The sequence below is a fragment of the Urocitellus parryii genome, chromosome 2 (genome assembly GCF_045843805.1).
Source record: "Urocitellus parryii isolate mUroPar1 chromosome 2, mUroPar1.hap1, whole genome shotgun sequence".
Taxonomy (NCBI): domain Eukaryota; kingdom Metazoa; phylum Chordata; class Mammalia; order Rodentia; family Sciuridae; genus Urocitellus; species Urocitellus parryii.
The window spans coordinates 176,192,333-176,264,099 of record NC_135532.1 but is presented as its reverse complement, the minus strand read 5'-3'; the positions used below and the strand labels follow the sequence as shown (position 1 = coordinate 176,264,099).

Here is a 71,767-nt window from a genome sequence, read left to right as displayed (position 1 = left end):
GCCATGTTAATCCTTTCATAATATAAACCGTATTTTCTGGATTTTCCTCTTCTTGTTTAGCGACTTCTTCTGAAGAGTCACAGTCAAATAATGTTTGCCAGTTCTTTCTCCTTTGCTGGGGCCTCAGGATCAGTTCTAAGGGCCTCTTCCGATCTCTGTCTACCACTGCCTGGGTCACCGGGTCCACCCTGTGGCTTTCAGTACTATCACAAACTGACTAAGGCAAAGCCTCTCTGGATTCAGATTTCCAAGTGCCATCAACACAAATCCCTGGATGGTAGATGCTGCAACCTCAGCCTGTTCTTGGACGGCCTGGACGGCGTAGCTGAGTTTTTACCCTGTTTTTACTCCTGCTTTTCTTTGAAGACTAGATGCCTGAAGGCCAGTTCTTCTGAGGAGGGTGACAGAAACCAGTTGGATGGAAGATGGCTGCCAGAGTGACCCAGACAGCCTCTGACGTCATCATAATAAAGTGTGTGACTCTTCCTTCCCCTTATTAGCCAAGGATAAAAGTCCCATCATTGCTCAATTGGTCTTGTCATGGGTTTCACAATTCCCAGATGGAAACAGAGCCCAGCTTTGGACTAAAAAAAATCTGTAAAAATCAAGGCCCTGGGTTCCATCTGCAGCACTGAAAAAATTTAAAAAAATAAAAATAAAACAAGTCAGTAACAAATAAGTATCTCTGACTTCACATTTTACTTACACATAGACCCCCAAAGCCTCTCCTCCCATATAGTCTTCATTTTCTCCATAAATTGGAGCCTCTATTTCCAGCTGGGAAGGCTTCAAACCTTGAGGTCACTCTACATTCCTCTCACTTTGTATATGTCATCAGCAAATTCTACTTGCTCCAACTTCAAAATGTACTGAGAATCTCTCTCACCTCCTCTCTTTTTGCCATTTTCTGTTGCTATAACAGAACAACTGAGATTGGGTAGTTATAAAGATAAGAAGTTTATTCAGCTCATTGCTCCAAAGGCCGGAAGACCAAGATCAGGTGGCTGCCTCTGGCATGGGCCTCCTGTTGCATTATACCACACTGGAAAAGCAGAGGGGAAGCAGCACACGTGGAGGAGGGAGGAAGCAAGAGGGCCTGGGCTGGGTTTATTACACCCTGTTCCACTTGGGTGAGAACAACCCAATTCTTACTCACCTCCCAATGACACCAAATGGCAATCAAATTTCAATTTGAGGCGATAAACCATATCCAAGCACCATCCTAGAGTGAGATGTCATTATCTCACTTTGGGTGTATCCTAGGAGCCTCCTAAGGGGGCTCCCTACAGCCCACAGGGGTCTTCTCTGAAGCACTTCAGATCAAACCTCTTTACTACTCAAAACTCCTACCTGGTTCTTTTTCACAGTCTCTGTCCCCTTCTCTCTGAGCTGTTCCCTCACTCTCTACGGCAGCCACTCTGGCCCTTCCCTACAGCACCACCCCTTTTTCCAAGCCTCGGTTGAGACATTACTCACCAGAGAGACCTTCCCTGGCTGCTCTGTGAAATGGCCTCTCCCCTTCGATGCACACCAGCCCCCTCTGCCTGCTTTCTTCATTGCACATGTCACCACTCAGTACGTTGTCTGTTCATTTACTTGTCTGTCATCCCCCTACTAAAATAAAACCTCAGGGAGAAAAAGGTCTTCATTTTGTTTGCTGCCATGTCCCCCAGTGTCCAATATCTATCTAGTAAGTAGGTGCTCAATAAATACGTATTAAATGGGGTGACTGAAAACTTCTTAGGGTTCATTTGGTGCAAATGTGTCACTTTATACGTGATGCGGAGGCCAGAGAGGACAACTGTCTGAAGAGGCCACTTAGAAGACTAATAGCTGTGCTGGGACAAGAGCCAAGTGCCCTGACACCCAGCCAGCTCTACTACACTGAGGCCCACAGTGTAGGTCCACACCAAGTGAGTGTGTGTGTGTGTGTGTGTGTGTGTGTGTTGAATACAATACTAAACTGTCTATGTGCAACATAATCTGATGTTTAATTCAACTCTATTTTATTTTTTGAAAAATACTGACCACACACTATTAAATTCATGAGCTATTAATGAATTGTGACCTACAATTTGAAAATAATACATTACACAACAGAGTAAAAAAATCTTTCTGCATCTTTTATTTTCCTTTCTTAATAGTACTAAAAACCATGACTGATGCACAAACACATTTCTTTAAAGACTTTTTAGAGTACCAGAGTGGTGGTGTGTGCCTGTTATCCTGAGTTGCTACTTAGGAGACTGAGGCAGGAGGATTGAAAGTTGGAGGCCAGCCTCAGCAATTTAGTAAAATCCTATGCCAAAATAAAAAAGGGCTAGGGATATAGCTCAGTAATAAAGTGTTTGAGAGCATGTGCAAGGCCCTGTATTCAATTCCAGAACTGGGAGGGGTGGGGAGCAAAAATGTGGGGGAAAAAAGATAAAGAAAATAAAAAGTGTCAGAGTAAAATAATCTATTGGCAGTAATTCTATAGTGAATGCAAGCATGCAAAAAAAGAAAGAAACTAGCTAAGGTCTGGTTTATTGGCTCTTGCATCTCAGGTGTATTAATCTTGAATGTCATCTTATTTCTGATTGCAGCCCTATCTGCCTGTTTACAGTTCTGGATTTCATGCTATGCCATGTCATATTCATTTTCTTGGTTTCTCGTCTTATTTTCTGCACCAACTCATGCTTGTAAATTGCTGCTTTGTTCTTGCAGTCAGAACAGTGCATTCCAAGAGGAGGCAGGAGGCATGGTGGGGGCTCTCACATAGCTGATTCTGTTTTGACAGTGATGGTATCTGGCAGAGTGGGAACTGATTATAGCCCAACACCCAGTCCCATTGTGTACACCGACTATTCATAGCTGGTGGGGGCAGGGAGACACACAGGAGTGTGGGGGTGAGAGACTGAGAAGCTGGTCAAACTGAGGACAGGAAAAATGCAGTTATGCAAGGCATGGAGGTCAAGGTCGTGTTAAAAATCAAGTATTTAAAATATTGGCTCCTGCACAATAACTCTGGTCTAAATTTATCCCACTCTTTCAACTCTCACAGGACTGAGAGCAGCTAGTGTTACCATTCAGGAAAAAGGCAAGACAGGATCCAAATCTGTATCTAAAAGAAGTCTCAAGGGCAAGATGCAAAGAATGTGACCTGGCTCCTTCAGATGCTTGGGAAAGATGCTCCGGGTAACCAGATATTGTTGTGGTTGTATGAATCTAAGATGATGATACCATCTTCCTTGTCACTGCTGTCATCAACCTGGTTGGGAATTTCACTGGGAGTGTTCCACTCGGTTCAGGCCATTCAAACTTCTCCCGTGGAGAAAGGGGAAAAGACGGAATGGAACCCCAGGCTCTTGTGCTGGTTATTCTCCAGGAAACTGCTCCCCTGTTGACAGCCTCTCCTGCTCTGGGCCCTCTGGGTTTCCACAACTGTATCACATCACCAGGCTCCCAGTTCTTCTGGCTTCCCATTGGCAAGAGATTGGAGGTCGACACATTTAGTCTTCACTCTCTCCCACCCCACGTGCACTGGGGTTTACTGCCTTTACCTTCTTCTACGACTCTGGCTTGTGTGGGGAGGCCCCTCTCCCATGACCACAGCTCTCCCAGATGCCCATCATACCATTTCTTCCCTCACTTCTTCAGGCCTGCTCCCATTCCCAAGGACCTCACTCTTCATGGTTGGTTTCTTAACTCTGGCCACATCTTTATAAATGGTCCCTTCCTCTAGCTTTTATGCACCTTTATCAAACACATTTGGGCATGGAACTGCTGCCTGCTGGTACCCCCGACTGGTATAACTTGGTCTCCCATCTATGGATGCTCAGGCCTTGCTCACACTGGATCTTGCAGAGGATCAGGCAGACAAAACATTTTGCTGCTGTGAATCTGACCCCTGTGCCTGAAACAGGTCCTTGGCTCTCTCCCTCTGCCCGTTCAGGATCTGCTTTTTCTGGACAGTTGCCAGCCAGAGAATGCTTGCTGCTGGCCAGCTAAAGTAATCTCTTGGGTTGTTGATGCCATTTGGGGTAGGATCAGAGAAGGTCAAAGCTCACAGCAGTGGTCCCAAGTTTTCCAGGCCTAACTCTCTCCCAAGATTTTAGGAGAGATGGAAATGGGATGGTTCACACTTGTCTCTAAGGGGAAATGACTCTCAGTCCTGGAGAGAGAGGTAAAGGTCATCCAGGCCAACCCACTCAGCTCCTTTTACACCTAGCAAAATTGCAGCCCAGGGAGAAGGCTCCTGGAGGTTTGAGGTAAGGCAGAGAATAGGGCAATCCAAAGCTCCTGGATGTTCCTCAACAAGTCTCCGTCCATGTCAGAAAGAGCCTAAAGGTCAAACAGCAGGATGCCAGTGAACAATGAAAGAACGTGTAGTACAGGGCTTTGCACAACCAGAGGCACAGTGGTTTTGGTGTCCTCCAAACTGTAACCTGGGGCTGTCCAGACAAGACAGTTCAGCTCAGTGTAACTCAGAATGAGTCAGCACCCAGGGAAACTCCTTTCCACTCAGTCACCAAGAGCTCCCCATTCCTAGATGGCAAGCTTCCTGGTGACAGGTCACCTGAGCAGCTGCACAAAGCCTTGGCAGTATCTGATTAAATCTAGTGGCAGAGTCTTGGCTGTGTCCAAGTTCTTGGGCAGGCAGCTGGATGGGTGGGGTGACCAATCCTCACAGAAGCCAGCAGGAGCTATGGGTCACTCCTGGTTTCTGGTGCTGAAGAAACAGCTTTGCCTTCATGTTTGTCCATCTAGCCAAAAACAAAGGATTCCAGGAGTGCCACCCCCCAGCGGCACCCACACCATGTATTGGAAGGAGTGAGCAATCAACAAGTCTTTGTGAAATGAGGGAGTGTGGGCGGCTGCTCATGCTAACAACCATGGTTTCTAGGTGAGACACAGTTCCCACCCATCACTCATGTTTGAAGGCAGAGAGATCTTCAAGCCCTCTCTCTTGCTCACCTTTCCCAGCCAGCTGCCCTGCCGCAGAGTCTAGCTCCAAGGTGTCTCCCATTGACCCTCTCCTTTCTGCCCATCACTTCCCTCTTCACATCTGTCACCCGAACTGCTCAAATGGCCTCCAGAGAGAGGCATTCTCCCCCTGAAAGATCCCTTACCACCCCGCCAGAATCGAGCCTTTAAAGAGTCCTCTGATCCTTTTCAGTTCTCAACAGCACACCTGGCCCTGGCCCTACAATGACCTGGATCCCACCAGACATCGCTGGGACACTTTTCTCAGCAAAGCTGCTGGTGAACATCGACATTCTCCGTGGGTTTGCAAATGCACAAAGAAGTCTGTTATCACCTATATTGTTTTAAAGGGACAATAATTTAAGAGCACTATTTACATGTTTTTGATAACAACAACAATAATAGCAATGACAGAGATGATAACCCAGCCTTTTTTCTATTGTAGGAAACTTCCAGCCATTCACCCTATCAATCCCTGAAAACAGTCCTTCCTCTCTTGACTCTTCCCTTCTGGGACACGACCTAGGTTTCTATGTCTAATCTCCAAGATCCTGGGGTGGTACACCGCACACAGATTTTTTTTTTTAATTGCTTTAGGCCATAGGGGATTTTTTTCTGCCAAGACAATGACATTTGTGTTCTTTCCCACCCTCCTGGAGGAAGAAACATTTCAGGGGGCACCACACCTAAACATCCTGGAAGTGTCCAGCAAATCTCAGTCAGTGAGGAGATGCAGGGGGAAGAATATTGAAGTTGAGGCTTCTGTTACTAAAGGTTTTGAGTTATATTAGCCTATATTGACTCCTCTTGGCTCCTTTTTTGAACCCAGGGGCTTGTGCTTGCTAGACGAGCACTTTGCCAGGTAGTAGCTATATACCCCCCAGCAATATTGCTCTTAAAGTTCTTTTTTTTTTTTAATATTTATTTTCTAGTTCTCGGCAGGCACAACATCTTTGTTGGTATGTGGTGCTGAGGATCGAACCTGGGCCGCACGCATGCCAGGCGAGCGCGCTACCGCCTGAGCCACATCCCCAGCCCCGCTCTTAAAGTTCTTAAAGGGTAAAAAGTTTCAGTGATATGATTATATGGCATTGGGGGATGGTGCCTTAGTGACCAGTGAGTGAGAGAATGTGAAGTAGGAGTTTAAGGACATCAAGATGGCAGAAGCAAGATAGAAGAAAAAATGCCCACTGGAGTACAAGACGGGGTGATGAGTTGTCATGTCCCAGTTTAACATACATCCCATTACCACGACAACTCCCACCACTGAGGGCTTATCACCATGGCAACTCCCACCACAGGTTCTGTATTCTAATCAGGTGAAAATCAAGTAACGAATGGAAACTGTTTTATTTCATTTGTTTATTTATTTACTTGGTATCTGGGATTGAACCCAGGGGTGCTTAACCACTGAGCCACATCCCCAGCCCTTTTCATTTTTTATTTTGAGACAGGGTCTTGCTAAGTTGTTTAGAACTTCATTAAGTGGCTGAAACTGTTTCAACCAACCTTGTGATCCTCCTGCCTCAGCCTTGGAAACTGTATTCTAATTAGGTAAAAATAAAGTAACCAATGGGAACAAAGTTACTTACTCCATGGGATAAGGTCTTCAATCAGGTGGGTACAGGGAGAGGACCAAGACACAGCTCATACAGTATGTCAGACAAGACTCACCCACACACAGGGCATTGAGTCAACTCTCTCCAGCTGCCCACTCTGCTCTACTTTATGGAGTTACTTTCAATAAATCTATGCTCTGTTACCTCTGCGTGTCTTGCTCAGTTCTTTGGGATGCCAAGAACCTGGACCCCAACTGGACACCCACCAGTATCAAATGAGTTATTAACCAATTGACTGAATAAATATAAATGGCAATTTATTGGCTTTATCACCATGTGAGGTAATGTGGTACAATGGAAAGTGGGCCCACCTGAGTTAGGAGCCCAGGGCTCCAGGTTTAGTCCTGTTATGAACTTAACATGTGATCATAGCAAGATCCTGTCTCAAAATAAAAAACAAAAAATTTAAAAGAAGCTGGAGATGTGACTCAGTGGCAAAGTACCTGTGGGTTAAATCCCTGGTACACACAAACACACACACACACAAACACACGTTACAGGTGTCTTTGTCTGGTTTCGTTGCTATAAGAAACTACTTGAAACTAGGAAATTTACAAAGAATAGATTTATTTAGCTTAGGGTTCTGAAGACGTGGAAATCTAAGACTGTGGTGCCAGCATCTGATGAGGGCCTTCTTGCTGTATCATAACATGGTGGAGGGCATCCCGCCTAGTTTGAATCTCTCTGCCTCTTCTTAAAAAGCCTCTAATGCCATCATGGGGCCCCCACTTTCATGACTTCCTCTAATCCTAATTACCTCCCACAGGTCCCATTTCCAAATACCATTAACATGAATTTGTGGATTAAGTTTCCAATATGTGAACCTTTGGGGGATACATTTAAATCGCAGAGGGGTTGGGCTTGGACCAGTACTTTTCATACTTTCTTGTGGACATAAGTCATCTAGGGGTACTGTTCAATGCATATTTGGTTCAGGAGGTCTGGGGTGGAGTCTGAGAGTCTTCAGGTCTAACAAGCTATGCATAATGACAGTTCTCTGGTCCATGGGCCACACTCTGATTAGTAGGAGTCTCAATGACCTCCAAGTTTCCTTTCCTAGTGTTTAATGGCTCAAAACCCTAGAACAATCAGTTTACTTACCACTTAGCAGTAGATCCTATATAAAAAGCAAAGTTCAATCCTTTGGTGGCTTCCCAAAGGATTGGGAATAAAATCCAATTTTGACAATGTAGTCTTGCAAAGCTCCACCTGATCTGATTTTCCCACCTTATCATTTCTCTGACCCCATCTCCTACTACTTCTTCCCCTTGCTTATCTTCAGCCACCTTGACTTTTTGCTGTCCCAGGTTATGCACAACCCTCATTGTCTTTGCCTTTGCTTTTCTCTCTACCTGGCATACTCCCTAGCCCCATATCTACACAGTTTGATCTTTGTTAAAATGTCACCTTATCAAAAGACCTTCTCTGGTCACCATATAAAAGTTGTTCTCTACTTCCATTTTATCACTCTTTAACTCCTTCCCCTCTTTAATTTTTTTAAGACAGGGTAGTACTATGTTGCCTATGTTGGCCTTGAATTCTTGGGCTCAAGCAATCTTCCTGCCTCAACCTCCCCACCAGCTGGGACTATATCTCTATACCATTGTACGCTGCTCCATGCTCAAGTGCATAAGAACTCAGGGCTTCACACATGCTAGGCAAGCAGTCTACTACTGAACTGCACCTCCAGTCCTTTTTATTTTTTTATTTCAGTACAGGGCCTTGCTAAGTTCAAGGCTGGCTTTGAACCTGGAATCCTCTTACCTCAGCCAAGTTGCTGGGGTTACAGGTGTACACGACTATGTCTGGCCTCCTCCTAAATTTTTTATAGCAAATATCATCTGAAATCTTACATGTAGATTTTTTTATACTTAGCAATTGTCATATTTAATTGATGGTGTACTCATGTGAAAGTAAATGGAAAATTACATGGAAAACATCATTGAAAGAACCTTTCCAAATGGAACCAGGAGGAACAGTTTGTGTACAGTTCCAGTTGCTGCTTGGATAGGAACTTTGATTAGCTCCACTGTGACTGCAGGCACCTGGACTGATCTAAATGATCCACAGAACCAGACGGTCACATTGTGCCCAGGGACTCAAGATGAATATTAAGAGGTTATCTGACTCCGGTTTTATGAGCATTTAGTTCTGTTTATACATTCTTTTCTTTATCTTCTATTAGTCACCCAGCCCTGCTCCTTCTCAACAGTAAGCTCCCATTTTTTCTGCTTTCCTCAGAACACTGATTCAAAGCCATCTGATCCCTGGTCTTCAGAATTGCAATTCTGAAGACCCCAAACAAAACCCTTTTCACTTTTGTCATTTCTGAGTTTGGATCAATCAACACTTGTTTCAATTATTGAGTATTGATTTGAGTATATGCCCATTGTCTTTCTCTCTCCATTAGAAATGCCAGGTCCATGATAGCAAACAGTTTATCTCTTTTACTCACTGCCATCTCTCCAGAACCTCAACAGTGTTCTGCCATATTTGTTGGAAGAGTGCATAAATGAATGGATGAATAGAAGAAGTAAGATGTGGACAGACATGAAAAAAGCAACAAGAGGGCTTCATGGTGGGATCTGACCTATTTGCACCCTCTCCATCTGTAAGAAAAGCTGTGTGTCCCTAATTGCCCAGAGGTTGCCAGATAGAAGAAGGGCTCTGCCAGAGAATGGCTAGGGATTTGTCTTAGCCACAGAGGAGGTTCTGTATTCACCATTTACCTGGCTTTCCTTTGCAGAGACTGTCACCTGAGAGGTGCATATCACCTGATAAGAAGATGAATGTATTCGGATCACCAAACTAACTCCCCTTCTTGACTCCCAGTGCTGCCATTGGCCTTCTGAATGTGATTTAGCTCCTTGTGCCCATTTCCTATAGCAAGAGAGAACAAGCTGACCCAAGTGCCTGCTTCACCTGGCATTCATGAATCTCACCATAAAGTTATCATTAAGCGCTCTGTCTCATCCCCTCTGGGCTCTCTGTGTGAGCCCAGAGGGTGTACTCATGTGAAGGTTTTCAGAGTCCCAATAACTTTGGGGCAAGGATGGGTTTCTATGTCTGAGTTTTCAAGCCTGGATCCTGAACACAGGCTACTTCTGTACTAACTTGCTGTCCTGCAGAGGTTCTCAGCAGCTGCTCAGCTGGTACTTTCCAGATACTGCTCAACATTACTACAAGATTTAATATTTTCATGTTGACAGCAATGCCACTTAAAGGAGTTTATATTAGCACTTTAATATCCGAGTCTGTCCCCAGAGTTTGGGTAGGTGCCAGAGCTGCTCAGTCTCTAACCCATATCATACCCATTGGAATTTGCTGCTGATGGTGTCTCTCACTATAATGGTCAAGGGAAGGGTTGGTGACAGAATGGCAGTGGTTTGGTAATCTGCCAAAGCCCAGAAGTGGGTGAATCTGTGGCCTCATTTATTGACTACGCTGTTAGGTAGCCACATCTCTTGTTGGAGTCACAAAAGCTACAACTGGTTTGGGTGTGCTGAATCCTGGACCAAGGGCTGGGCTTGTCCTCAGGTCTGTTTCTCACCTGAGGCAGGTTGACAGGGCATGTTTGTAAGATGACTTGGATGTCAGCCAGGGTCAGGAGAGGCTCCAGGCTCTGATATATCTGATATATCCTTAAGGTCTTCCCCTGGAGTAAAGCCCCAGAGGGACAACAGAACTTCCTACCACCTGCTCTCCTCAGCCTCATAGTTACCCTGTACTGCACTGGAGAAACAAGCTACTTACAGTGTTCCAGGATGATTAACCCTACCAAGAGGACCAAGGGACTGCTTTCCTTAAAGCAAGAAATAACCCTCCAAATTAGTGAAAAACAAGGAATAACCTAATCCCCATCAATCCAGTGTTTTTAATTAAAGTTTATTTATACAATGGACTACTATGCACTGTTCAAAATGAAAATGTAGATCTTTACAAATCATTGAGTGAAAAGAAGACTGTGACAAAACTGCATTTATACTCTTTCCCGAATTTTGCAAAACTGTGGATATGTGAGTATAAATAAATGTGCAGGGAGAAATAATTCAATGATAATCATTAAAATGTTAGCAACAATTATCTCTAGATGGTGAGATTTTCTGGTCTTTTATTATTATTATTTTTCATACCAGGGATTAAACCCAGGAATGCTTAACCACTGAGCCACATCCCCAGCACTTTTTTAAAATTTTATTTAGTGACAGGGTCTTGCTGAGTTGCTTAGGGCATTGCTAAATTCCTGAGGCTGGCTTTGAACTCATGACCCTCCTGCCTCAGCCTCCTGAGCCCCTGGGATTACAGGTGTGAGCCACTGCTCCCAGTGAGGATCTGTTTTTCAAGTATCTGATGATGAGCTTCTATACCACAGTGGTTAAGGAAAAAATACACCAATAGCATGAATTCTGCTTCTTGAAATTGAGGATCAACCCAACCCTCATCTCACCTTTGTTATTGAAGGTTAAGTCTGGTGCTTATTGCAAGAGAGTCCAACTGGGCATTCACCGAGCCCCACCGGACTTGGAAGAAACCCCCTTTCCACTTGCTCATTCTCTTGGATTCTCCTTATTGCTGACCTCTTTTTCCTCCTCCTCTGGACCATTAACTCCAGCTTTCACTCAGTATTTACTTAAAGTTGTCTCTCCTCCACTTACCCTTCCATTCCTCTGGTAACTCATTTTCAAACTTCTCTGTATTATTTGAAGTTTTACAATGACCATGTTTATTGTTTCATCAGGAAAAAATTATTTTTATTTTTATTTTTTATTTTCCATCAAATTTAGTATACTTTAATGTGCAAAAATGCTGCAGTAGCCTCCAGGATGAAGTTCCCAGGAAACAGATTCGAGAGTGGCATTGACTCTGCCTGATAGTAGCTGGGTGAGTGTGCTCTGGATCGCATGGCTTGTGTGGTAGGTCTGCCTATTTCCAGAGTCTATGATTTTTAAGACGCCAAACAGTATCTCCAAATCAAACTATTTATAAGAATCATTTCCTTCATGATGAGTTGGAACTTCCACTAACTACTTGTATGTTTAGATGACATCATCCCTGAGATTTATGTGAAATGACTCCTTTTCCTTGATGTTATCGAAGAGTTTCAGCAGTTGAGTTCCTTATAGTTCTTTGTGTTTAGATCACATCTGATGAAGCTGTCATTTGTCAAGGTTTAATTGTTTCCATTTTCCCCTCCTGGGACAGTTCCAGAAATTGCTAGGCAGACTTGCTAAAGAGAGCTGCAAAGAAGATAGAGCATGCCTACAGGTTGCAGATTTGAGCTGAAACTTTCCATGTATTTAGCTGCATCTCTTTGATTTAGTTAGTCATTTGTTTTCTGGGCCTTAATTTTCTCATTTATATAAAACTGGGGCAGAGGGAAGAAGGAGGTCAAACAAGACCTTCCCCCCATAAACACATGGGTCAATTATTTTTAATAAATCCTGTGTGTGTGTGTGTGTGTGTATGTGTATGTTTATAGGTTTTTTTTTTTTTTTTGACAAAACCTGACTAATATAGATGGGAAGGAGGGGGCATTAAAGAGAAAAAATTGACAAGTGTTAGACTCTGATCAAATGTAGATGAGGAGGTCAGGGGAAAGAGACAAGAATGGTTCTAAGGGGATTTGCTAAGATGACTGTAGACTTAAATGAGGTGAGGAAGTCAGGAGGAGGAATAGGTTTGAGAGAGAAGAAAGGGAGTTTGAGAGGGATGAGACCCATCTGGGGACAGATGCACAAAATTCATATGCTGACATATGACCTGTAGGGTAATGACATTAGGAGAGTAGGAACTTTGGGAGTGATTATGTCTGAGGGCTTAGTGCCCTTATAGAGAGGCCCTGAGAGCTAGCTGGCCCTCTTCTGCCATGTGATAACATAGCAAGAAGGCAATGAACCAGGAAATGGGCCCTCAAACAGCCCTCTGCTGGTATCTTGGGCAGTTTGATCTTGAACTTGCCAGCCTCCATAAATGTTACCAATAAATCTGTTGTTAATAAGCCACCAATTTTTGGTGTTTTGTTATAGCAGGCTGAATGGAACAGACATGGCAGTGACTCGAGATTGGTTCCTTCTGGGTCCAGTCAGGAGAAAATGATGGGAATCATCCTTCCCATCTTAAAATTTTAAGAGTAGACAAGACCACATAGCTGATTTCAAAGATGCTTTCCATCTTTGACACTCTTATGATGCATTTCAATTCTGGGATTATGATTGGCCTATCCCATAGTCAATATAACTGGTCTTAAATACTCTTAAAGTTATCTTGGGTTGTAAATCTTTCAATAATTACAGAATTATATTTTTGAGTAGCACTTCAGAGGCCACTGAGTCCTTCTCATGCTGCCCTTCTAGGTGACCACTTTGTTTTGCCTAACCAGCAGGGACAGGAAGCTTACTGCCTTCCAAGGTAGTTTGGTTCTCTTTAGTCACAAAGAGAAAATGGCTGACTTTTGCGGGAAGTCTAGGATGGAAAGAATTGGAAGGGGCTTTGCCAGTAAAATAGAGGAAGTAGCAGAGGAACAAAGGAGGTTGCTTTAAGGAAATCAAAGAAAAGGCAAACCAAGTGGGTCCAGGAGAGTTTAAAGTCAGGTTCCTGTAGTTAGAGATGAGGATTAAAGAGAAGATATTTTCAAAAGTGTGGTAAAGACCAAAGTCAGATTCCAGGGGCTAAGAAATGTTTGGTGGTAAAACTGAAAAGTACCGACTGCTTTATTTGTTCAAGAAGGGCCTCTTTAATTGACTCCGTGGCTTCTTCCAACAGCAAAGTGCATTTGAGTCTTCCTTGGAATTTGCAGTCAGAAGACCTCTCTTAGGAATTCTCAAGAAAAAAATGAATGAGTTTAAAATGTAGGTCTAGAAGAATCCATCTTTGAATGATTATTTTAGAAACGGGGGTGGCTCATATCCATATGTAACTAGGCTAGAGTCATCTACTACTGCCCTACAACTTGGGGACATAAAACAATGGTTTATTATCCCATTATTTATATGGGTTGGGAACTCAGATGGAGCTTAGTAGGAAAACTTGTCTCTCTTCCATGATATCTGAGACCTCAGCTAAGTCCCAAAAGCTGAAGGACTAGAATCATCTGAAGGCTTAACTGTGGCTGGAGGACTCACTTCTGGACACGGTTCCCTCATCTGCCTGGCAAGTTCAAGCTGGTAAATTGGTTCCTCTCTATATCATGGTCTCTCCATATTGTTGCTTGAGTTTCCTTACAACATGGCAGCTTGTTTCCCCTAAAGGGAACAATTCAAAGGCTCAAGATGGAAGCTGCAATTAAAAAAAAAAATCTCATCTAGGAAGTCACACTATCAGGTTCGCAATATCCTATTGGTCACATGGATTAGTGCTCCCCATGAGGCAAGGAAACCAAGATGTATGGATTATTAGGACTCATCTTGGAGACTGGTTGCCACTCTTGGCATGACAGCAGTTAGTTAAAGCCAGGTCAGAGCAGTACTGACAAAATGTTAAAGGACTGACAGCTGGCAAAGGCCCAGGCCTTACTGAGGTGGTTCATTGTACTGGTTGTTCCAGACAACAGACTTATAAATGATGTCCCTGCACTATCAGATTTCCCATCAGCCCAAATAACCTTCCACATGGTGGAGAGTTTATAGTTTTCCAAGAGGAAAGCACCAGCTGCACCTTCAAAAAATAATCACACAAAGACCCATCACTGGGCAGAGTGTACTTTGTGCTGGCTGCGTAGCCATTAGATGCCCAGTTTCTGGACCTACATTGTCTGTGGCCACTCATGGATTTAGAGCAGACCGGGAAGGGGAAGTGAAACCATGCAAGCTTCAGAAATGATTCTACACTGGGCAAAGCTCAAAGCAAATGTACACGACAGAAAATTTAGATGATAATAGTCTTCTTCTCCTTTGTAATCAGAAGGTCCTGAGTGTGAGTGGGTGGTGATACACCTGCTCTGCACGAGCCCGCTGGGGTTTTCTTTTTGGCACATCATGGCTAAACACTGGAGCACTTCTGCAGCTGTTCCACTAACCCACAGGACAACTGGAAGCCAAATATTTTTCCTTCTCATCACCTCTTCCACCCCCTGGGTGGGAGCTTTCCTGCCATTTTGGCTTTCCGGATAGAATGGTGCAGCTAGGGACGCCCAAGATAGCTTGAGCCAGGATACAAAGGCAGGGAACAACATGTAAAAAAGCTTAGTAAACACAAGAGAGGTACGAGTTGCCGAAAACAGATGCACAGCTGCCTGTTAGACAGAGAGTGTTCTAGAATGCATTCTCTCTTCTTCCTGGCATGGTAGGAGGGCAGAAGTCACCTCAGACGGGTATGACCCTGTGACGAATGGAGCTCACTGCAGCTGAGACCAGCTGCTGCAGAACAGCTAAGTCAGGGTGAAAAGGAAGGGATTTTCCTCTAGGAAAACAAGGGCCCCGTTTCCATTACACAGCCTCTGCTGTGATCGCACTGTGACCTGGACAAGTCTCAACTTTCCACCTGTAGTTTTACATCTGTAGGTAATAATGCTACCTCTCTAGGGAATGGACATGTAGTGATTAAATTGAAGAAGGAATGAGTTACTATCACCAAACTCCAAAGCACTATTAGATGAGAGGCTTATGGGAACTCGGGACCAAAGTGAACTATTTCACTCACCTGTAACTCCCCTGACAGCCTGGGCATCATGGCAGGGACGCTGGCTTGAGTGCAGGGAGGCTGGACACCCCTTGCTCTGCCTAAGAACATATTGCTTCCCTGGGGGCCTGACACTATACAATAAGGGACTTGACCAGTGAATTCTACAGTGCTGTTTGCTCTAATCTTTCCCCAGCCTTGAGTCTAGAGGCTGGGAAAAAAAGAGCAAGATGGTGTCTGAGAAAATAAGTAATAAATTAAAACCTGGAATGACCATGTAGTGGGTTGTGAAAAGCAGGCCAGTTGAAAAATCTAGGTTCTAGCCCATCTCCTTAGAAGAGTTCAGAGATTGTCCTACCCTGCTAGTTTTCCACCCTGATTGCACTATAGATCACCTGGGCAAGTTTGTAAAAACTTATCATTTCCCTGCCTCCCCAAGAACAACTGAAGAAGAAACTGAGGATGGGGCTCTTCTCTGAGTATGTTTTTATAAAGCTCCCCAGGTGATTCAAATGTGCATCCAGAACTGAGAATCCTTTAACCTTTCAGGATATACAGATCTTGGCAGAAAAAGAGCAGAAAGACACAAAAGCCACCCTCCCTTCTACCTGTGCCTTCCACGGCTGCAGGACCTCACCTCATTCCTACTTTTCCTTCAGAAAACCCACCAAGAGCAAACATAGAATTTGGGGGCCTTTCTTCTTCTTTTTTTTCTGCTCTTTTTCTAGCTGTGATTCAAGATCCTGTAACAGCAGAAAGGTTTCATAGACCAGTAGTAAGTAGGTCTGTATTCTGGTTTTAAATGTCTGACCTTAGATAAATCCCTTAATTCCTGTGATCCCATTAACCCGAGAGGCTGAGACAAGAGGATTGCAAATTCAAGGCTGGCCTGGGCAACTTAGGGAGTTCCTATCTCAAAATAAAAAATAAAAAGGACTGGGGATGTGGCTCAATGGTAAAGCACCTGATTGAATTCCCAGTACCAGAACAACAATTAAAAAAAAAAAGTGTGTGTGGAGGGGGATCTGGAGCCCTGTCTACCTGTCAGGGTTATGAGGATGCTGATTCTTATTAATGTGTATGAAAGATCTTCATAAGCTGTACAGACTACCTGAATGAGGATATCTATCTATCTATCTATCTATCTATCTATCTATCTATCTATCTATCTATTTATTTTGCAGGATTGAACCCAGGGCCTTGCTTGTGCTAGATAAGTGTTCTACCACTGAGCTAAGTCCCCAGTCCTTTTATTTTTAGTTATTTTCATTTAATTTTATTTATTTATTTTTGAGACAGGGTCTCACTACGTGGCCCAGGCTGACCTTGAGCTTGCGATCCTTTTACATGAATCTCCCAAGTACTTAGGATTAAAGGCATGCTCCAGCCACTATGCCTGGTGAGTGAAGGTCTTTATTATTATTTGGATGGGAACACAAGTAGCCACATGGATTAATTTTTCAGGGAACTGAAATATTCTGCCCAAAGCACTCAGGAGTTGAGAAACAGAGCCAAGGATTCTTTGCCAAAGTCAACAACTGCTGTAGATCTTTGGAGAAAGCCAGAATCTCCCTTATCCTTTCAGAGTGACGCCTCTTGGTATTTGTGGGCTCTCTGAAGGCACAGAATGGCATACAGAGGGAAGTTATGGCATGAATTTGTCCCCTCCTGGATGGCAGAAGTTATCTTGGAGTCAAGTAAGGCCACTTGCACCTGTGTTGTTGCAAAACAAATGGATGATCTTCACAGTTCTCATCTATTGTATCCAGTACCTGCATGATGCCCACAAACATTTATTGAGTGAATTGATTCCTGTATAAAGTAGTGCCCATGCTGAACTGCTTATTCTCTTGAGATCTGCAAACGGTCTAATAGACAATAGAAGTAATAGAAGTAATATTCAATTACAGAAGTAACAGACAATACTGAAGATTAAATTAATTTAGAAAAAAAGAAATTAACAAACTAATCTCTTAAATTATAGGTTGATACACATTCATAGTCTATGCTACTATAACAAAATACCTGAGACTGGATAATTTATAAACAGTAGGACTTTATTTCTTACAGTTCTGGATGCTGGGATGTCCAACATGGAGATGCTGGCAGGTTTGGTTTCCTGTAAGGTTCTTTCTTATAGATGGTGCTAGGTGTCCACATATGGTAGAAGGGATGGAAGGGCAAAAGGGATGGGATACCACATTCTCCTGTGGCAGAGGAGATGGAAGGGCAGAATGAGAATGAAGACTCAGCTAGTTCCCTCCAATCCTTTTTTAAGGACACTAATCCATTCATGTGGGCTATGCCCTCAAGGCCTAATCACGCCCTAAATACCCACCTTTTCCTTCCTTCCTTCCTTCCTTCCTTCCTTCCTTCCTTCCTTCCTTCCTTCCTTCCTTCCTTCCTTCCTTCTACTGGCTATCTAACCCAGGACTTGGTGCATGCTAGTCAAGTGCTCTACCACTGAACTACATTCCTACCCCATAATTATTGATCATTAGGCTTTTAAAGTTCTTATTTATTTTTACAGTGCTTGAGATCAAATCCAGGGCCTCAGGTGTGCTAGGTGGACAGAGACTCTATCATTGAGTTATCCTCGTAGCCCAGATTAACACTGTTACTGCTAAATTTCAACATAAATTTTAGAGAGGACACAAATATACCAACATATATATTCACGTAGCTAAGGCATAGTTGTTATAGGTATGTTATATACACACACAACAAAAAGAAATAGAATTAATTCAGTTTCTTTAATTTTACTAGCAAATATTATTAATATGTGCTCCAAAGTATGTTGGGCATTGTTGTCGGAGAATATAAATGAATCACCCACAGTATTATAATTAAGGTGAAAGAATAAATGGTGATGAGGGGTCCAGGGAGGATTTGAGGCATCAGAGAAAGGGTCCTGGGAGAAGAGTCCAACCAGGGAATTGTAAGCAAATGGAAATTCTAGGGCATGTATGGTTAAGTTACATTCCTGTTCATTGAACTTTACTATGTGAAAGCTAAATGCTTTACATCCACTATTTCATTTGGTCCTCCTAGTAGGTATTCTTATTCCCATTTTACATATAAAGAAAATGGAGTTCAGATGGTCACAAAGTTAGTAAACAGCAGAAGCAGGATTCAGACACGGATTTGACTCCCAAGTCTGGCATGATGGAATTCATTGCTCAGGAGTGATACAATGGAGAACAAGCTCAAGGAAGACCTTGATATCCCTTTGGTGGCAATAAGGAGGTGCCTTGAGGTCCCTCTGGTGGCAAAAAGGAGGGTGGACTTACTGTATAGGATAGTATAGGATGAGGGTGAGCAGATCTGCTTGCCTTCAAGCCTTGCTACTCAAAGTGAGCTGGGAATGGAACCACCATTTGACCCAGCTATTCCCCTTCTCGGTCTATGCCATCTGCATATAAGCATCTCTGAGTCACCATCAGTTAGTCATGCAGACTTGTGAGTGTTGGATATGAATGAAAAACTCCAAAATACTGCAGCCTGGGAAAACAGAGTAAAAAAGAAATCAATACATTGATAGCATTGATCCTTTCACAATGCATTCTTTCCTAGTGACAAGACAAGCCCTGGGGAGGAAATATCCATCCAAGCCTAGACTAGTTTTCTCTGGGAAGAAGCTACTGATCCTTCCCAAAATAAGTTCTTTCTCAGTGACAGTACAATGAGATCCCTAAGGGCTCAAGACCATCCATCTGGTCCACTAACTGCTGACCCTGGACCCTCCATTAGACACGCTCTGGCAATAATTAGGTTACCTCAAAGTATAACCTATGTAAGCCCAAACTTCCCTTTTGGCCAGTGGCTCATTTTTCTACCAGGAGAGTGGGTCCATCAGAGGTGTACCACCTCATTCCTGCATACCCTGTTCCTGCATGAAACTTTGTTCCTGAATAAGGAGCTGAGCTGACCCGTGACGTTTGCGTCTGGCCTGATCTTTTTTTTGTGCTGACAGTGAGCCTCATCCAGACCTACTGAATCCGAATCTACACTTTAACCTTATATTCAGATGACTCTAAAGTACACTGACATTTGACTGGCATCAACCGAAAGGTCAAGAGCTCTGCCGGGGATGGGGGTCTCTCTTCCCAGAGACACATACTTTTTTTTTTTTTTTTTTATCACAGATCCCTTTGAGTATCAGAAAGAAGCCAAGAAATACCCCAGAAAAAAAAAATTCTGATGTATGCCAACTTTACCCCAAAACTCTAGGGGATTCACAAAGCTCTGAAGAGCATCAGGACCCTGGGTGTGTCTGTAAGGAATCCCCAACTCTTAATTCATTAATAATTTAGTTGGTGGAGGGATGATAAGGAGTTGGCAATTAAAGAAAAATGTAAGTCTGAAGCCTTGGGCTGTCATTTCAGAGATCTCTCCAGAGCAGCCAGGGCCAAGGCTCAGTTCCCATCCTCCCCTCCTATCCCCTGGCATTGTTCTCAGTCCCCTGGGATCCCAGCAGATACCCTTGAGGGAGAAAGGAGGCCCACCCCGGCTTCCTCCAGCAGGACAAGGGCCTGCCGGTGAGCTTTTCTTTAGTCTCAGAAAAGCCAAAATTAGCCTCACTGTTGTTTCTTTTCTCAGGAGCCTCTAAATTGTATCTCAGGAAAGGATTATTGTGCTCTGGGGACCCTATCTTATCATGGGGTGTGGGAGAGGCGATGAGTGAAAGGAAAATGGTCTTTGACAAATTGGTTCAATTCGGACAATCACATGACCTTCCAGTAACTGCCCACCACTGCTTTAGTGAAGCTATTGTTTCAGTTCCCAAATATTTAGCCAAGTAGGAGGCCCGAGAGGGCAGGCAAGTGGCAGAGGTTCCAGAGCGTGATGACATGGGGGGAAGGACTTTTTTGGGTGATCTCTGCATTTGGCTGGGACTGGTGAGCAGGCCTGACTTTGCCATTTGAGCTGTCACTAACTCTGAAGGAGTAGGGTAGGGAGACACCTCAGGGTCACTCACCACCTTAATGCTAAGATACCGTGGAGGTTTCACCGGAGTCGTGGGTTCTGCAGGTGGAAGCACTTGAGCCTCCTTGGCCTCAGCTCTTCCCTGCTTCACAGCTGGCCAGGCAGCCTTTCTGACCCCTCTGGGGAGCTATGGGACTATTCTCATGGTGCAAATGCCTCAGAAAAACAAAATCACACCCAGTAATTCAGGGGATAGATGTGACCTAAGCTGTCCAGGTAAAGGTTTCACAGGAGGAATTCAAGGCATGATCAGGTATTTTGCAACTTGTCAAAAATGCCTGAATCTGGTGCCTACATGTAATCCAGCTGCTCTGTCTGAGGCAGAACTGCAAGTTCTAGGCCAGTCTGGGCAATTTAACAAAAGCCTGTCTCAAAATAAAAATTTTAAAAGGGCTGTGAGTAGATGTCAGTGGTAGAGTGCCCCTGGGTTTTTGATCCCTAATACAAGGGGTGGAAAAAATCCTGGATCTCCAGGGAAAGAGAGCATGAGCTCTGGGTGACCTTGCTCGCTTGTTCTGTCTGCCACCACGATCTATTTGAGCTATTCGGGAGACGAGGCTGGGGGTGGGGGCAGCAGCACATGAGAAAGTGTGTTATCGATGGGGAACACTTTTCCCCTGCACTCATGTGGTCATCTGTCTGATATGCCTGTGGGTGGAGGTGGGCAGAGGGGAAGGGAGTGTCCAGTCACCGGCGACAGAAAAGAGCCATGAGGTCATCGGAGCACAAGGCTTTCCTCATGACCACTGGCAGCAATTGTCTTCCCAGCGCATTCCCAGGGGCTTACCTCCGCTCCCACAGAGGGTTCTGATATTGGGATCCTGCTTTGGACATACTTTTTCTTCTATCTGAAAATATACCCTGATAGCTAGACAGGAACGCTTATTATTTGGCAAGAGATTTGTGATTTAACTTTGAGAACTGCATTTGTTTCCAGATTCTGATGACAACTCTCACATCTGATTCTGTCTGAGATGCTACTGCTGCCTCTCCTGACTCCCTGCCTAGGCAGGACTGTAGGGGCAGCCCTCCACCCACCTAGCCCATGCCTTCCCCACTCAGCACCCTCACCATGGCACCTCAATAGGATATGGGCTTTCTCCCCACTCCTCCACCCTCAAAATCTACTGAACCAGTGTCACTGATGGGAAGCTGAGCTAAAACCTGGGAATCCATATTATAAACACAACACTCTGGGGATTCTACTGCCCGAGTTTGAGAATCATTGAGCAGCTAATCCCAAAGAATCAATGTCGCTCCAATATTTGAGGATTGCAATATTCTAAGGGATGAAGCCTCAAATGATACGCGCACAGCCACTTGTGTTTTAATAACCGTGAAGTCTCAATCTTCCTACCTAGTGATTCTCTATCTTGACAGAATATGAGAATCATGCTTGGGGTTTTTGAAAATTATACACACTATGGTTTCTAAGCAGGGGATAGACAAGTGGGATTTTCTCCTTTCTCTATGGAAGCAAAAACTTGCCTTGGAATCTCAGACAGTTGCTCCATCAGGAGTGTAGGTGTTAGCACCTGGTAATTGCTTGAGGAATCTCCTTTATGAGGATCATCACCAGAAGCCATGGGGAACAACCTTCTGAACAGAATGGGGTGTGGGGATCCCACCACCTACCATGGTCATCTCCTTTAAAACAATGGATGCACTATCTAGGGAAAGGAATGTCCTTGGACCCTACAGATTCCAGGATGGCCAAGAAAAGCTGCAGCCCCTAGGATGGATCTCTGGGAAGGAGATGGCTAGAGAGGTTTTGGTTCCATGAGCTGGTGGGGAATCAGTTCTGGAATCAGCTCTAACCTGGCATTCCAGGGCCAGCTGGGAGGAGGCTGTGCAGGTGAAATGCATATTAGGAGTCTAAGCAGGGGTTCCCTTAGTCAAGGTTAGCAAAGGAGGAGGGGTGATCTCTCCAAGGGTCACAGTTGTCCTGATAGGCTGCTTGTAGCAGCCAGAGGGTGCCAGCTGAAGACAGAATAGGACCAGTATGTGATAGTGAAACCATGAGATAATGAGGGATCACAGCAAAGGTTATCATAACTGCTCAGATTTCTTTGGTGTCACTTGGCCAGCATTGATCCATGCGTGTCATGCATTCATTTAATAACATGGAATAACTGTTCTGAGATGGAATCATTATCACCCCCATTGTACAAAAGGAAACAGAGGCATGCAGATTACAGAATTAGAGAGCAGTTTCTAGATTATGGACTCCTGGGCTTTGCTATCTTCCTAGTAATAGACATTATTTATTTATTTCTATGGCACTAACAATTGAATCCAGGGGCACTCTACCTCTAAGCTATATCATCAGCCCTTTTTATTTGATTTGAGACAGGGTCTTGCAAAGTTGCTCAGGCTGACCTCAAATTTGCAATCCTTCTGCTTTAGCCTCCTGAGTCACTGAGATTGCAGGCATGTGCCACTGTGCCCAGCATAGCCATCATTTATCCAGCACTTACTATCTGCTATTATATTTTCTGTGCACTTTTATTTTATTATTCATATTTTGTTATTAATATATCTCATTTGTGGGTATTTGTAAATAGATACATTTTCATATGGTTTATTTACTAGAAATATTTCTTTTTGTATTTGTGTATTTAGACATATGTATTAAATATGTATCTCATTCTAGGAATATGGTGAGACCATCAAGTCAGGCAGATAAAGCCACATATGTATATGAACAAATTTCCATGTTTTATACACAAACATATTTATATGGCTACATACATATTTCTAGTCATTTCCATAATATACATATTTACATATGTCTATAGAACAATAGGCCATATAGATCTCAGTCCAGCATGAAGGATCTAAGAGACACCTGGAAGCCCCCTAGCAGGGTTGCTGGTCTTGTATTTCTCATCTTTCTCTGAACTTTCAGTCTTCACCATGAGCCTATGAGATGGGAAGTATTTTTATTACCATTTTGCAGATGAGGACATTAAAGCAAGGGGAAAAAGTAGTGGAGTGTGCTGGGCCTACTGCAATAAAACACATGTCCTTCCTTCCTTCCTTCCTTCCTTCCTTCCTTCCTTCCTTCCTTCCTTCCTTCCTTCCTTCCTTCCTTCCTTCCTTCCCTCAGTGCTGGGGATCAAACCCAAGACCTTGATATATAGGACAAGTGCTCTACCACTGAGCTACAGTCCCGGCCCTGTCCATTCTTTGCTCTTGATCTTCCCTTTGCTTTTTCTACTTGGAAAATCATGAGTGTGTGTGTGTGTGTGTGTGTGTGTGTGTGTGTGTGTGTGTTTTGCTGGGGGCTGGAGATGGAACCCACAGGGCCTTGAGCATGCTAAGCTTGTGATCTCCCATTGAGCTATACCCAAGCCCCATGATCTGTTCTTCAAAGCCAGGTTCAAGTGTCTTATTCTTGGTGAATACTACCCGTCTCCAGTCTCCCTCTCTCCCAACCTCCACCTTGGGCATTGTGCTCCCCCCACCAGCCAAGACACACTTGAAGTCAAACACTGGATGGTGTTTACACTCTCACCCTCCAGACCCAGCAGGCTGCCCTGAAAATAGCAGCCTCTCAGAAAGTGTTAAATGAATACGAAGAAAAGAAAGATGGGAGGAGTAAAGACAGAGAGATAGGGAAGACAAAAAAGATATAAGGGTAATCCTGTTTGGAGGATGGTTACTGAAATTGAGTAACCGTGACCTTTTCCCTGACCTATGGGACAGCCAATCAGTGAACTCACCTGTCACCCTGGAACTGTGGCCCTTACTTAGAAAGTAAGTTGAAAGAGCCCATATGTCATCTGGCCCAACCCTCTGGGCAATGGTGCACCTTCCCCACACAGAGGAAGGGTGAGGGACTGTGTTGGAAGGACTCTAGTAATGGGGGCTCCCATAACCAGGTGAAAGTGCTCCCTTATGCTGAGTTAAAATCCTCTGTGTCACCTGTCAGTTCAGTCCCCTCCTCCTAAAGACCCATCCAAAGGCATCAGCTCTCTTTCCACTCCATGGGCTCTGCTCTGCCACCCCTGATCCATCACGGGGACTGAGTCTAGGCCCTGCTTACTCCCTTGCAGCAGAGGATGCCAGCACTCACTCCCCTAGGACACTACTGACTCACTGAGACTAGGGGGGTGCGGTGAGTCACTGCTTGCCCGCGGGGAATCTGTTTCCTGGTTAGGGTGCTATCAAAAACATCCTCTGCCACTCTGCTCACGCAAGAGACAACCCAGCTTTTCAGTGTCTCAATCCTGCCTCCTCAGAAGTTCATCCATCTGTACACACAACTTTATACCAACAATGCACTCTGCCTTAACAGACATCCAGGTGACTTTCAAGGAAATTTGGAACTGGACTTTTAAATGGCGATATCTACGAAATAATTGCCTCATGCTGAGTAAGTAATGATAATAACTGATATTTTTGTGACCCTTAGGAGTTGACAAAGTCCTTTCATGATTTGTTATCACTTTTTGCAACCATTCAGTAAGGCTGGTATAAGAGGGGTATATATACATATATAGAGACACACATATGTAGTCTTTTTTTTTTTTTTTTAAAGAATAAAGGGACTCGGGCACTGGGTGGTGTGGCTAGTGGCTGGAGTATAGAATGTACTTAGCATGCACAAGGTACTGGGTTCCAACCCCAGCACCATAACTAAGAAGAAGAAGAAAAAAGAGAAGAAGAAAAAAGAATAATGGGAATCAGAGTTCCACAGCTGGTGAGTGTTGGGAGTCACGACCCGCCCCAGACTTTCGGGATCTAAGGTCAATGGTTCTGTCCAGTGGGTAGCAGGCCAGCTTCAGCCCCCTGGAGGCTACGTGCCTCCTCCATGGGGCCTGTGCAAAGGCTGCTCGCTGTGGGTGGTGGCAGCACTTCTCTGTAGCCCCACGCTTTATTGTGCATTATCTTATCTCAATAGGAAAAGGCAATTCAGGGGAAGAATTTCCTTGTCGCGGTGCTCCAGGCTTTCCGTTGTCCAGACTTCTTAGCCAGTCCATCCCCTGGGTCTGACCATTACTCATGTCCATGGAGGCACCTTATCACGGCTGTCTAAGATATAGGGCATATTTTTTTCTCAACACCAGACAAACTGGAACCTGTCCACCCTTTAATGCCTGCCATCGTCATCAGCCAGCTCAGAATCTAGTACACTTGGAATCTGCTTGAAAAGCAGCCCCTACTAGTCCAGCTCCTTCCTTCACAAAGTCCCAGGAAGTCTGTTGCTAGTAACACAAAATCAAACAACAGCCCTTGGATGTTGGGGTCCTTTGCTGGCAAATGTGACTGTAGTCCCTGGAAAGCCACCTCAACAAGGAGGCCAATTGTGAGTCTGTTCACTGCTATACTTTCTCCAATGCCTTGTTTTGAAGCACTTCAAACCCACAGGAATGATGAAAGAATAACACCATGAACATGTTTAGACTTTTCACCTAGATTCACTAATTGTCCCCTTTGGACACATGTGCTTTTAATAGCTCTCGCTCCACATAAACCTGAAAAAATTATATATTTATCTATTTTTTATATATACTTACACACACACACACACACACACACACACACACACACACACACACTTAAGGACAGGGTTTGACTGAGCTTGTTTCATACTCCTGGGCTCAAGTGATCCTTCTGTGTCAGTCCTTCCAGTAGCTGGGACCATGAATCTGCACCATCGTGCCTGGCTATTTTTCTTTTTCATTTTGGTGCCAGAGATTGGACCCAGGGCCTTGTACATGATTGGCAAGCCCTCTGCCACTTAAATCTATCTCCAACACTGCCTCCCATCCCTACCCCAGCTGTTTTTCAAATGCCCTTTTTCTTATTCAGAATAAGAACCCTGGAAAAATTCTGCCCCCTGCCTTATTTTTTTTGAGGGGGGCGGGGGTACTGGGGATTGAACACAGGGCTGTTTAACCACTGAGCCACATTCTTACCCCTTTTAAAAATATTTTATTTAGAGACAGGGTCTCACAAAGTTGCTTAGGGCCTCCTTAAATTGCTGAGGCTATCTTTGAACTTGTAGTCCTTCTGCTTCAGCCTCCCAAGTTACTGAGATCACAGGTGTGTGCCACTATACCAACTTCCACATAATCTATCATGGAATCTAATGATTTCTGATACTAATAAATTTTCTCTTGTAATTACTAATAATGGCACATGCTCTCTTGTGTTCTATCTTTTATAGGGGGAGTGGGTACTGGGGATTGAACCCAGGGGTACTTAACCATTGAACAACATTCCCAATCCTTTTGATTTATTTTTTATTTTGAGACAGGGTCTTGCTAAGTTGCTTTAGGGAGTCCAAAAATTGCTGACTCTGGCTTTGAACCTGAGATTCTCCTACCTCAGCCTCCCAAGCTGCTGGGATTATAGGAATGCGCCACTGCCCTGGCTTGTGTTCTCTCTCTCTCTTTCTCTCTTTTTTAACTTGCTTTATCTTGTAGCTGTTTTTTTTTTTTTTTTTTAACCTGACCCATTCAAAGGATTCAGCTCCCTTTCCACTCCTTGGGATCTGTTCTGCCACCCCTGATCTGTCACACTGATATCCTGGATTGAGTCTAGGCTCTGCTTACATCCCTTGCAGCAGAGGGCTGCCAGCCCTGGCTCCCTTAGGACACTGTTGACTCACTGAGACTGGGGGGTGAGTCACTGCTTGCCCACAGGAATCTGTTTCCTGGTTAGGGTGCTATCAAAAACATCCTCTGCCACTCTGCTCACGCGGAGTTGGCTCAGCCTTTCAGTGTCTCAATCCTGCCTCCTCAGAAGTTCAAACACACATACAACTTTATAACCACCACCACAATAATTTTTTTTTTAAAAAAGGATTTTTTTTTCACCATGTGAGAACTAGAAATTCATTATCAGAATAACTTGCATTCTGGCATCGCACCAAATAATTTCAAGGCAATTCAGGTATGTACCTCAGTTTATTGTTCCACAATCTTTTAGACTTCAAGGCAAAATGTAATTTCATTAAATTATACTATTAAGTTGAACATGATATCTCACATATGTAATCTCAACTACTTGGGAAGCAAGAGGATTACAAGTTTGAGGTCAGCCAGGCCACTTACAGAGAACTTGTCTCAAAAAATTAAAAGGGCTAGGGATGTAACTTAGCCCAGAGAGCCCCTGGGTTCAATCCTGGGTTCAATACTGCACATACATAAAAATAAAGGTGTAATGTTTAATGTTTCCCAATCATGGGGTACTTATTACTTTCCCCCCTATTTTAAGTAGTTTCATGGGAACATCTTCTTACACAAATAGATCAGTTTTAAATTGATTTCCTAAGGACAGTGTTTCTCAAAGAGTGGTCCTCTATACTCTGTGACAGAATCACTTGAGGAGCTTAAGGTTCCCAGGCCCTGTCCAGACCTAGGCTGGAGCTTAAGAACCTATATTTGAATATCAGAGCTTTAGGTACACATTTCACAAAGTGTGATGGTTAAAACATTAGGCCTATGAAATGGCTCTCTTCACTCGTGGCCAGGCTGTCCTTGGGAAAGACTGTAGTGGTGAAAGTGTATACAGTCCTTTGTTCTGGTAGTGGGGTTAGAAAACCCTGTTTTTCACAGGAGATTCCAAGGGCTAAGATATCTGCAGGAGAAGAGGTAGAGGGATAGAGGGAAAGGTCAAATCCAGAGTAGATAGGTAGAACTTGCCAGGCTGTCCTGAAGGCAGATGTCAGTTGGAGTGGGCTCAGATCCAGTAACCTGGGACTCAGAAACTGGGTTCTAGTGGTACAAAGGACTCCGCAGTAACCTGCAGATGTGTAGACAGTTCTTAACACCATTCTCAACATGCCAGTATCCCTGTCCCACCTACTGTACCTCATTAGCCTGTAGTTAATGGAAGTTAGAGATAATTTAGCTAAAAAACTATAATCTTAGAACTTTGTTGACAGCAGCTTGGTTCCAATTCAAAACTAATGGAACCCTATGTGCTTGAGTGAGGCCCAGGGTTTCACACCAGCAAAACAAACAAAACAAAAAAATCAATGGAGAAGATAGTTGGACAAAACACTTTGGGAACATGAGCAAGTGTGATTGCGAGGAAGGAAAGAAGTAAGCAGGTTGGGAACGGAGGGCCAGGGAATTGTTGTTCTTCATAAACTTGGTCGGATCTGATTTTCTTTTTTAAACCACGCACCTGTATTATATTTATTTCAAAAAATTTTTAAAGTGTATTTAAAGAATGGTTTACAGTGCAGGCTAAGGCTGTTGATTGGTCCCAACTACACTAGGAACCAAAAAATAACTATGTGACTAACTCCCTAAAAACTCAGAGGAGACAGACTTACAGCAGCTAGAGCCGCTGGTGGTCTCCCGGGCCGCGGCTGCGCTGGCAGGAGCCCGAAAGCTGCGGGGGCTGGACTCGCACTCCCAGCGGGAGACGGTGGCTGCGGAGTGCGCACGCGCAGGGCTGCGCCTCTTCCCCTCTTCCCGGAAGTACGAGGTGAGAGGTTTGAATGGGCTACCTGCTGTGTGCCGGTGGCCGGTTCTCCCAGGAGGTAGGCGTGGGGAGACGTGGTTCAGTTCCCACTCATATGGACAATGGGCCATCACCCTTCTTTTGGGGAGGCCATCGACTGGCCCTCAGGCGGTTGTGAACGATCCCCCTGGGGACTGCCGAGAGAAGGCGCTCTGCAGGATACAGACCCCTCAGCCGTCATAGCTGCAGACCCTGAGTGAGGACTAGCAAGAGGAGACCTGAGCCTCCTGCCACTACCAAGCGCTGATGGAAAATGCCCTAGGGAATTGGGAGGGCGTGCCGAATTCTCCAGGCAATCAATCAACGGAGGTTCTTAAAAGTTAACGCTGGTTAATGACTTGCTCTGCTAGAAAGGAGCAGTCCCGAATGTCCCATGGTTTGTTTGGCTTTCAGGGTTAGATATCAAGAAAAAGCAGATTAGACTTCTAAGTTATTTTATCTAGTATCGTTCTTGAACTTCTTAAGATCGTCCCTCTCACGTGATGACTCTTGAATACTAGGAGAGGCATATGTAAACTTCTTGAAGAGTTCTTCCTGGGCACTGCAGTATAGCTTGGGTTCATTCAAAACAGCCACCTCTGCCAGGGCATTGACCTTAACTTCAGAAAAAACAAAGTCCAAGAGAATAGGTCAGTGCCTGCATAGTTGGAAAATTTGAAGGAGAATGGTAAAGGGCAGAAAAAGGAGTGCAGAGAATTTGGGAAGTATGGTAATGAAGTGTGTGTGTGTGTGTGTGTGTGTGTGTGTGTGTGTGTGTGTTGAGGGTTGAACCCAGGGCCTTGCACATGCCAATCACATACCCCACCACTCAACCACATCCCAGCACCAGTATTCATCTTAAATGGATATCTTCAAGGCATATCTGAAATTTGTCTTTAACATTATGTTTCTTTTCTGAGCGTTTATAAAAATGTCCGTTTGTCTGTGGGAAACATACTAACTGGCATATTCACCAAAAAAGAAGAAATAAATCTAACCTAGCTTTCATTTTATAAATGAGGAAACTGACCCAGAACGGGAAATGACAAATATTACCCTGAATCAGACCTGGGAAATGGAGCCTCATCATACTCCTTGGCCCAATACCTGTCCTTAAACTAGTAGCTCATGTCTACTGTAACAAACATGATGTGAATATATCATCAGATGATGCATTTACTGAATTATCAGAGGGACATAAGAAAACTAGTTCTTCAGGCTCTATACAGGCTCTTTAGATAATTAGAGTCATCAGAATTCTCCCTAAATTATACAAACTTCTTTGGCAGATGAAATCTCTGTTGTTGTTTTCTTTAGATGAGTGTAAGCAGGGGCTGGATAATCACTTATTGTGGTTATTCTTAAGGAGATCCAAATCTCTGAAATCCCTTCCATCTATGGATCTGATTCTTTGGTTTCACTGTCTTTCAGCATATGTGTCCAAAAATATAGGGAGGAGGGAAACTAATCACTCTTCAAAATCTGCTGTTAGTCAGGTATAATGCACTTCATTTATGTTAATTCACTTAGTCATTACCATAAGCTTTCTAGGGAGGTTTCCTAGTCTGCCTTAAGAATTCACAAAGGTTAGGTAACATGCTTTGGGCCATGTAGATAATAGGTAAGACAACTAAGACATATTACACCATCTCTTCTCTGGATAGGATGATTGCATGATTTGTTCCCAGCCCTTCCAGTGGAGGTAACTCTTTGCACTGCTTAGTGGGTCCTCAGGGCAAGGACCTTCCATAGTCTTTGTGGCCAGAGTAATAGCTAAAAATGAAGCTGCTCTCCTACTAGGAGAAAGTCGTTTTGGTTGGTACCTCTTTACAAAAGTCCTGGGGTTCTAGAGCTTTGCATATAGGCAGGTTCTCACTAAACAATAAAGCCAAACTTTACTTCCTAAATTCCCAGGGTGGTTCACTGTGGATGAAGAGACTTGAGACAATCTGGGACCATAATGATAGTAACTGGTTTGTGAAGGGAAAAGACTGGGATGATAGGATATAGGGAGATAAATAGCATCTGGAGCTGAAATAGTTTGTGCTACTCCAAGGCAGCAAGAACATTTAGTGTTCTTGAGAATGGCCACTCCTATGAGGACTCAAGGGATTCTGATACCCCAGGGAGCATGATCCAACCTCCCTTTGAGAAAATGTTTGTGAGTGTGTGTGCACATGCTAAAGGTGAACTTCAGAAATGTCATCCTATCCCTATGCCTTCTGCTTTTGTCAAGCTGATCCCTCCTCCTGCTTGCGGTTACCACTCAATAGTCTTTAAATGAAACACGTTCCCCATGTTCACTCCATATATGACTATACATTTCTGTTTCCTGAAAAGCTGTGGCAATAGAAGTAAAAAACTCACTGAGTAGCTGAGCCCCTGAGCAAGTCAGTCACCCTTTGGTATCTTCCATGGCTAGCATCAGCCACAGACTGAAGCACCCACTCCTTAGCCTCCACGCTCCGTTTCCTTTCCAGTGTCTTCTATCCTCTACAATCCACACTGCACCATCAACTAGATTCCACCCTTCCGTGCCCCCAGGCTTCTACCATTTCACTTACTGGCATGTTCCCTTCAACTCCCTTTGCCTTGGGCCTCTATGCACCTCTTCTTCCTCTTTCAAAGTACAGCTGCATTGGCTAAGACCACAAAACAAAGTTGCCTTTAGCAATCGTTCTTTTATAAGACAACCAGGAACCCAAAGCAGATAAATGGAATAAGTAGCTTGGAGTTTTCTGCTAGTTCAGAGGTCACCCAGGGGATTAGGATCTATGCAGAGACCTGTGGAACCAACCCACTTTCCCAGCACCCCCTTCCTCATGCTGCCGGGACTTGCACATGCCCTTAGGAGAAACTGGGCAGCTGCAGCTGAGTCACAGGTCACTGTGAGCCAGCCAGCAGCAGAGCTGTGTTTCTTGGCATTTATCCCAGTCCCCCTCATGGCAGACTTCTGTGGCTCTGCTGGGATTCTGACTTACCACTATATTCCAGTGTGAGATGCTTTGATTCACTCAGTTAAATTTTATTCACTCTAGTGATTGTTCCGACCTTAGCCCCATTCCCTTCTCCCTTCCCCTCACATGTGACCACCTACCAATCATCTTCAAATGGGGTTACTATGCTTGAATTAACATGTTCCAGCATACCTATTACCCTCTGTATGCTCTCAGTGACCTCCTAAAGCACACAGTGCCCCTCACCTGTAAACCCTGCCTCCGCACACGTGTTGCCAGGCTGGAGGAAGTCCTCTTGCTTAGAGCAACTGGCTTTGCTTGTGCTTGCCATACCACTGATCTCACAGATACTTGGTTGACCAAGCAGTCCTATGGATAACTTCCAGCAGATACTGGAGGGCAGAAGCCAGGGCTTGCAGGACAGGCTCTGCTGAGGTCCAAACACATGAGCTATTTGTTAGGTGAACTCATTCCTGGCATCCAGCAGATACTGAATTTATAGTTGCATTTCATGGGAATAGAGGGAAAGGAAAGACGGGAAAAGAGGGCCCATTGTCCTTTGGATGAAGGTTTATCTTTACAAAGCAGGAGCCATCTGTGAGCTTCTAATCTTCAGAACAAATGGCATATCCAGGTCTGTCCATAGAACCCACAATCTTAGTTTTATTCTGAGCCAGGTAGACCAGCCACGCTAAGCTCCAGGTTCCTCACTTCCCTGGGCAGCTTCTTCAGTGGCTTAAATTCCTGCTATGGGTGTCACTGTAGGTCGATCTCTGCTCAGTTTTACTAATGAATGCCTCATCCTGGTCTTTGAGCTGATGGACTGGTTTTTAGAAGATACTAATCAGCAGAGGTCAAGTCTACTGTCGTCAAAGAGCCCCTCGGCACCTGGAATCTGAAGATCTCCATGTTGTCATTGTTCCTTTCAAAGTTGACATCTTCAGGATCCCACTGTAAAGAAAAGACACAAAGATATTTTGGTGGGACAGGTCCTTTCCATCTATTACTATCCCGTACCCTAAAAAACAACTCAATCTTAGTTCTGACACAGGCAAAGACAAGGACAACTGGGCGAGGTCAAGTTAACCAGGCCTCTGTTTCCTGCACCTAAAGAGAGCAAATACACCTTTAAATCAAGGAATTAATGAACCATTACCCTGAACAGACCAGCCCCATTTCCCTTGCCACCTCCTTTCTACTGTCCCCCATATTCAGCAAATTCCTATCTAGTGAGTCTGAGACACGATCCCTTTATCTTGAAAATGTCTACCTCCATGCCTAATTCATTCTTGGAAAAGACCAATAAAAACCCATTCTTTGTTTTTTTTGGTGATGCTAAGAATTGAACCTAGAGCCTCATGTGTACTAGGCAAGCATTCTTCCAGTGACCTATAGCCCCTCTTTTTATTTTATGTATTTTATTTTGAGACAAGGTCTTGCTAAGTTGCCTGGGATGGCCTAGAACTTTTCAGTCCTCCCACCTCAGCCTCCTGAGTAGCTGGGATTGAGGCAAGTGCCACCATACCTGGCCTCAACCCACTCTTGAGAGGAAGTACCTCCTCTGGCAGGAAGCCTGCCTTGGCTGTGTTAGCCCAGTGAGCTTGCACCTGCTTCTTCTTTCTTTGTATTACATCTGCTACTCATCCGTACCTGCACATGGATGGCCCCAGTCTTTCTTTGGACATCTGCCTTGTTCTCTTAGGGAGATGATGAACTCCTGAAGAACAGGGCTCTCACTTGGTGTTTCCTCTCAATTTGAGGCCCAGACGATTTGTTAAAAATAAACACTTCAGCCACTGTGCCTGGTGTAAGTGCATGTCTGCAATCCCAGCAGCTTGGGAGGCTGAGGCAAGAGGATTATGAGTTCAAAGCCAGCCTCAGCAACTTAGCAAGGCCCTAAGAGACTTAGCAAGACCCTGTCTCAAAAAAAAAAAAAAGGGGGGGGGTGGGGATGTGGTTCAGTGGTTTAAGTGCCCCCCAGGTTCAATCCCTGGCACTGAAAAAATAAACACTTAAAACCCAATTCAGAATCGTGAGCACTGCCAGTGAATATTTCATCATCTGACTCAGTTAAGTATGGGAAAGGGTAAGGGTAAAAAGTTAAAAAAAAAAAAAAGCTGGAACATAGCCTTTATGAAGGTGTTTGCAGATGATGGATTAGAGAGAGAACTCTGCACATGGTCAAGACCCAAGGGATTCTTAGTGCTACCCTTGATGTTCTAGCTCCAGAGACAAGTGGGGACTGGGCCAAGTCCTTCTGTCACAAACTTGCTTGCTCGTCTTTGGGTCTCATTTTCTCTGTACATAAGCTGAGGGTTGGATCAACAATTAGATAATAAGACCTCTTACATTTCTGAGCCTCTATATCTGATGATTTTGAGCCATGAGGTCACATTTGACAGTACTGGGAAACCCAGAAACAAGCAACAGTGATGGAAAATGTGGCAGACTAGGCTGGATTATGTATTTGGCAGAGGTCATAGACCCCAGATTTATGTCTGACAAAGACACTCTGCCGGATGTTCAAACTTGAGCTGAATCAAACAGTCTAGTTCTTAGAGGTCCCAAATAAGGTCTCCCAGATAACAAGTTACAAAACACACGTTATGTCTCTATTTTGAAAAGAAAAGCTGGTTCAATTAGAAATTCACTGATAATAATTGAACCAACTTCTACTACTTGATGATTTAAAAACCCATCATGTTAAAAAGACCCCCCAGTGACCCTATAGGCCTGGAGATGAGCTGGATTAGTTGATGCAGTTCTGCCTGCTGTACCAGCCACTCCTGGTGTGAACTCCTTATTTACTTGTGGTTGTAGACTTGGCTGGACACCTTTAAGTAAATTCTTCCCTGATGTTATCAAAGATTCCAAGTAACAGAGCTCGCTGGCCAGCCTCTGTGACCCACTTGCCCAGTGGCACAAGTATGGGCCCATTCCATTCTCAAAGGATGGAAGTGTGCTCTCTGATGAAGGCTGTTTTTGAGCTGAAGCCTGGGTCCTACATCAGAGTTCTCAGAAGGTACTCTGGACCAACCCCACCAGAAGGACCTGGGCTACTGTTCAAAAAGACTGATGCTGAGGACTCACCTCAGCTCCTACCTGCAGTTTGGCATTTTAACAAGTTCCTATGATATTTCTTAGATGCTCTGATGTTTGAGAACTATGGCTCCAATTGCTGAAATGACTTCTTAAAAGTTATTCTTGCTAATCCTGACCAAATCAGCTGCCCGCAAACAGAAACAACCTGCCACTTTGACCAAGTGAACTCTTTGAAATGAACTAGGTATTAGACAACATTTTAAATCCCTTTCTTTTGAATAATGTGTTGTAAAACTTCATTTATTGCCACATCTGTAATCTCAGGGGCTTGGGAGGCTGAAGTAGGAAAATCACAAGTTCAAAGCCAGACTCAGCAATTTGACAAGACCCTCTCCCAAAATAAAAAATAAAATGGGCTGGGGATGTGGCTCAGTGGTTGAATGCCCCTGGGTTCAATCTCTGGTACAAAAAAAAAAAAAAAAAAAAAAAAAAAGAGAAAAAAGAAAGAAAGAAAAAAGAAAAAGAAAGGAAGGAAAGAAACACAAACAAACAAAAAACCAACTTCATTTTCTCCCGCATGGTACTCGGGATTGAATCCAGGGCCTCATACATGCTAGGCAAATGTTCTACCACTGGGCTATATCCCCAGCCCTATTTATTTATTTATTTTTTTATTTTGAGACAGGGTCTTGCTAAATTGCTGAGATTGGACTTGAACTTGTGAGCCTCCTGCTCCAGACTTCCAAGTGACTGGGATTAAAGGTAGGTGCCACTGTGCCCAGTTAAAACTTCACTTTAAGTAATAAAACTATTGTGGGAAACCAGTCATAAAAATAATTTGAACAAAAGATAATGCATTTATTCTCCTCTCAGAAACCATCCTGGGAGATGACAGGCACAGGCAGTTGTCATAAAACACGTGCTTATCTGCTACTGTGAGGCAAAGATGGCATGGTGACAGCAACCAGGTGCCCCAGGTCTCAGAAAGACAAACGTGTGGAACTGTTTATCATATCAGCTGCTGCAGCCATGTCACACCAGCACTACCACTGGTGACCTACGGCGACTCTCGCTTGCTCATAGGCCCTGTTCCAATCCATGGATCTTCACTGGGTTATGCCTGTTTTTCTGAGTCCCTAGTGGATAGTATGGGCTTATGTGAATACCCCCAAAGCAAAAGACTCTGAACTAAGAGAGCCCGGCTAGTCCTCAAACTTGTCTCTTGATTTTTACATCCTTCTTTTTTTTTTTTTTAATGGATTTTGTCATGTGCCATCATCCGAGAGCCTCTAACAAAAACAGAAGCTGAAATCAAGCCATAGAAGTCCCTCCTGGAAGAGAGAGACAGCATGATTGTCCATACCTGCTCCGAGTTTAGGGCCTCCCAATACTTCTGCTGCAGGATAAAAAGAGAGACAGAAAAATGTTGGACTGATTTTGCTATCATCACACAGCACAGCAGAGCAGAGCTCAGTGCCAGCCCATCTGCTCAGGGAGCCAGGAGACAGACCCTCAGATGGTTTAGGGGCAAAGGGACAGCCAATTTCAGCAAGCAGAAAAGCAGCAGTTATTAGCAGTGACAGGTTAGTTAAATGATCAAAAGAATAATCACAATTACTAAAAAGGGCTGCAGGCCCTGGGAAAAATGACTGTAGAGATTTTTAAATTAATATTACTATAAATTAGTGTTATTAGGGACAGTAGTAATAATAATAATAATAATAAATCTAACCACATGGCTGAGATGATTCAACACAAACCCATAAAACTAAGAAAGAGAGATGCAAATAAAATCCCCACCTTAAAATATGGGGTGTTTGCTACCAGCCAAGATTCAGTTTTAATCAGCATTTACTGCAGGGTTGGTTCTACTCCAAGTCTCAAGTATGTCTGACTCAAGTTCCTGGAGCACGGGCACCAAGGTCAGCACTCCTTCATCCAGCACACCTGCGCAGCCTGGGAGCCCTGTATTTCTGACACAGAGCTGGGGGCTGCAGACATGTTAGGCTGATCTGTGAAATATCTGTTAACCTTACTAACTGCCATTATGAACTGTGCACAAGATCTGGGGTCATTGTCACATGAAAACAAAGACTCTGCTGTTCAACTCCTTCAAATTTTCATTTTAAACAGCTTCTTTCAATCACACAGAAAAGTAAAAGAGTAATCTAATGAACACTAATGGATAAATCCATTTTATTTGATCTAGTGCCCAAATCTTTTCATTTGCTAAAGTATTTTAAAGTAAATAATTTCATTTGTAACTACTCTAGAATGTATCTCATAGATAATGACTTATTTTTAAAAGTTCTAAACATAATGCTGTGATTATATCTAGCAAAATCAGTGGCAATTCCTTAGCATTCACCTTTTTTTTTTTTTAAAGAGAGAGTGAGAGAGGAGAGAGGAGAGAGAGAGAGAGAGAGAGAGAGAGAGAGAGAGAGAGAGAGAGAGAGAAAAAAATTTTTTTTTTTATTTTTTAGTTCTCGGCGGACACAACATCTTCGTTGGTATGTGGTGCTGAGGATCGAACCCGGGCCGCACGCATGCCAGGCGAGCGCGCTACTGCTTGAGCCACATCCCCAGCCCTCACCTTTTTTTTTTTTTTAAATTTATTTTTTAGTTGTAGTTGGACACAGTATCTTTATTTTATTTATTTAATTTATGTGGTGCTGAGGATCGAATCTAGGGCCTTGCAGGTGCTAGGTGAGCGCTCTACTGCTGAGCCACAACCCCAGCCCCAGCATTCACCTTTTTTGAGGGGTGGGATGTTGGGGATGAAACTAGGGTCTCATAGGTGTTAATAAGCACATGCTGTACCACTGAGCTACACCCCCAGCTAGCATTACTCTTTTGCTGACATCTGCTGCAGGAACATAAACTGAACATAAATGGTGTTTCCACAGCACCACAAAAAAACAGAAATGCAGATGATGTAAAGTAGGGGTTGAAAAAGTTCAATAACTTGCAAAGGTCATGGAAATAGAGAAATTATTTATTTATCCACTGGGGGTTGAACTCAGGGGTGTTTACCACTGAACTACATCCCCAGTCTTTTTTATTTTTTAATTTTGAGACAGAGTCTTATTACATTAGTGAGGATCTCACTAAGTTGCTGAGGCTAGCCTCCTCAGCCTTCTGAGTTGTGGAGATCACAGGTGTGCGCCACTGCACCTGGTGGCTAATAAGAGAAATTAAATAAAAATACTGACCTTCACCTTTCTGGGAAAATACAGGTATTCATGCAAAATGTAAATGGTAATTTATGATTATCACAGTTAGTGTATATTTGTTTCTTTAAAAAAATTACTAAATACAATATGGTGTCCTGGATTGTAGCCTAGAATAGAAAAAAGAACATTAGTGGAAAAACTGGTGAAATCCAAACAAAACCTGTGGTTTAGTTAAAAGTAATATACCAGTGCTAATTTCTTAATGTTGATAAATGTAGGAAGGTTATGTAAGCGAATATTAGGGAAATTGGGCAAAAGGCATAAGGAATTCTGTACTAATTTTTGAAACTTTTCTGTACACCTAAAATTATTCCAAAATAAAAAGTTTATTTAAAGCCAAACAAATAAGAAAGCAAACATAAATAGGTTTTGAGTTCCCCAAGTGGATTGAAATAAAACTTTAGAATTGCCTTTAAAAATCTCCATCATGGGGGCTGGGGTTGTAACTCAGTGGTAGAGCACTTGCCTTGCATGTGAGGCACTGGGTTTGATCCTCAGCACCACATTTAAAAAAGGAACCAAACCAAACAAAATGAAGGTATTGTGTCCATTCACACCTAAAATTAAATAAATAAACCCCCAGCATCCAAATTGGAGAAGTGTGCCCTCTAGTGGAGATAGTAGTCAGGATTTTTTTTTTAATGTTAAACTGTTTCAAATGAATTATGATAATATCTGAAGAGACAGTTACCCCAAGTCTTTTTAAGTGAGGTCTCTTAATCTCCCCAAAACTGTATAAATAACATTTTATAGTCTTTTACATGCTTGAATAACAAAATGTAAGCCAGGCACAGCGATGTGCTCCTGTAATTCCATCTACTTGGAAGATTGGGGCAAGCCTCAGTAACTCTGCAAGGCCACATCTCAAAATAAAAACTAAAAAGGCTGGGAATGTTATTCAGCGGTTCAGTGCTCCCTCCGCCCCATCTCAAGTTCACTCCCAGATCCAAAAAAAAAAAAAAAAGCAAAAATGTGTTTATCATAGATAAATTTTCAAAAAACACAAGTCCCATAATTCTATCCCTAAAACAGCACTTCTATGAACTGTTACTAAACAGACCTCTGAAACATATATAATAATATATATTTCTAATGAAATATAATTAAATTATTCAAATAGTTTTTCTCCCGCTACATATAACAAGCATTTCCACATATTCTCTCTCTCTCTCTTTCTTTTTTCCTGAGCTGAGTCCTTGCTGTGTTGCCCAGGCTGGCCTCCAGCTTCTGGGCTTTAAGTTGTCTTCCTGCCTCCAGAGTAGCTGGGACTGCTCCAGCTGGCTCCACATATTCTTTTTTTTTTTTTGTAATTTAGTTCTAGAGTGCTTTATTTTATTAGGATATATGTAAATCTTTTTTCTTAAAGAGAGAGTGAGAGAGGAGAGAGAGAGAGAGAATTTTTAATATTTATTTTTTAGTTCTCGGTGGACACAACATCTTTGTTGGTATGTGGTGCTGAGGATCAAACCCGGGCCGCACGCATGCCAGGCGAGCGAGCTACCGCTTGAGCCACATCCCCAGCCCCTCCACATATTCTTAACTTGTGTCCAGGACCATGAATCCATCGTCTCTGTGAGCCACAGCATGTGGCATTTCAATTCACTTCGTTCTTTTTTGTGTGTTCTGGGGATTGAACCCAAGGGAACTTAACCATGGAGCCACATCCCCAGCTAAGTTTTTAAAATATTTTATTTTAAAACAGGGTCTTTCTAAGTTGCTTAAGGCCTTGCTAAGTTGCTGAGGCTGGCTTTGAACTTGTGATCTTCCTGCCTCAGCCTCCTGAGCCACTAGGATTCCAGCCGTGGGCCAGCACCCAGGGCAATTCACTTCACCTCTACAAGCGCACTTTCCCATGCTTGTGGGAGCAGCACCCTATAGCTCTAGTCTATACAGCGTGTGGCAACATTTCTTTCATTCCTGAGGAATCGGAGGTGTGGCTAAGTCACTGAGGAAATAAGAGTCACTGTCTTAAATTCAAGCTGGTGGATCCTCAGAGACCATCTGTCCAGCTCCTTCCTCCTGCATCTGGGGAGAAGTGACCTTCCCTAAGGCTGGGAGGGGAGATGGTGCTAGATTTGGTAGAGGTCATAATATTTTCATGGCTAACTACACACCAGCTTCAGCTCTCCCAGATTCTATTAAACGAACTGCCTTTTGACCAAGTCCCTTTAAAACATTACAGAAAAAAAAATCTCATCTTTCTACTTTTATTACTTATTTATTTATATTGGGGGGTGGGCTGGAGGTTGAACTCAGGGCCATGACCAACGGGGTGAGTGTTCTGCCACTGAACTATATGCCAGCCCTACTTTTAAAGTGTATGTAAATAAACAGCGCTGGGGCTGAGGCTCAGTGATAGAGCACTTGTCTCACATGTGTGAAGCAATGGGTTCGATGCTCAGCAATGTATATAAATAAACGAATAAGACAAAGGTCCATCAACCACTAAAAGAAATTAAATATATATATATATACAACCCAAATTATTAAGTATATACAAATTATACAATATACATAAACACAAATTATTAAATATATAAAACCCAATTAGAAATATTGTCTAATTAGCCAACACCATGGACGTACTCTGCATCACCCAGGGCTTCACCCCTCAACGGGCTGTATCTCCTCCTCCCTACCTGCTCTGTTTCTTGCTCGCTCTTTCTTCCTGGGATGTTGTGGAGGGAAAGAACTGGGATGTAAGAAGGGAAATGTTACAGAGGCCCTGAAGTGCTCTGTGCAAGGACAAAACATGACCCTATGGCTGGTTGGTTTGACCATGCAAATCCCTCTCCATTCAGGTCTGCACAGGTCTTTCCTGAGCAGGATCAGTGACAGTGAAGTTCTGACCCCTGTGGACAGACCTCCTTTATTGAGAGGACACAGCGTCCTTGGAAATACCCCAGGGTTGGAAGGAAAGGCCTACCAGGGCAGTGGAATTGGAAATACTCTAGAGACCACAGAGGCAGGGAGGGTTCTGAGTGGAGCTAGGCAGACTCAGCAACCAGGTTAGCAAGGACACTGGCAGAGTATGATTTTGAGTTGCCCATTTGTTTTCCTGAGAGAAGCCTGTCCAAGAACTGACCCACATAATCACCCTCTGCCTGCCTCTTCCAACATACACCTTCCACTTAGGGTTCTGTTGCAAGGTGGGCCCTGAAAATGGCCCAGTCCAAAGCTGGAGTTTCACAATGGCCTCTGGGTGGACAGCGCTCTGTTGCATTTCAAAGCTCCTTCACATCTGACTTTGGCCAAGCCTGCTTTACCCTCTGGGGCTCATCATCTCCACTCCATACCAGGTTGAGAAAAGTGAATGGGTGGTGCCCAGTTCTGCAGCCATACAGGCCAGAGCCAGTATCTGAGCTCAGGCCCTCCGCTTTCTGCATTTTCCACGGCAACAAGTGTGGTGCCTTGGTAATCTTGCAAAGAGCTGGCAGCACTCCCATTGGACCCTTCTAGTCCCTCTCTGTCATATGGGATCCAGGTCTCATGATTCCCATTTACAGAGGGAGAAACTACAACCTGAGAAGTCCTGTGCAGGCCTAAGCCCCAAACAAGCCCCTGCATGCACCCCACTCCTGTACAGCCCAGGTTCCCCTTGGGGCCAGTGAAGTCTTCTCCTCACCCCAAGGGGAACAGGCTGCCCACACATTTCAGGATGGACTATGTTGTGCTGGTTCTGATGGCAGGTGCCTTCACCTCCCCAGGGAGGAAAAAGACCCGTGGAGGGCAGAAGCTACATCTTGAACTTGATTCCTGACCTTTGCTGCCTCTTGGCATGTTCTAACTTCCTTCTTCATGCTTACATAATTTTTCTTCCAAAATTGGCAACCTGCCCCAGTACTGGGGATTGAACCCAGGGGTACTCTACCACTGAGCTACACCCCCAGTTCTTTTTGTTTTTTATTTTGAGACAGAGTCTCACTAAGTTGTGAAGCTGGCCTCGAACTTGGGATCTTCCCGTCAGCCTCCTGAATCAGATCACACCTGTGTGCCGCCACGCTCGGCTTAAACTTAGCACTTTCATTGTCATTTCTCTTTTTCTCCTAAAAGAATGATTTGGCTTTAAGAATGGCACATGTCCAAGGGAATCTGTCCCGGTCAGCTGGTTCTGAATGTGGTTTGGAGACAGAATAAGCAGTGTTGGTTACCAAGAGCCTGAGGCACAGAATTAGTGAGGACACTTGACCCTCTTCCGACACAGCAGTCTGGTGTTCAGCCCTGTTCTCATGCCACACACACACAATGCTGCATGCATTACCTGTGCACCCTTGTGCGCGCGCATGCACACACACACACACACACACACACACACACACACACACACACACGGCTGCAGAAGCTCCTGTCCTGGACATCTCTGCTGTGCACACTTTGTGCCAGTGACAGAAACAGCTCCTTACAGAATTCCTACACAGCTTACAGCAGGCCTGTGCCATTGCTGGGAACCCGGAAGGAACAGATTAACTCGCTGCCATAAACACTCTTTGGTCACAAGGCCGGACTCTGTGTGTTCTAGAATCCCACAGTCTAAAAGACAGAAGAAAAGAATAAGAAGCCGTCAAAAGCCACACCACAGGAGCAGCAGTGCTGGGTCCTCTGCAGTTTCCCAAGTCTCTACACTCACACCCTCACCCCGCTTTAGGTCAGCACAGGGGGACACAACACACACATCTTTAGCAGTTCCGGTGCTGGGGAAGATCAGCCCTGCACTCAGATGGCTTCTTGGAAAGTGACAGGCCACTCCTGTAAGCCCTGCTACTATTTTCTTTGACCTCCCACTTGTGGACTCGGACTCCATGACTCAGTGACCCTTTCTTTTTTTGGCAGGAGGTACCAGGGATTGAACTGAGGGGTGCTCACCCACTGAGCCACATCTCCAGCTCTATTTGGTATTTTATTTAGAGACAGGTTTTCACTGAGTTACTCAGTGCCTTGCTTTTATTGAGGCTGGCTTTGAACTCCCGACTGCTGGGGTTACAATGACCCTTTGTCAGCAGCTGTTCAGTGCACCCTTTGGACGGCTATGCCAGGACTGAGGCTGCCCTGGTGCTGAACGGGTGGGTGATGGTTGAGTGAGTGGATCTACGATCTGCGGAGGGTGCACCTCCTGGAAGGTATCTGGAAACTACAGGGCCCAAGCAAATGGCCTCTCTACATGGCTGTTGGTCTCACTGGGGCTCTTAAACCATTCATCTGGTACCCTGGCCGATCCAGCCCGTGGGATCTTTGAAGAAAGACAAAAACAATTCAAGCTGTCCCTCCATGGTCCTGTCTCATTCCTCCCTGGATTTATTTGTAAATCCCAATGTTTTACCCTCTGTTACTTAGGACATTCAATGGGAATAATGGATAACAGACATGGCCTGCAAAGCCCCCCGGGTACTAGTCCCTTCAAGGCACTGGAGTGCAGTGGGCAACGTGGGAAGTTTCAGAGTGGATGACACTGGGTTCAAACCCCAGATCTGCCTTCTCTTCTCCTTTCTTTCCTTATTCTCTTCATTTTCGTGTGGCTAATTAAACTCCTCTACTCCTAGTTTCCTGCTTCAGGGCTGCTTAAACAAAGTCCTGGTGAGTCTTCACTATACCACCCCAGGCCCAGCACTTTGGCAAGCACCTTACTTCCTTAAGAATGGATTTGGAGACGCTTTGTGAACTGAGTGTGCGGAGACGCTGTGCTGCTGAGATCCGCCTGTCCCCCACTCTCCCTGCGCACTGCAGGATGTGGTGCTCAGGACAGCGGGCACATGGCCAAGAACACAACATCAAAACCTGGCCTCAGAGGTCAGTTATGAGATGATCAAGGACCTTAGGAGATGGACACATCACCTCTGAGTCCAGAATAGCTCCCAGGCCCCTGGGCCTGGACAGTGGGAGTCGGAAGCATTCACTTGTCAACCCAAAGGGTCAGGGAGAAACCCAGGAGGTCAGTAAGAGGCAGACCACGGAAGCCAACCTCAGTGGAGTCCAGGGCAGAGGGTAGGGGCATGGGCAGGCAAGAGTGGGGAGAGATGCCCTAGGTTACCTGAGTCCAGTGCCATGAAATACGTGAATTCTGCAAGAGAAGTCACAAACCACAGGAAGTAATACCTAAGCCCTGACACTGACCTCTGCACTTTCATCTTGTCACACTCCTAAAAGGAGTATGCGTGAGGCAGAGGATCAGATTGTGGATTGTGGCCAGTTTACCAAGCACTAGACCCACCAGGCTGGGCAGGCTGGGGCCTATGTGTCCTCAGGTATTCTCCCTTTCAATTTGGGCCTTCAGAACACATCTGCTGAATGAGCCACCAGATGGCCAGTTGAGGGGGACTTGTTAACCATCTGCCAAGCCCTGCCTCCCCACAAGCCAACCAGGATCTCCAAAAATACTACTTCCAAAACCCAGGTGGCATATCAAGCATGCCCAGTCCCACATTGGTTGAGTGGGCTTAATTTTCTTCTTTACTTTTTTTTTTTTTTTTCAAATTTTATACCAAAAACAGGTACTACGTTTATTTCTTTATTTAGAGACAGGGTCTCACTCCATTGCTCAGGCTCAAACTGAAGAGCTCAGGCGACCCTCTTGCCTCAGCCTCCTGAACAGGTGGGCGGTTGTTACTTTAAAAACAGAAGCCCTGATGGATCACACACCTGAAGAAGGCTCCACAGCCTCCTGCTCACACACTAAACAATCAATACTGGGAGAGACACAATTCCGTTTGATCCGCTAGTATGTGTGGTTAAGGGGAGGTTATCTCTTTATAGGACCCTGGTGGCCTTATCTACTGTGTATTTATGTTTTAGGGTGTGAAGCAGAAAGACTGCAGGGGAGAGGCCGGGGGTACTGGGCTTCTGACTGTTCCTTTTACCATGGACAAAAGCATCATTTCCACTAGCTTAATTTAAGAGTGTGACCCTGTATCCTTGGAACTGACATATTTTAAACAACAAATTTATAAAAATGGAGAGAAAGTAGAATAGAACAACAAGGATTGCAAAACAGAGAGATGGCCCAAACCAGCCACAAGGACAGATGTCTGAATTTTCAGTTTCCCTATTCAGTTCTCGCCTCAGTCAAGGGTGGGCAGCAAGACATGCTTGTTTCCACAGAGCGAATGCTGCCCACCTCTCCCCCGAGCCTGCCCTCACCAGCCTTCCTGTTCCTTCTCCTCACTGAATTCAGTATCCAGTTTATTCCTTCTCCCTTAGCCTCAGGCCTTGGCAGACACCCCTGTGGACCCTGGGTATCCCACATGTTCTGAGACTGGATCCAAGAAATACATGACATGGACTCAAAGTGGATCAAGGACCTAGGAATTAAACCAGAGACCCTGCATCTAATAGAAGAAAAAGTAGGCCCAAATCCTCATCATGTCAGATTAGGCCCTGACTTCCTTAACAAGACTCCTCTAGCACAAGAAATCAAGAATCAATAAACGGGATGGATTCGAACTAAAAAGCTTCTTCTCAGCAAAAGAAACAATCTGTGAGGTGAATAGAGAACCTACAATTTGGGAACAAATTTTTACTACATGCACATCAGATAGAGCACTAATCTCTAGGATATATAAAGAACTCAAAAATCTTAACACCAAAAAAACAACAACAAATAATCTAGTCAATAAATGGCCAAGGACCTGAACAGACACTGCTCAGAGATGATATACAATCAATCAAAAAATATATGAAAAAATGTTCAACATCTCCAGCAATTAGAGAAATGGAAATCAAAACTACTCTAAGATTTCATCTCACTCCAGTCAGAATGGCAGCTATTATGAAGACAAACAACAATAAGTTGTTGGAGAGAATGAGGGGGAAAAGGACTACAAAAGGGTGAAACCAATAGGGAGAGCAGTATGGAGATTCCTTGGTAAACTTCAAATAGAACCACCACTGGACCCAGCTATCCCACTCCTTGGTTTATTTATACCCAAAGGACTTAAAAACAGCATACTAGAGTGATATAGCCACATCATTGTTTATAGCAGCACGTTTCACAATAGCTAAACTGTGGAACCAACCTAGACGCCTTCAGTAGATGAATGTATAAAGAAACTGTGGCATATATACACAATGGAACATTACTCAACATTAAAAGAGAATAAAATCATGGCATTTGCAGGTAAATGGATGGAGTTGGAGAATATTATGCTAGGTGAAGTAAGCCAATCCCCCAAAACCAAATGCTAAATGTTTTCTCTGATATGAGGATGCTGATCCATAATGGGGATGGGGTGGGGGGTGGAACCTGGAAGGAAAACTTTAGATAGGGCAAAGGGGAGGGAGGGGAAGGCAGGGGGAGGGTGGTAGGAAAGATGGTGGAATGAGAAGGACATCGTTACCCTAAGTACATGTATGAAGACATGAATGGTGTGACTCTACTTTGTGTACAACCAGAGACATGAAAAATTGTGCTCTATATGTGTAATATGAATTGTAATACATCGTACTGTCACATATAACAAATTAGAATAAATAAACAAAGAAATATATGACATGAACTGACACAGAAATATGACCCAAAGGGTGTAGAAGTCCTAACTCCAAACCAGCTCTTCATGCCCACTGTGTTCCAGGATTGAGGGATAGAGAAAGATGACAGTCAGTCCACAGCTCACCAGACCATGCACACTGCCAAAGTGCAGGTGTGTAAGGGACTGTGTGTTCTGGGCACTCAGGGGAAGAGGCCACAGTTGGGGTGGTTTCTCCCAGGAGGTGGCATCTGGATAGGATTATGAACTGAGGAAATGGGGCTAGAAAGATGAGGCCCAAAGGTCTGGGGACAAAGAGTCGTCCATGGTCAGGTCAGAGAGCTGGGTGAGGGCAGGGAAGAACAGGAGGCTGGGCAAACAGAGAAGGGCTAGAGCATCACACTAAGGAACCTGGACTTCATCCCAAGTCAGTGGCTCTGAGTTTTGGATTTCAGGGTCCAGTATAAGTTCGATAAATCTGGGAACTCAGGACAGATAATGATTGTTTTGCCAAATGAGGCCATTAAAAACCAAACCAAGCAGGTGTAGCACCACTCATCTGTAATCTACAGAACTCTGGAGGCAGGAGGAAAGCAAGTTCAATGCCACTCTCAGCAATTTAGGAAGACCCTGTCCCAAAATAGAAAGGGCTGGGGATGCAACTCAGTGGCAGAGCACCCCTGGGTTTGGTCCCCAGTACTGGGGGTGGAATGAGGTAGGGTAGGAACCAAACCCGAACCAAAAACTCAGCCCTAACTACCACCTATTATTACCATCATTTCAAAAAGGGCACTTAACACCAAAAAAGATGGAAGAACACAAAATCAGAAAGAAAGACGGTCCTTCCTTCACCAAAAAGAGACAGCTGGTCCCCTTCTGCCAACATGCCCATGGCCACCACATCGTCCTCATTCTCTTTTTTTCCTCAGACAAATGGAAACTTCCTCGTTGAATGGGACAGAAACCACAGCTATGGGACAACTCAGGCATGAAACTTGTGCATCCAAGATGGGATATGAGTTTTGCTCACAGATACAAAATAAAGCAAAGGTAATAAATAAAGTGTGTAGCCTGTGTGCTGGCACGGCAGGAGGAGATGACATTCCCTGGGACAAAGAAAAGCTTCCATGGTCAAATGGGCTGGGGAAGCACAAAGGCTTTCTTCTTTTCTTTCTTTTTTTTTTTTTTTGCAATGGATGGAATAGGGCCTGGTGCATCTGGTGTACGCTAGGCAAGTGCGCTACCACCAAGCCACACCCCTAGCTTTTAAGACTTTTTGAGACTTTAAAAACTAGTTTATTATTTGTGCATTTGCTTCTGTAGGACTCAAATGTGCAAGCGATCCCTGATGACTGGACTCCAAAACCCAGTGTTCCCCCGACCAGATTGACCATGGGGCCTTCTTCTCAGTCCCGAGCTGGTTTGGGAAGCTCCTCAGGCAGACTGGCAGCAGGCAGACTGGCAGCTGTGCAGAGGCGCATTCCTTAACAGCAGGGTGAGGTTCACTGGCAAGATCAGAGAAGAGCACAGCAAGCCCGAGGAGGCAGGGTGAGTGTGGGTGAGTGACACATTCCTGCACCTGCCCGCAGGCAGACCCTGTACCTCCAGGTCTGAGTTGATGGAGGACACCTCAGAGGAACTGCTGGAAGACACTCGGGCCCGGATGACCTGAACGGGAGGGTACGAGGGGGGCTCTTGCAGTGACGCGTCTCCTGTGCTGGTCTGTCCATCACCAGGTAGTCTCATGGCACCACAGCTTGCCTGCAAGGTGTGTGGGAAAGAGCAGGTGGGGACACTTATTTTAGAATTGTTGAAGCATCCGCACACTTCAGTTTTAAAAGGTCCAAAGGGTGTGCAGTGGTCACCTGGCACCATCATCCCTTGACCACCCCGAGGCAGCCAGTGCCCAAGCTCCTGCGTCCTTCCAGATCTTACACACTCTCACACACACACAAACACACACATTTCCCATCTGCACAAATTATAGCACAATTCATATTCTCTTACACACTTAATTTTTTTTTTTTACTTAACAATATGCCTTGAGATAGTTCTATCTTAGAAGCCTTGAAGCTTAGGGGTACCATTGTGGGTGTTCATATCTGCTCATCAGTCCCCTAGTGGTGAAGGTTTAGGGTACCACTTATCCCTTGCATTTACAATCAGTGCTGACTGCAGCAAATTCCACCAGACATCCAAGATTTCAGGGTATTCAGAAGATAAATTCCTAGAAGGAAAACTAGTGGATCGAAGGGTGTGTGCATGTGTGACTTAGTCAGCTCTTGCCAAAAATGCTCTCCATCTAGGCTTTACCTTACCTACTCATGCTGTGGCAGCATACGAGAGAGCATTTGGGAGAGTTGGGAGGTAAGGGAAGAGGTAACCTGAAAGATATCTATTTATTCTCTGGCAGGGCTCACAGGGGGCTTCCTCAGAGTTCAGAGTCACATGGGAGTCCAGACATTCCAGGCCATGACACAGAAGCAGCTCACCTGCTTTCTGGGCCTCAGAAGGAAATCAGCCCTGAGTCTCAGGTTCCTGATCTCTCAAAGCGGGAGGTAATTCCTGCCTGGCCTCTGTTGAAGGAGTGTCATGGGGCCCTGTGTAAATGCTCTGGACATAGGAAAAGAATGCCTGGGAGTGTTTGTCCCCAAATCAAGCAGGGCTTGGCCCTCAAAGGGCTAAATGCACAGTGTCATGTGAGTCATTGGAACAGGTAGAGAAAATAAACAAAGAAATACACTCAGTGTTCAGCCCAAGAACATGGGTGAGGTGCCAGCCCTGCGGCTCTCCTCTCCCGCAAAGGTGCTGAAACAGGAACCTGTGGGCGGAGGTGGGGAAGCAGGTGGCTCCCTGGCAACACGGATAAATCTTATAATCTGCTAGGGCGTGCCACATCCGAGTCAACAAAGAGGCGGAGTTTTCAAATGCTCCAAGCAAGAATGAGGCAGTTGATCTATGAAGCTCTATGCCCCTCTCTAAGCCTGGCCTGAAGGATGAGTGGCACCCCTGGCACCTCCTCAAAGTCTCCCCTTAGGATTGGCTCTTTGTTAGCAAGGGATGCTGGGAAAGCGAGGAGCATCCCTGTGGCCCTTATTACCCATTTCTAGATGACTGTCCAAACAGGATCTGTGTCAGTGCATATGACCAACTGGGTACCTTTCTCACCACACCCTAGCCCACTGGGGTCATTTCATTGAAAAAAGGTAAAACCGGGCTGGGGATGTGGCTCAAGTGGTAGCACGCTCGCCTGGCATGCGTGCGGCCCGGGTTTGATCCTCAGCACCACATACCAACAAAGATGTTGTGTCCGCCGAGAACTAAAAAATAAATAATAAAAATTCTCTCTCTCTCTCTCTCTCTCTCTCTCTCTCTCTCTCTCTCTCTCCTCTCTCACTCGCTCTTAAAAAAAAAAAAGAAAGAAAAAAGGTAAAACCAAAAAATCACTGAGCAGGTACAATATGGCAGCAGAGGAAGTGTGTTCTCTTTATAAAAGCTCAGGCCCCCAACTCAGATAGGCTTAGTCTGAAACCTGTTTCTGTGATTTCCTAACTGTGGAATCTTAGGTAAGTTACTTAAGTTCTTTGTGCCTCAAGTTTTTTGTTATTATTGTTGTTTTGGTTTTGTGCTGGGATAGAACCCAGGGGTGCTTTCTCACTGAGCTATATCCCCAGCCCTTTAGATGCTTTATTTTGAGACAGGATCCTACTAAGTTGCTGAGGCTGGCCTTGAACTTGCCATGATTGTCTTGCCTCAGTCTCCTGAGTTGCTGGGATTATAGACTTGTGCCACTGCACCTGGATTTTTTTTTTTTTGGAGACCGGATCTAGCTATGTTACCCAGGTTGGCATTGAACTCCCAGCTCAAATGATCCTTCTGCCTCAGCCTCTGTATAGATGGGAGTACAGGTGTGCACCACCATGCTTGGCTCTGTGACTCAACATAATTATTATTAGTTAAGATTAAAAAATAGATTAATAATAGTATCTACTTCAGGGGCTGTTGTGATAATTTGTATTAATATTAACAACTGTTTATAACGTACTTACTTGGAGTCAGCCATAGTGCTCACTTAGAGGATGGGCAGCATAGTGGAGCAGGGCACAAGCTCAGGTAGAAGCAGGTCTCAATACTGGATCTACTACCATTAAGCTGTGTGACCTAAGCAAATTGTGTACTCTTTCTGTACCCCAGTTTCCTTGTGTGTAAAATGAGAATAATATCTCAAGGGTTGACAATGAGGGTAAAAATGTCAATCTTTGTAAAGGACTTAGATCAGCACTCTATCCCATAAGCACACCAGGTAGTGTTCATGGTTACTGTTTGCTCAGAGCCTGGCAAGTAGCCCTCACTCAGTAAGCAGCTGCCATGCTGGCCCAGGAGCCTTAGGAAGGGCTTTCTGCCAAGGCTGGATGGACTGTGGGACTCTGGGCTCCCCTCCTGGTCTCGCCCTCTGGTGGACACAGATGGAAGAGCCGGCAGAAGCTCAAACCAGCTGGGGGCTTCAGTTGCTCCCCATGAAAGAGAAACTGTGCGCCCCCAGCAGGGACCCAGGCAACCCTGACTTACAGAATCAGTTACAGTGAACATACCTTTTGCCCCTTCTTTCCTGCGGTGCTGGGGATGGAACCCAGGGCCTTGTGTGTGCCAGGCATATTCTCTACCACACAGTATGTGCCAGCCTCGCACACGGCTTCTTTTTCAGAAGTTAGTTCCATAATTTAAAATCGTCTAGTGCAAAGCTTTGGCCAAATGCCACCAGAGTTCCCTGTGTCCTCCTGAGGGCCTCCCACAACCCACCCACCCTCCTCCTTATGGTCAGAAGGATGGTTTTGTGGCTGAAGTGGATTCTTTAATTGTGACAGCATGCTCTAACTCTGACCTTCGCTTATCACACAGGGGTGGCTGCATCCAACATCCGAGGAACAACAATAGCCAGGAGTAAAGCTTATTGGTCAGGCCAAACTCATTCCCAGCACCAGTGTCCTCTGGGCAGCTGGGCAGGGACCACATTGCTGAGCATGCGCTCAAAACATCCCTTTACCCAGGAGCCATGACTCCCAGGTTACAGGCACTGGGAGCCATCAAGACAGGAGACAAAGTTTGCATCCCAGCAGGAGATGGCCAGCTCACAAAGGTAAGAGGCAGGGGGAAGAGCATTGCAGAGAACTTCCAGAGACAGCAAAGTGACAGGACAGAGCAGTGGAGGCTACTTCTGTCTGGGGGTTGGGGAAGGCCTGTGGGGAAGGTGACAAAGATCAGCAAGCGGCAGCCATTGTGGGCTGGTGTGTGCTGCGTGGTGGGGCACCCCATGCAGCACTGCTGGAGAGGAGTGAAGCAGGGAGAGAACAGGGGGAGCAAAGGGGGCGTGGCCTGGGCTTGGGGAGCCTGGGAGTTTCTGAAAGGAGTTTAGATTTTTGTCTGGTACAGTGGCGCACGCCTATCATCCCAGAGGCTCAGGAGGCTGAGGCAGAAGGATTGCAAGTTCAAAGCCAGCCTCTTAGCAAGGCTCTAAGCAACTCAGTGAGACCCTGTCTTTAAATAAAATATAAAAAAGGACTGGGGATGTGGCTCAGTGGTTAAGTGCCCCTGGGGGTTCAATCCCTGGTACCAAAAAAAAAAAAAAAAGGAGTTTAGAGTCTATTCTGCATGAAAAGGAAAGCCAGAGGAGTGTTTTAATCAAGGACAAGACAATAATAGGTTTGTATAAGATCCTCTAGTTGCTGGTGCAGGTGGAGTAGTGATGCAGACTAGCTAGGAAGCTGCGGGCCTATTTTATTATTTCATTTCATCTCATTTTATTTTGTTTGCGCTGGGGATGGGACTCAGGGCCTTGCACCTGCTAGGCAAGCACTCTGCCTCAGAGCTATACCCTGAGCCCTCAAGATTTATTTTAAAGGAAGCATTTACAGGAGCCATAAATGGACTGTGGACATGGGGGTGTAGTAAGGCCAAGGAAGGAACTTCTGGCTTGAGCCACTGCATGGACAAGGGTGTCATTTACCATGATGAGGAAAATGGGATTAAAGCCAGGAGAGGTAGGAAATCCAGAATTCTGTGTTGGAGGCAAATGTGTGAGATGCTGTGTGGTGCCACCAAACAGGCATCTGGGCAGCTGGGACTGGAACTGAGTGGAGAAGAAAAGGACATAGATGCAAACCAGGGAAGCCAGCAAGAGGTGGGACTGTGGTCCTCAAGAGCACACCCACAGAAGGGGGCCCCCCACTCTAAAGCCAAGCGTGATGGGAGGAGCCAGCAGAAGCCATGGGGAAGGATTAGCTTATGAGCATGGTGGGAAAGCCAGGAACACGGGGACCACAGAAATCACAAGAGAAATGACTGGATTTAGCAACAGGAAGGTCACTAGTGACCTTGAAAAGAACAGTCTGATTGGAATAGTAGGACGATGGGGTGAACTTCTCCCCTCTTCCTCAACCCTCTTCCACCTGAGGACCTGGAGTGTGGGCCAGGACCCTGAGAGTCACCCAGAGCCCTCCTTCCCCTTGACCCCACATCCTTGGCCCCTCACACACTCCGCTTCCCAGCTCTTGATTCCACCTCTGCTTCTCCTGCTGCAGCCTTGGTGCAAGTCAAACCACCTCTTCCCAGGACTTAACACTGCCCTGGCTGACGGCCCTGCTTCTAGGAGGCTGAGGTACTCTCTCCTGCTCACCCAACAAGGCCCAGTGAGGCTCTGAAATGCACAACTGACCTGAGTCTAGCACTGAAGCCTCCCAGGTGGGGCTCCCACCACCCTCAGGGTGATCGTTAGCCTCCCTGGGTGGGGATCTGTACCTTTTTATCTCCCTTATTCTGGGAGGATAATAGAGTAGGGCACCTCAAATATGCCTTGTTGGCATATGGATTACTTTGAGTTAAACACAAATGAAAACCAGCACAAGTGGAGAAGATATGCACCTAACTGCCTACAAGTAAAGAAGAGTTGTCCCTTGGTGTCGATGGGGAAGTGGTTCAGGACCCCTCAGCTGCTCAACTCCTTTGGCTAAATGGCGTGGTATTTGCATATAACCGGTGCACCTCCTCCATATGCTCTACATCACCTCTTAGATACGCCTAATATCTAATTCAATGTAAATGCCATGGAAATGGTTACTATAGTATGTTCTCTAGGAGACAATGACAACTAAAAAAGACTACATTTTCAGTACGGAAATACATTTTTTTTTCAAATATCTTTGATCCACAGTGAATTGATCAAGGATGTAGAACCCATGGATATAAATGTTCCTTGTAAAGGAAATTTATTTTTACAAAGGAAACTTACATTTGTTCCCTGGGACAAGAGCCACTTCCAGAGACAACTCTCACCACTAGAGACTTGTTGCATTAACAAGACAACCCTTAATCACCATACACTTCCTCCCTCGTCTTTCCTAACTTGCTCCCCAACACCAGAAGCCCCAAACCCCTTTTCCTGCCATAGTTTTTTTTTCATGAACTTCCGCATACACGTAATTAAAGTATGCTCTCTCTTACTCATTTCTGTCTTTTGTTGGTTTGATTCATAATCCTCAGCCATTATACCTAAGAGGGTAGAGGAAAAGCCTTTTTCCTCCACTCTGCTCCCCTCCAGCTGTCCCACCTGCAGCCTTGGAGAGATCCTTTTTCACATGGTTCCTATCAGCTAAAGTATCACCTCCTCCAGGAAGCCTTCCAGGACTAATTCCCACCCTTATGGACACTTAGCCATGGCCCAGGCTGGCCACTCACCTGCTGTATAGGCTCGATGGTCAGCTCCATGTAGTGACTGATCGCTGCCATCGATTTCAGTGACTTGCAGTGTGACAGGGTAGTGAGTGGCACCCAATCTGAAGTCTTTGAAGTGGAGACAGGGAGAAAGAAATTTTAAAGTCAGAAGGCATTTTCTAGAAACGGGGTCCCATTTTGTTTAAAAGAATGCCTAGGGCATTTTGTTTGTTTTTAAGGTACAATTTCACTTTTGGCTTCCTGTAAGATGTGCTCTCTACTGAGGTCACCCATGGGCCAGTGGTTCCTAAATTTTGCAGTGCAATGAAATCAGTTAGGGATCTTAAAAAGCAACACACTGGTGCTTAGTTGCCACCCAAGGACATACTGATTTAATTGGCATGAGATGGAACCCGGGGCTGGGAAGCTTCCCAGGTGGTTCTAATGGGCTGCAGAATTTGGGATTCACTGCAGTGGTGTTAAATAATGCATTTGTAAACTGGGCACAGTGGTGCGTGCCTATGATCCCAGCTACTTGGGAAGCTGAGGCAGGAGGATCACAAGTTCCAGGTCAGCATCAATGACCTAGAAAGATATGATATCAACATAAAAAGTTAAAAGGGCTGGAATACATCTCAATGACAGAGTATCCCCAGGTTCAATCCCCAGTATTGGAAATAAAAAAAAAATGCTTTTGTAAAGCAGGGGTTCTCAATCTTTAGCATGAGCTTGTTAAAATACAGATTGCTGGACTCCACCAGAGCCCTAGAATTTTCATTCCTAACAGGTTAGCAGGTGAGACTGGTCCAGGGAGCACACTTCGAGAATCACTGCTGCCAAGGATTGCTGCAAGATTCCAAAGGTTTCTACTTCTCTATTCAGAATATTCAGACATGCAGAACTTTACATCCTTGGCTTTCCTTTTGGGGTATGATTTCATATCCCATGCTGGAATAGAATGAAAGTAACTTCCCCTTAGGAGTTTTGTAAAGCCTAAAGAAAAGGCTTTTACCTTTGTCATATACACCATCATCTTCTAGCTATTAACTCAGATCACAATGGTAAGCCTGAAATACTCCAAGGAGCAGCTTTACTTTTTACCTGTTCAAATACACCCACTGTCCACCTCCCTCTTCCTTCTTCCTGGCCACAAAGGATGTTGGCTCACAGTCTCATTCCCATTCTCTCTAAAAGGAACTTAAGGTAGCTCAGGTAACAGGCAAAAATATCCCCCCCCAAAAAAAAAAATTAGTGAAAGAGGGAGCTGACTTATATTTAAGTCCTTACAAGTTTTCTTGTATTATGGGTTACTGTCTCAACTCTTTGGAATCAAGTTCTTTTGATGAAGACAAATTGCCTTAATTAGAATAAGTTCTGGCTACTTGTAGAGGTTAAATGATTGAATTGTTAAAAAAGGAGGCAAAAGTCTGGGGCATGTGTGGAGCTCCTGCCTAGCATGTGTGAGGTCCTGGATTCAATCCTCAGCACCACCAAAAAAAAAAAAAAAAAAAAAAATGGCAGAAGGATCACAGTTCAAGGCTGAGGATGTGGCTCAGTGGTAGAGTGTCCCTGAGTTCAATCCCTAGTAACAAACACACGTGAAGGAAACAAACATATTCAGCTCAGACATATTAAGTTATTAATGGTATAACAAAGTCATAAATGGTGGACATTATTGTAAATGAAACTTCTGAAGATCAGCTTTTTAGTAATATCAACTAAAGTGTAGTATGGTAACAGAGCAGTGCTGATCACAAATAGCACGTGGGTCATTGTGGCTTAAGATAAATTTCTAGAATCAGCACTGCACACAGATTCTCACAAAGTCCAGACCAAATGACTTGGTAAGGTGATGGGCTCTGGAACATTGTGTCACGTGGAGGTGATGATATGGGTGTCAAAGAGTCATGTGAAAGTGGGCAGACATATTTTTATAAGATATAAATGGAAATCAAATTTTGAAACTAATACATGGATATTATATATGGCATAGTATGTGAGTTCATCTGTTATCAAGTAATGGAAGTGGACATTTGACTATCACACCTACATTGTTAAAAGTATATCACTGAATAAACTTGACAGACTTTTAAAACTGGGAAGATGGAGGATCCCATTGCATTCAAGGTCATTAGCTTTGGACAGAAACAGCAGCTTTTTAAGTGACCAGCTGGCCAACAGTGGAAGGACTTCCAGAGTTCCCAAGCCCAGCCCTCTGCGAGGCTCTCTGCCTCTCCAGCTAGCAAACACTTCTGTGGGGCCAGAGGTTTTCCCAGGAGAGACCTTGTCCTTGGTCCCGGCCTCCTGGTTCTCTCCCTCCTCCTCTGCACAGGTCAGAAGGGCCTGGGTGTCGGGGCTCTCTCTGGCTTCTGTGGAGAATCCTAAGGCTTGCCTCATCTTGCTCTTCATCACACACGAAAGGAAGATGATCTGAGATTTGGAAGTTAAGGGACAAGGAAGTGGAAAGCTTCCGGCCGCCCGGCACTGCCCCTCACACCACATGCACCTTCCCAGCAGCCCCTGCTCCATCCTGCTCACCCTGGGCTCCTGTCCCTTCCTTTCCCAGAATTATCCTGTCTGTCTGTCCCCAGACGAGTGCTCATTTGAGAACAGGGTCAGGTCTCTCTCTGCACTCCTGCCCCTGGCAAATACTCATTAAACAAAAACATTTTGAAAAACATCTTTCCTGACTGGCTCTCAGTGACAGAACATAAAGTGGGTTGCAAGTGTCTCTTGAAAATTCATATCCATCTGGAGCTTAGAATATGACCTTAATTTGCAAGTAGGGTCTTTGCTGATTAAATCATTTAAGAGGAAGCCACAGTGGATTGGGGTGGGTCTTAACATCTAATGACCACAGTCCTTATAAGAAGAGAGGACACTAGAGATGCATGAAGAAATGAAGGCTTATGAAGATACAGGCAGAACCTAAGATGATGAGGCCACAAGCCAAGGGGCTACAGAAGCTGGGAGAGGCAAGGGAAGAGTCTCCCCAGAGCCTTCAACCTCAGGGCCCACCCTGCTGGGTTATTCGCACTCCGTCACCAATGCAGGCCAGTCCCACTGCCCACGTCCCCAGCAAACGTGCAATCCACTGCCCGAGTTTAGCTTGCCCTTGAAGCGCTCATGACAAGGTCACCTGGGTACCAGCACATCAGGCACACCTGGGAGAACCAGAAAGGTGCTCTGCAGTCACCAACAGATGCAGCATTTGTCAGCTTTGATCCTTGCTCCTGCACCAGAGGCTCCAGCTCCAGAGAGCAGAGCAGAAAGGGAGCAACTCCCTGAGCAGGGCCTGCAGGGCTGGGAGAAAGGCTGGGATCAGGGCTCATGGGAGTGGAGACAGTGGCACCAATCCAGGAGGAGATGCCCCCTGGGGAGCTGAACTGAGCCTGGCACCTGGGGCTTCTGACCTCAGGGCCAGGAGCCTGCCACTCCTCTTTGCTGTTTCAGAGAGCCCCAACCAGGAGATAAATTCTTCTTGTTTTAAAAAGGGGAAGCACCAAACCACAAATAATTGCATTTGTGTCTGCCTGTCCCAGGCTTCAAACCACCCCATCTCTCAAGAGTTCTACCCACAAGAGGGAAGGAGGGAGTATGGGGGTGAGACACAGGCCGGCCTCCTCTGGCTGCAATCAGCTCCTCCCTCCCCCACCCATGGGGCCTAGGGTGGATACAGCAAGGTCCAGAGCAGCACGGCCAAGGGAGGTCAGGAACCAGGGTGTAGCCCGAAGCAGGTACTCGGGCTGCCGGTCATGGGCCACGATGGCTGAGGCGTAGAGGAGGCCCGCCAGGGCGGACAGCAGCCGTGTCCACAGGTGGATGTAGGAAAATGACTTCCCCTGGCACTGGGCAGAGAGAGAGAGGAGGGGAGTGGCAGGGGAACCCCAGATCCTGAGGCCCAGGACCCTTGGTGGCACAGCAGGTGGCCCGGGGCAAGCCCTCCACCCCAGCCACTCTCCAGGGGCCGTGCTGCCTCTGTTTGGCTTTCAGCTTTTGCTCAAGCTGCTTCCTTTGCCTCACAAACTCCTACGCATCCCTCAAAACCTGGCTTAAACTAAACTCTAGGAAACCTTCCCTGGGCCCTTCCACCAGAGGGGGAGCAAGTAACCCTCTCTTCTGGGCCCTGTCACACTAGACCCATCCCCTGGCAGAGTGCCTTTGCTGAGTATGACTTCACTCTTTACACATTCACAGAGCTCCGTGCTAGGTCCTTGCCATCTCAGTGCCCCAGCTCCTGAGGCTAGACTGCAGGCCTTCGTGACTGCCAGCTAGGGTAGGGGTGAGACTGAGTTATAAAACACCACACCCACCCTTCTCCTGCTGGGACCCCCAACTTTGAACCAGGACAAATAGAAAAGGTCAGGAAAATGAGAGGTAGTAGCCAAGGGGACATTTCTGCAGAACAAGTAATGGAAACATATTGGTTCAAAAACAAGAAACATGCAATATTTATATGTTAGTAGACTTCACAAGTATTGAGCCACCATATATCTATCTATATCTGTCTATCTATCTAGATAATATATATGCATGTCCACAAAACTATTAATTGGATAAAATTACATATTTTAAATTACTTCTATTTATGAATATATAGTATTTTTACTAGATGACCATATTTAGAGGCATTGGGACTTGGCTAAGGAATGGGAAAAAATGCAGGGAAGAACATGTTTGGGCCAATTTCCTCCCATTTTAGTTCTCAAAAAGAATCCTCATGAATGTGTCTGCATTTCATCTACTTTTGCTCTAGGGCCTGTTTCCAGCCACAATCCACTGGAGACTGGTGAATCAAGACAGCACAGTCAGATACAGAGTACCTGGCCAGCAGGGGTGGGCCTGGCCCCTGCCCCAGAGGCTGAGGCCCTTTCCCATGGGCCTTCCCACCTCAGACAGGCAACAGGGAAGCTGGAGCTGGAGGCCTTGGGGTTCCCCAGTCTGAAGGCCCCACTGTGGCCCTAGGGAACACCACAGGCAGTCAGGGTGCTGTTCTGGCTCTGTCAAAGGTCTTCTGCAGTGGGGCTCCCCAGTCCCTAGGCCACCCTGAAGACCCACTAAGTGGACTAAGCCCAAGGCTCCCTGTTTCCCCTCTTAAGTCTGAAGCTGGGACACTTGCTGGTGAGGTCATACCCTGTGGTGTTTCTGGCCTTTAGCAAGGGATTAAACCTTCAGGCAAATGAGCACCAGTCCCCAGTCCCTACCCCCATCCTCCCTTCTGTTATTAAAACATGGTGCTTGGGCTGGGGTTGTGGCTCAATGGTAGAGCACTTGTCTAGCATGTTTGAGGCTCTGAGTTTGATTCTCGGCACCACATATAAATAAATAAAGTCCACTGACAACTAAGAATATATTAACAAAACATGGTGCTTCTGGGCTTGTGATCCTTTTTAGGCCCCATGATGGGCCTCCTACATTTCATGGAGTTAGCATTGGCACTGTTCCTGAGACAGGAACACCTGTGACAGAGTCGGCCAAGAACACCTGGCAGAGCAGTTGTCACACCAGCTCTGGAGCTTGCCCTTCTCAGGCTCTGAGAATGGTGACGTTCCTGTACCTCTTCCTCTGCCCAACTGTCCTTTCCTCACCTCTGCTGCCTCATATCCACTTTCCCCTCTGAGCCCCCATGAGAGCTCTCTACTGCTCACAGCCTGGCAGCGGGTATGGTCTCCTCTTTGCATGCTAGAACTGCTTAGGAACCTTCTCCCTCATCTTCCAAAATACTAAACCTTCTTTTCTACCTTTCTTAGAGCACTAAAATATCTTGTTGCACATTCTGTCCCTGATGAGACTACGGGCTCTCCAAGGACACCTCACATCTGTACCCCCAACAGGACTGGCCAGCAGGGCTTCCTTCACCCCAGATACTTGCAAAACATCTGCTGATAAGATGCTCTGGGACTACAGAGCCCTAGGAGCTGAATGCATCTGACCTCTAGGCCCTTTGCACTTGAGAGGGACCCTTGTTTGTTCCAGCCCAGTGGCTTTTCCTGGTCTGCTTTTCCTTGGCTGTAAGAAATAGGAAACAGGCTGGTGTGATAGCATACGTCTATAATCCCAGTGACTTGAGAGCCTGCAGCAGGAGGACTGAAGTTCAAGGCCAGCCTGGGCAACTTAGTGAGACTCCTACTCAAAATAAAATAAAAAGGGCTGTGGATGTGGCTCAGTGGTAAAGTGCCTGCCTAATTTGCCTAGCATGCATGAAGCTTTAGATTCATCTTCAGGACCATTAAAAAAAGAAGAAAGAGAAAGAAATGGGAAAGAACACAGTGGGCCTTCCATTAGAGCCCCAGACGACCTCAGGACGCCCTGGCTCAGCTGCCCACTCCCTGTATACACACCCTCACTTCTGTCATTCGTTGTAGCTCTTCAGAGAAATGTAAGTGCATGTGTGTCACATGCACAGTGACACCACAGCTCCAGGATGACCTGGAGCCTCCAGGATGCTCCCTGTGTCCTGGGACCTGCCACATGACCTATAGCCCCAGCCCCACCCCAGCCTCACGATTCTGGAGAGTGGGGGTATCCGAGAGGCCCAGGCGCCCAAGGCAGCAATGACACCCAGCAGGTAGCCGAGGACTTCGGTATTTTCCTGCAAGAATAGATGACATTCTCAGCACTCTATGCGATCATCCATGTGTCCCAAGAAGCAGAAGAACCTGGTGGGCACTTTTCTGCTTTTGGAAGTTTCCTTCCCCAAATGGCAAGGGCTTACTGGCCCCCAGCTCCACTCCCAACGCATCCAGGGCATTCAGCCAGCAGGGACCCCAAGGAGGGAGGCAACCCCGTTCTACCCTGTGTGCTCACTGAGGGGGCTCAGCCTCACCTGCAGCAGGCTTCCCAGCAGCCTCCGCTGGGGCCCCCGGACTGGAGCTGAAGCCTTTGGAACAGCAGCCCAGAGAGCCCAGCCTGGGCTCAGGCTCAGTGGCAGAGCCAGGGCAAATATGCCAGCTCTGAGCCGCTTCCTCCTCTTCCTCTTTCTGGTGTGTCGGCCTGCAAGAGACACCAAAATCCCATGTGTCTTCTGGAACCTAGAACTTGCCAGCTTGCTGCATGGGAAGAGCTGGCATGTTGTGCTGCAGCTGGATCCTTCCCACCTCAAGTCCCTGGGGTTAGGCCACCTCTTTGAAATGCCTTCCCTCTTCCCCTAACAATTGGCCACCTCTTTGAAATGCCCTGGCCATTTCCATAATCGGCACAGAGCAGAACTGGGCCAAGTTTCATGAATGCACCCATGAGTGAACAGTCTATACCAGGCTCGTGCTTGATAAGCAGGGCAAACAGCAACAAGAAAAGTCTTTGACAATTTTCTCGAGATCTAAGACACACACTCCTCTGAGCATCTAAGAACACTTCTCCTCTGGGCAGCATGGAGCAGCTGGGGGCACCACATATCCCTCACTGGGACAAGCAAACCCTCTTTTGAACAAGGACCCCAGCACACAGCTGTCCCTTCTCAGGAACACTCAGTCTCACATACTCAGGGCTCCTTGTCCATCTCAGTCACTTCCAGGCCCTGTTCTGCCAGGGCTGGTCCAAACTTTTTCTGGTATCCATTTACAGAAGTTTGGGGGCTTTGCTTGGCCACCCAGACTTATGTGCTGTTCATCCCTGCTCCCAGCCCTGGCCCAGGCTGTTCTGTTCGCCTGACTTCCCCTTCCTGGGCTCCCAGTTCCGTATTCAGTGCTTCCCTGATACCCGCAATCCATTCCCTCTGGTTGCCCACAGTGTGCACACACCTCCAAGCTGACACTAGTGATTAGTGACTAGCTTAGGGCCCTGGCTGTCTCATCTGGCAGATGTCAAGGACCTCATTCATTTGTGTCTGCCTGGGGCCCAGTTCAAGTTGTGATAAGCAGCAGGCACCAAGCCAACTGATGAATGAATGTTTGAATGAAGACAGGAGCACACGGCCACACGCTCACCCGAATGAGACTTGAATTTGGATCCACAGACTGGGAAGAGGACGAACATGAAGTTGGCTAAGTCAACAGTCGCTAGGTAGGCACCACTGAAAACCTGGGGGCAGAAGGAAACTCAGTCTTGGTATTTGAGCATCTTTTCCCAGCAATTATGGTGACTATCAGCCCAAGATCCCCTGACCCTGTATAATCAGTCCAGTGATCCCTCCCACTCACGTTTGAGCACATGGGGCGTGCTCCAACAACTGACCCCAAGTTACACAGATGCCCACTGGTGGAGATGGGACAAGAACCCAGCCCTTTGCTTCCCTCCGCACGCGTTCCATGGCTGTCTAACTATGGCCCAACCACTGAATCTCCCTGAACCTCAGTTTTCCCACCTGTGAAACAGGCATAACAGAGCCTCCCCAAAACCTGTTGAGAAGATTTCTTGAGATAATTGGTGGAAAGTGCTTAGAACAGCGCCTGGAGAGAGTAAAGGACCTACGGAGGCACCGGTGACTATGACAGTACACTTAGATTAGGAGCCCGCGTGGTGGAGTTGGAATCCTGACACTACTTATTGGCTGGTGACCTTTCACAAATTATTTAACGTCTTGATGCCTCCGTTTCCACCTATATAGAAGGGGGAGATGAGCACATGCCAGAGGAGAATCTGAGGATTAAATAGGTAATATATGGAAGGATATAGTTAAGTATCTAGTAAACATTAGTTATTATCATCGGACTTGAGTGAGGCCTCATTCTATGGGAATGAGCACCCATAAAAAAGGGGGTTTTGCTTCTGAGAGAACACTGCTCAAAGCAGGGCCTAGAAGTCTTGCAACCTGTGTCCTGACCACTAGGTCATCTCCTTTACTTCCACCTTGGTGGGCACAAGGCCCATGTGGTCCCTGCAGGGGGACCCTGCAAGTCTTCCTTAGAAGATATTTGCAGATAGGATGTTTCTACAGAGGTTTGTGTGAGGGCCTGACTTTTGGGAAACTAGAGATGGCTTCTCACTTGCTCCACAGCCCACATCAGCACCTGGGAAAGGATTCAGCTGCCCTTGAGTCAGCTGGGGCTGGGCTCAGAGCTTTAAAAACCGTAACAACCATAATAACTATTTATTGAGCATCTACTATAAGCTTTCTGAAGTGGTGGGTATGACGGTAAAGAACTCCTCGCCTTGTGAAGCTGATTTTCTGGTGGGGCTAATGGACAATGAGCAATAAGCGTAAGTACGTGGTAAATGAGGGGTTAAGCTGTGGAAAAAAATAGCACAGGATGAGGGGCCCTGAACTGCTGGAGGAAGAGGTGGGTTATGATTCTACACAGGGGTTGGGGGGCTTATTTTGAAGTTGACTTTGAGCAAACACTTGAAGGAAGTCAGTGATGAGCCATGTGGACATCAGGAAGAAGAGCATTTGACGGGTGCTAGAAGGAACAGACGGATACAGGCCCTGAGGGGGAACTGCCTTGAGGTGGAAGGAAGAAAACAGAAGCCACTGTGGCTGCCTCTGCGTGGGGCCCAACATACCTGGATCGTGAGCTGTCTGGCCAGAATCGCCCCAACGGTGTCGCACAGGCTGGTCAGGAGGCAGCAGGCGGCGCACAGTGGGGACTGACCCTGCCCATGTTTCTTTGTACATCTCAGGTAAAGAAGCCTGGAGTGACGGGTATGCACAGAACACAGGAGCAGTGAGTCTCAGTAGATGTCTAAAAAGGGCAAGGTGACTCTGTGTCTCTATGAAGCACTTTCTCCCCTAGGTGTGTAGCAGGCGTTTATGGACTGAGTTTACAGATGGGGAAGAAAAGAGCAGAAGAACACTGAGCCTCTGGTCAAGAAGCCCAGGCCAGGACTGGGGAGCAGCTCCGTGGCAGAGCACTTGCCTCACATGCTCGAGGGCCTGGTACCAGAGCTCACCCACATGGAGACACCACCTCCTTCTAATGAAGAGGGTGACTTTCCTCCTCCAAGCCAGGTCAAATCCATGTAATGAGCCACTTCTCCACCCTGACAAGCTGGCTCTTGGGTTTTACTTTCTAAATGGGAAGCAAGAAGGTTATAAAAGTCACCCAAGCACTGCTCTAACTGCAGAGCTAACTGCATAAATTAAAAAGATAACTTGGCCAGGTGCAGGGGCGCACGATTGTAATCTCAGCAATTCAAGAGTCAGAGGCAGGAGGATCACAAGTTCAAGGTCAGCCTCAGCAATTTAGCAAGGTTCTGTCTCAAAATAATACTTAAAACAGGCTGGGGAGGTAGAGGTAGCTAGGTGCCAAACCTATGCAAATACCTGATTCAATACTCAGTATGTGCCCAACATTTGCAGATACCTGGGTTCAATATCGCCAAGAAAAAAAAAAAAGAAAGAAAAAGATTCTTTGGAATCAAAATGAAATTCCGATCCATCCCTGCCATTGGGTGGCTAGTCTTGGCTGGCCTATGTCCAATCTGAGCATGTTCTTTACCCAGCACTTTGGGCTGCCCTCCCTCCACCTAGATCCTCAGCTGCTACCAGCTTCTCTGCCTAAGGCTCTCTTCCAGTCCCCCACATGCCCAGGAACACAACCAGAAGGGCAGGACAGGATGGAAGGGCCCAGTGGTCTCTCTGGCAGCATTACTGACTGGGTGTCTGACATGATTTGTTCTAGATGTCTCCTTGTTACATTTCTAGGGAAAACCGAGGCTTGACAACAGCTCTGGGTTCACTTCCTTTAACCAGAAGGTGATACTCACTCCCTACTGTGAGGTTCTGAGCCTCAGCCCTTGGGAATGATAGATGGGGATGGAAGGCTGCTGGGTTCCTAAACATTTCCTGACCCACCAGCCCAAGCCCAAAGTTCATAGTGGTAACATCCACCCTTAACCTGGGCTCTGGGATCCTGCAACCAATTCAAGGCCAAGGAGTTAGGACTTTCAAATTAGGGACTCTCAGAGTTGGAGCCAAATGAGAAACAATTTACTTCAACCCTCCCATTTGAGAGAGGAGCAAAGTGAGGCCTATGCTGACAAGGCAGGCTGACGGCAGGCCTTCAGGCTTCCTGTGTAAAGGCCTTGCTCTGTACCCTATTGCTCTCAGCCATTCTCCAGCTTCAGGCGCCAGAGATCCGTGACCAGGCCACACACCACATGGCCACACACATTACCCTAAGACAGCTGGAGGTTCGGGTTGGCGGGGTCCCGAGAACAGACAGGTTCAGCTCCAGGCAGGGTGAGAATGCAGAGGCCCTATTCTCAGACTGGCCAGCTGGACATTCTCAAGGGAGTTCCTTAACCTCTCCAAGCCTTGGCCTCCATGTGGGTAAAATGCCTAACAGCGCTGACCTCGGAGGGTGACTGCGAGGAGCAAAGGTAATCATGCAGCAGGGTCTCCTGAGTTCCCATTCTCTGATCCACAGTTCAGTCCTCACAAGTCTGCCCTTTGTAATAGGAGCTGGTGCTTTGTTCTCTCAGAAACTCATGTTCCTCCTCTGTAAGTGCAGTCACAGTGCCTACCTCATGGGGTGTGGCAGGGACAGGGTGAGAGAATGGTACAGCATTAAGCCCACAGTCTTTTATTTTGTTCCAGTCACTGGGAGCATTATCAAGTGCCTGAGAGCAGTTCTAGGGTGAGCTGGTTCCATTCACTCCTGGAGATTGCCGGTCCATTCTCCCCTACCAGGGAATACTTGGCAGCACTATGCCTCTGGATTTCTTTGCCCAGGACAGAGTGGCTAAAGATTTGGAGGCTTCACCCTTAGAATCCAGGCTACTCTGACCACTGGCCAAAACACTAAAGGTGCTACACAGACAAAGGCAAAAGCTGTAGCCAGAGTCTAGTCGTCGCCATCTCCATTGCACAGCAGCTAGGAGAGCTCTGGGTAAACTGTGGCCAGAAACATCAAAGGACCTGCCAAGGCCCCCAAAGGTTGGTGGCAGAGCTGGAGTGATAATGGTGTTTAATGAGCACTTACTAAGTGTTTTCCCTGTACTGCCTCCTTTCATCCTCCCATCCATCTTATGATGAATTATTGCCATTCACAAGAGGCCCAAAGTCTATAACTCCATCAGCTCACGCTGTGAGTCAGTTTTAAGAGCTGACAATAGAACCCAGTCGGGGCCCCATTCACTGCACCACCCAGCCTCCTGCTGGCTCGCAGCCCAGGTTCCGTGTGCGTGGAATCCGGAAAGAAGTATCCGACTTCAGTTCGTAGAGAAATGTTAGATTTGATCCCGGATTTGTGCTGCCTCCTCCGCCCGCCCCCCTTTAATACTCCTTCCTGTGGGTTTCCAAGAGGGACTAGCAGGAAGGTAACGCCAATCCCCCCACTACAGACCGCCACCCCCTCGCGCGGGTCCCAGCCCCATTACAGCGCGTGGGCGGCGATCCAGCAGGAGGAGGCGCAGATCCACAGGCCAAAGGAGATGCAGACGCGGTGGCGGGCGAAGCAGTGGTCCAGGTAGTCCCAGTCCCAGAGCGCAGGCGAGGGCGCGGGGCTGGGCGCGGGGCTGGGCGCCTCCCCCATGGCACCGCTCGGCGCGCACCGCCCGGCCGGAGCTCCAGCCTCCTCCGCTTCGGGCAGCCCGGGCGCCGCCCGCGCACCCTTCTCCAGGTTCCCCCTCGGCCGCCGCGGCAGAGGTGGGCGCGCCCCGCTCCGCGCTCCCGGGCGCGCGCGGCCACGGCGACACCCGGGGAAAGTTTCCGGGACCGCACGGCTCCCCACCCTCGCGCTATTGTCGGGGGTCGGCGGGGTGCAGGCCGCCCCCCAGCGGCGGGAGAGGGAGCAGCCTCCGCACAAAGGCTGTGGTCCCCGCCCCCGTCACTCCGCGGTGGCGCCGGAGCCCCGCACTCTTCGCCACCATCCAGCCTGAGTCCCGCAGCCGGACGGGACCGGCAGGCGGGCTGAGGGCGGGCCGAGCTTCGGCAGGGTGTCTTAACGCACCTCGTCCATTCACTAATTCACATTTTCTGAACCAAACAATACACACCCTTGTCCTGGAGAAGCGCTTGGGAGCTGGCAACCCGAAGTGAGCGGGCCTTGGTCCCTGTTGTTAAAAGAGTGCAATACAACGAGTGGGTGGGAAACGGGAAGAAAGAGCAAACGCACCGGGATTTTACCGCCCGACATCCTCCTCTCAGCTCTTTCCGCAGCTGTCAACTTCACCTTTGCCCGCTTCCAGTCGCCCGCCCCAAGGGACATCATCCAGACCACAGCCTAGGAGCGGAATCTCTTTGGAATCTGCCCCTTCCCATAGTCACACTGCTTCACGAAAAACAAAGGCTGTTTTTCTTGAAAACACATTGCTATAATTTTTAAATTTCCTTATTGATTTTAGTAAGTTTGCTTAAAGCAGGACGTGACTATCATTTCAGTTTAAAAAATGACAGCTTTATATGCGCCATAGTTCATATACCATAAACTTTACTTTTTAAAAGTGTACTATTCATTGGTTTTTAGTATATCCAGAGTCGGGCAATCAACACCACTAACTAGTTTTAGTACATTTTAATTACTCCTTCCTAACACCTACCTAGAAGTACTCTCCATTTATCCTCAACACTCCTACTTTAGGGATCATAAACCTGTTTCTTAACAATTCTGGACATTCCATATGACTGCAATCATTCAGTGTTGACCTATTTGGGACCAGCTTCTTTCACTTAGCATGTTTTATCAATGTTGTAATATGTATTAGCCACATTCCTTGTTGTGGACTGAATAGTTATACATTGTATAGATATATCACATTTTATTTATCCATGCATCAGTTGATGGGCTTTTTTTTCTGGAAATTATGGAGATTATGAACAATGCTGTTATGAACTTTTGTGTAGGATTTTTTGTGGGACATATGTTTTCATTTCTACTTGGGTATATATCTAGGAGTGCAATTACTGGATCATATGGTAAGTTTATGTTAAATGTTTTGAGAAACAATGTTTTCCAAAGTGGCTACACTACTTTGTTGGTCCATTCATTTTTTAAAAGTTATGATCACTCATAGGAGAAATGAAACACTATGTGGTGTCTTAGGCATTGCTGGGGTCTGAATATTTGCATCTCCTTAAATTCCATATATTGAAATCTAATCATCATTTGGATAGGAGGTGGCACCCTTAGGAGGTGATTGGATCATGAGAGCAGACACAGCTAGAAGTCACCATTTATGATCCAGAAAGCATGCTCTTATTGGATAGCAACCCTGCTGGTGCCTTGATCTTGAACTTTCTAGTTTCAACAACTGTGAGAATTAAATTTATGCTGTTTATAAACCACACAGCCTAGGGTATTTTGCTATAGCAGCCAGAATGGACTAAAACAGGTATTGTGCTAGGAGCTTGGGACATATTGTTGAGAAAAACAGTGGTTCCCCACCTTCATGAAGCTTACAGTCCAGCAGCAGAGAGATGTTCAACATGTGAAATATGTTATTAACCAAATGGGACCAAAATGATAATAATAAAATGATTAAAATGAAGGTATATAAAATGAATACCAGTGGAGGCATGATGAAGTTAAATTAATAGGAAGAAAATGCATAACTCAAGTTTCTCACAGTCTGGGCAAAACTTTAAAATTGCTTTATTTTTGTCCCTGCCAGCCTGGACCAGGTTTATACACCTAAGCAGTGTGGTGACTCCTTTGAGAATCTGAAGAAAACCTCATCCTTGAAAAATTTCTCAATCTTTAGCAATGTGGGGACCCTCTGAAATTCAACTCTGGGTTCTATGGAGGAAAGAAGTCCAGCCTAAGTTCCTCTAGTTGAAGGGTTTAAGTTCTTCCCTATGAGTCTCTGCCTGGGCAGTTGGGCGGTGTGGTGCATAGGTTGTCTATCAGAATCACTCTGCCTGCCTGTCAATAAAAGCAGACCTATTATCCAACTTTCTGGGTGTGTATCCTTGGAATAAGCATGGCTTCCTGAGACTTCTGTAATAAATTACCAGAAATAATGTGGTTTCAAGAAACGGAAATGGATTCTTTCCCAGAATGGAGGCCAGAAATGGGAAATCAGTTTCATTGTCCTAAAGTCAAGATGTGGGCAGAGCTGCACTCCCTCTAGGGGGACAGGGGGAGAATCTCTTCCTTTCTTCTTTTCTGCAGCTTCTGGTGACTGCCTGGCCTCGACTGCATCCCTCTGATCCTTCTCTGCCTTTGTGGTCACATTGCCTTCTCCTTTGCGTCTGTCAAATCTCCCTCTGTCGTGATACTTGTAATTGCATTTATGTCTACTCAAGTAATCCACAGTAATCTCTCCATCTTGAGTTCCCTAACTTGATCACAATTGCAAAGATCCTTTTGCCAGCTTTATATGCGCCATAGTTCATATACCATAAACTTTACTTTTTAAAAGTGTACTATTCATTTATTTTTAGTATATGCTCCCTTTACATACATTTAGTAAATGCTCCCTTTACAGGTTGTAGGGATTAGGATCTGAGCCTCCTATTCTGTGTTTCTCCACTGTGTTTCCTGGAAGTCTTGTGGGAAACACTGGTTTATGGAGATGGCCATCAGAGGGAAGCTGCTTATAGTCATTGGCCCTGGTGGCTCACAGAAAGACTTATGGGAAGAGTGTGGGCTGTTGGGGCCTGCACAAGGTAGACTGCAATACCGCACCCCCTGCCCCGCCTCCTTGCAGCTGTGACTTAGGGCAGAGCATTGGTCCTCTCTACACTTGTGTGTGTTCCTACCTAGAAAAGGAAGGTGATGGGACCCACCTTAGTGTTGCAGTGATTCTTAGAAATCCTGTAGGTCAAGAAAGACACATGTCAATAGCAAAAGTTACGACTGTCATTCTCTTGCCTAGGAGGTGCCTCAGGTCCACCAAAAAAGAAAAGTTAATAAGAAAGAAAAAGTCCAAAGAGCGTGAAGGTGTGAAGAGGAAGCTCAGCCAATGATGGGGAGACACATGGCTCAGCTCTTGTTTCTCTTTCCTACCTGCCCCCTGGGGGGTCTCCTGGGTCTTCTGGCTGTACATACTCTGCCTGTGCCTCCCAAATGCATATCTCCAGTCAAACCTCCTTCCCCAGTTTTTTTTTTTAATTAAGGTACATATATAGAAAAATGATTACTATAGAGGAACACAGTCGTCTCACATAGTCACCTACTCCCCCCATTTCACCCCCAATAAGAGCAGCTACAATCCATTCTTTTAGTCAAAGTCCTAAATACATTAAGTCTCCCCCTTGTTCATCCTACATATTTGCTACTTTGTAGTGTCTGATTTACATCTTTCCATTTCCTTCTCTACACCCCAACCCTGGTGACCACTGTTTTATTCTTAATATTTTGAACTCATTTTTAAACACATTTCATATATTAGAGCATGCAATGTTTTTCTTTCTGTGGCTGGCTTATTTCCACTTGGTACAACGTCCTCTAAGTCCATCCATGTTGTGGCAAATGGCAGAACCTCCTCCTTTTAAAAGGCTGAATACTATTCCATTGTGTATGGAGTGCATATGCCCCACAGTTTTTTTATCCATTCGTCCACTTAGGTTGTCTCCACATCTTGGCGACTGTGAATACTGTTGCAGTGAACATGGGAGGGGAGAGAACTTCATGAGGCGGTGGTTCCATTTCCTTTGTATGTCCAAAAGATGGATTGCTGGACAAAATGGTAGTTCTAGTTTTAATTTAGGAATTTCCATACTGTTTTCTATAATGGCTGTGCCAGTTCATTCCATAGCATATAGTTCTTGTTTTTTCACATTTATGCTAAAACTTATTATCCTAGGGCTGGGAATGCGGCTCAGTGGTTAAGTACCCCTGGGTTAAATTCCCAGTACCAAAAATCAAACCAAACCAAAACAGCTTTTTTTTTTTTTTTTTTTTTTTTTTAAATAAAACACCCCTACTCCCAGAGTTTGGCTAAATGACCCACACTGGCCCCCAATCCAACGCACGGACTTCTTGCTTCAGCATCCCAAGTAGCTGGAATTACAGGTGTGTGCTACCATACATAGCTTTAATCTCTTGTCTTTTTGATAATAGCTGTCCTAACAGGTGGGAGGTGGTATTTCATAGTGGTTTTGATTTGCATTTCTCTAATTCTTAGTAATTTTGAGCACCTTTTCATGTACATTTGTCCTCCCCCCCTCTTTTTTTTTTTTTTTTTGGGTGCTGGGAATTGAACCCAGGGCCTTGTGCATGCGAGACAAGCACTCTACGGACTGAGCTATATCAGCCCCACATTTGGCCATTTTTATGTCCTCTTTGGAGAGAAATATCTATTCAAACCCTTTGCCCATTTTTTTTTCTTTTTAGTAAGGCTATGTGTGTGTGTGTGTGTGTGTGTGTGTGTGTGTGTATACACACATATTTTTTTTTTTACTGTTGAGTCATATGAGTTTTTGTATATCTTGAATATTAACCACAATCTGATAGTCATGTGTTACTTAATGATGGGGTCATGTTCTGAGAGCTGCATCATTAGGTGATTTCGGCATTGTGTGTGAACATCACAATGAATTTACATGAACTAGATAGTACAGCCTACTACACTTGGTCTATATGGTGTGAGTGTTGCAAAAAAAATTTCCCTAAACTCTAGTTATCTTTTCATTTTGTTGATTGTTTCCTTTGCTATGCAGAAGATTTTTAGTTTGATGTAGTCCTATTTATTTAATTCTGCTTTTGTTGCTTAAGCTTTTGGTGTGATATCCAAGAAATCACTGTCAAGGCTAATGTCAAGTAGCTTTTCCCCTGTGTTTTCTTCTAGGACCTTTATGTTTTCAGATTTTATGTCTTTTCTCCATATTGATTTTTGTGTATGGGCTAAGAGGAAGGTTCAATTTCATTCTTTTGACTACTGAAATCCTGTTTCTTTTTAGC

General features: G+C 45.6%; 1 protein-coding gene across 3 annotated transcripts; it reads right to left on the bottom strand.

Moving 5' to 3' along the window:
• Positions 1-31,276: 31,276 nt before the first annotated feature.
• Tmem44 (transmembrane protein 44) lies at positions 31,277-66,585 on the bottom strand. Of its 3 annotated transcripts, none has more exons than XM_026400282.2 (11): positions 66,303-66,585; positions 63,486-63,612; positions 61,970-62,063; positions 60,871-61,037; positions 60,550-60,636; positions 57,722-57,892; positions 56,328-56,474; positions 54,069-54,173; positions 47,940-48,098; positions 36,012-36,041; positions 31,277-32,557 (listed from the first exon to the last, which is right to left on the bottom strand). In XM_026400282.2, the coding sequence occupies exons 1-11, from the start codon at positions 66,455-66,457 to the stop codon at positions 32,447-32,449; spliced, it is 1,353 nt and encodes a 450-aa protein (XP_026256067.1). In that variant the 5' UTR covers positions 66,458-66,585; the 3' UTR covers positions 31,277-32,446. The 3 variants fall into 3 exon arrangements, with proteins under 3 accessions (XP_026256067.1, XP_026256068.1, XP_026256066.1); XM_026400281.2 differs by having other exon boundaries at positions 31,278-32,557; positions 36,012-36,044; XM_026400283.2 differs by lacking the exon at positions 36,012-36,041.
• Between the last annotated feature and the right edge of the window lie 5,182 nt (positions 66,586-71,767).

Coding starts and splice junctions, on each gene's coding strand:
- Tmem44 (XM_026400281.2), bottom strand. CDS start 66,457: ATGGGGGAGGCGCCCAGCCCCGCGCCCAGCCCCGCGCCCTCGCCTGCG. Junction 60,637..60,870: donor TGCTGGGAAGCCTGCTGCAG/GTGAGGCTGAGC, acceptor CTATTCTTGCAG/GAAAATACCGAAGTCCTCGG. Junction 57,893..60,549: donor TACCCCCACTCTCCAGAATC/GTGAGGCTGGGG, acceptor CTCTCTGCCCAG/TGCCAGGGGAAGTCATTTTC.